A 72,089-nucleotide genomic window follows, 5' to 3' on the forward strand; every position below is an offset into this window, starting at 1 on the left:
CCACGATTTAACTAAAACAAGGGAACAGGGGAACAAATTCTTAATTCATGGCCATGATATATCTGGGACTTCGCAGATAAGTATGGAAACCCATTTCCACCACTGAGTAAAAAAATTAAAAAGGTAATTGTGACTTTTTATCTAACAATTCTGACTTTTTTCTCAGGGTTGCATAATATAAACGGTCAGTCAGAATTGTGAAATATAAACTCCCAATTGTGTTATAAAGTCAGGATTGTGAGATATAAACTCACAACTGTAAGAAAATAGTTTCCCCCTCAGAATTGGACTTTATAAATCAGGTGTTTATATCTCACAATTAGGAGTAAAACAAGTCAGAATTTTAAGATTAAAAGTTGCAATTACCTTGTTGTACTTTTTATTCAGTGGTGGAAACAGGCTTTTACTCAAAAATATTAACAAAATCTTACCGACCCCAAACTTTTGAAAGGTAGTGTATAAACTATAAAGAGTACGCAATCAATTATAACATAATTATCAGTGCATGAATCACAACATACAATGTCTATCCATGCTTTTCCAGTGATATCTCTGAAGAAATGTTTTCATGTTCCCCATACTATATAACAAAATATTTCTCGAAGAAACAACTGGCACAACATAGACATTATTAAACATATACTAAAAAGGTGAGTGAAATGGTGACCATTTATTTTTAGCATCATGGGTTCATCAGGTTTCTCTGGTCTCTCCCACACACTGAACACAGTGTTTAGGGTGTAGTTGTTCAGAGCAGTGACACTGAAACCCTTCACTAGTCTCCTTCAACCCTCTGTGATTTGCACTTCAAGCTCATCTGCGTTGAAACAGTATTGCATGTTCTCTAGCTACCAATGCTTTCTCAGATTAAAACTTTCAAAACCTCCACAGTAATGTTCAGAGTATTTCCTCCGTGTCTAAACAAGTCCGGATTTTCAAATGTTCTTGCAGAAATAAATTTTAAATGGCATTTTGGGAATTAAGCGACTACGACACATAAACACGCGTAACTAGCTAGCCGCAATATTTCAAATCTGAAGTACGTCATGAAGTTCAGTGCAAGTAGTCCATTGGGTCAGGGGAGGAGTTTTGAGCAGTTGTTTCTCCAGATGTAGATGATGACTCAGTGCAGTAATGCTCTGCGGCCACACACACACCCTGAGATGAGTCGTCCTCTGTTTACACAGCGATGTGCTTTCGGTCTCGTCTGCAATACACACACACACACACACACACACACACGTGCTTCCAAGCACTCAACCAAGCCTCTTTTTCCAGCTCCTCTTGTACTCCGAGCCGGACGTTACATCACCATGTCTCTGATGATGCGATGCCTCAAATGAAAAGTCACCATTGATTTCTACAGCATGACAAGGACAGGACGCAGATGCGTATCCAGGCTACTGTCATTTCCTCCTTTGGGTTTAGGGAATATTTGGCTAAATCCTCACACAATGGGGTCTGAGACCACATTTAAAATCTGGGATTCAAATCTAATTTAAACAGAGTTTTAGGATTTCGAACCATTTAAAAAAAAAAAAAAGAACCATGATGTAAAATAAAAGACATATTGGCAAATAACCAATGCAAGTAAATGAGAGACCTTGATCATGTGATTCTTTGTACAGACGGTCAAATTTTCCTTTTCCATTGAGGTTCAAAAAGCCATCTGGACTATTGTTAAAATATATTTGTGGCATTTTTATAATGCTTTTGCAGCATTTTCAACCACAATGAATAAATGAACCCCATTGTACAGCATAAACAATTACTTCTTTTAAAGTTGGAAATAAAACACCAATTACTGGAATATGTTTTATATGAACGTACTATAACTCTGTGTTATACAGTGTGTTACAATTTCTGAGTTCAAAGATTTCTACACCAAATATGTATATAGTATTGAGCACTGGCTGTTGTCAGACTCCAAGTTCAAACAAAAATCTCACTGGGTTATTACAATTGGTTACACTTTATTTCGATAGTCCACTTTAGACATTCTACTAACTATAAGTAACTTTGTAACTACATGTCAACTAATTCTCATTAATTTGCAACTACATGTCTACTAACTCTCAGCAGGGTAGGTTTAGGGTTAGTAGAATACGTTGACATATACTTGCAAAGTTTCTAATACTCCGTATGTTGTATGTTGTGGACCCATCAAAATAGTGTTAGATGATATTAAGCAGACAGTCTTCTAATACTCTAATGACTGCTAGTTGACATGTAGTTGCAAAGTTACTTACTGTTAGTAGAATGTCTAAAGTGGACTATCGAAATAAAGTGCTACCTTACAATTAATGGCAAAAGGAATGTTTGGAAATGACACACTATATCAAATGATAAAAATCACTGACTTTTTTTGGTTAATACTAAAATAAAAATATTAAAGGCCTAAGACTATTTTATATATATATATATATATATATATATTAGTAGGCAAACAAATATTACGGAAAATCTGGATGTCTCAGAGTCAGAATACATCACTATTGTCACGAATCCGTTTCATGGTCTTCCGTCCACTCACCATCAGAGGTCGCACTTCCTTCATATTGACTCTTACACCACACAGACTGTTACTTGTCACTCCGGACTACAGTTCCCATCATCCATTGCACTGATTGCACATACACAGCTGAATGCACTGATTACACATATACTGCTGAATCCCATCAGACACGCTCACCTACACACACTATGGCTGCATCTGAAAACTTAGGCAGCTGCCTTGCTGCCTTATGAGGCAATGACTTTGCAGACAGCGTTTATGCACGAAGGCACCTCACGAAATTGATTTCGGACAGGCTTCTGAGGCAGCGTAACGGTTTAAAGGGTTAGTTCGCCCATTTAAGACATGAAGTTGTATGCAATCCTTACCAGCACTATAGTGCATACACACAGACCCACCCTTTAGTCACCTCCTGGTCAGAGTTCTGGCGCTGGAAGTTTTCAAGATAGTACTCGGTTAGTTTCCGGGGCCTCAAAACTGTGCGTTTTTACGTGAAAAAATGATTTGCGTTTCAAAGCTTGATTAATTTACATCACAAAAAACACGCCTGACAAAATTCATACCTCAGTTTTAATCGGCACTATTTTCTTTCCATTTCTATCAATCCGCTGCTGTCAACGTCAACAGTGCGCGTTCAGATCAGCTGTTCCATAGTGTTTACACAATCGAATGACAACGACATAAAAAGTAGAAAATGAACAATGGTGCGAACTTGTAAATTCCCAGGCTGTGACCACAAGAATGTGCCGGGATCACCGTTCAGATTCCATCGTTTTCCAGTTTCGGATATAGCTACGAGACAGCTTTGGCTGGTTGCCATCGGCTACTCTGCGGGAGCTAAAATATCGAGAATCAAGGATTTCCGTGTGTGCAGTGCTCACTTCAGCGAAGACGATTACATCCCCAACCAAGGCGGAAAAAGAAAAAAAATGATTTTAAAGAGTTTTGCTGTACCAGTACCACGGGTAAGCTCTATTTACTAACTTTATGATCCAATGTCTAAACTGTACGGTAAACAAGCTGATGTTTAGACTCCAGTGGAAATCACGTGAAAATAAATCTAATATAAAAACAGTATATAGGGATACATGTACAATTTGGTGAGAAAACTATTTGATTGAACACACACACAATTGAGGTTTTGTGTTGCAATCAATAACATCCTGGCTCTTGCTACAGCTGTGGGCCCAGCATCAACTTGGACAACTGCATCTCTGTCCTCTCGCTCTCTCTCTTCCCGTTCTATCTCCATCTGCTGAACTTCGGCATCGGTATACTCCGGTTCATAAAGGTATCCCTTTGGCGTTGTGCTAAAATTACTTTCATCATCATCTGTTCCGTCTGACATTGTGCTAAAATTGGTTTCATCATCAGAAGTTTCGTAGTCAGACATGTTGTCAGCGAGTCGCGCTATCAACAGCTGATCTGCTGATTTTTTGTGATGTAAATTATTCAAGCTTTGAAACGCAAATACTTTTTTCACGTAAAAACGCACAGTTTTGAGGCCCCGGAAACTAACCGGGAGTACTATCTTGAAAAACTTCCAGCGGCCAGGACTCTGACCAGGGAGGTGACTAAAGGGTGGGTCAGTGTGTATGCACTATAGTGCTGGTAAGGATTGCATACAACTTCATGTCTTAAATGGGCGAACTAACCCTTTAACGTTCTACAACAAAATAGAACGAGTTTTGGTGATAACTAAACAAATATTTAATTACTATAATACTCATTTCTCACTAGAAATAACATCAAAAGTGCAAAAAGTTAAACAGAAATATACATTTACAGTCAAACTAACCACCAAACGCAACTTCCAGCAGCGTTTATTTTTTAGGTCAACCGTCTAGGGAACTGAACGCACAGGATTGTGGGATATCAAAGGCAGCGAAGGATACATCTATGCTGCCTTCAAAAATCGATCAGATGAAGGCATCTCAGGAGACAGGAAGTGAAGCTAACTTTGGATTCGGACATGCCTTGATGCCTTGGAATGCTGCCTCCGAAGGCAGCATTTTTCAGTTTTTGGATGCAGCCTATATAACACCTACTCAGATCCTGTTCAGATCGCTGAGTACTGTCTAGCGTTTAACACTCTCCTATTGTTAGTTACTTACCAAGCCTTCCGTGTTTGTTTTGTGTTTAGTCTCCTGTATTGTTCTGCGTGTATCACTCTCCTAGTGATAGCTGCTTTACGGAGCCTTGTTCTAGTTTAGTCTGATCTTTTCGTATTGCCTTGTTTCTTGTTTCCTGATTCCTGCCTGTGTACCTTGGATTAACCCTTGTCTCGTCGCTCGGACTCTGTCTGTACTTCGTCTGGACTATTGCTCGTGTTTGTGGATTACTCTTCTTGTCAAGCCCTCTGGATTTTGTTCACCGATCGATGACTTACGCCAGCCCTAGGAATATTCTTGTGTTTTGCCTGTGCCATACCTGTTTACTAGTGTTTCGACCCTGCCTGTGTTTGTTGACCATGTCTGTCAATAAAAAGCTTGCACATGGATCCGCACAACTCACACTTCTGTCACTCTGTTACAACTATAATATGAAGTCTATAAATATGACTTAAGTTCCTGGGTTATTTGTATGGTTTGGTGCACATAAGCGAGCAAGAAAGGTAGATTACAGAGCATAAATGGAGAAAAGAGAAGGGTGTGTCAGGTTCAGTAAAGTGAGACATGACACAACATACTTTTTGGTAACTCTGTCGTTAGGCTGTTTTCACCTCATGTGCCCTTTGTTTCTTTAAATTAGAGCTCTCATCCATACTTGCCAATTTTCTCTTATGTCTGGTTTTCACCTTCCCAACTGTATGTGTCAGGATGTTGACACATTTTTCTGTCGCACATCATGTTTACACAGTGATTTTCCCCTTACTGAAAACCAGAAATATTCCATAGAATTGTGACACCAAGGAAATTACATAATTTACACACTTAATATACCAAATAATTCAACCCTGTAACTAATGTGTTTTTCAATGGTTATTCTTTAATTATTACATTTGGGATCCCAACCCTGAGTTTATCTTTACTTAGACTTGTCAATAAATATAAAACAAAGTTTGGTTCCTAAATAGTTAGCCCCACTTAATATAAAGTGTAACCAATGTTCGTTGCTTTAAAGCTTGATGGTTTAATGTTTGAAAACGAAGAAATTAAGACATCCATAAATATCAGTATTGTAAGTTTTCAGCTGTAATGTAAAGCACAATAATTATTAATATTTTTCTTAATTTATTTTTTTTTTTTTAACTGACAATAGTAATTGTTAGTATTAACAGTATATTAGGTCTATTAGTTATATACTATATTATATTAGTATTGTTAGTATTATTGTTAGTAGTAATTATTGTTAGTTAAGTATTATTATTATTTTGTATTGATTTTTTTTAAATACATTTACACATTTAGATTATTTTTCTCCAAATCATTCAGCCCTAGTATATACATTTTGGTGTTTTGCAAACTTGGAATAAATAATATAATACTATATTCATATGTAATATAAATAGTATACAGTATAAATAATATAATATTTTATTGGACCTCCTGCATGAGGCTGACCCTTTTGATTTACAAACACCATTTGAAGCAGTTTTGTGGAGAACTCATTTTCTTTTTCTCATAATGCCGACTTTCTGTTTTACATTTTATGCTTATTTTTATTTTTTATTTAACCTTTATTTAACCAAGCAAGTTAATTAAGCACAAGTTCTTATTTTCAATAACAGTAATAAGTATGGGAGTTTTTTTTTTTTTTTGGCTGAAAACTATTGTTAGAAAAGAGGGTTCAATAATAATCTTTCAAACATTATCTCATTATGCTAACACACAGTACATTATATAACGCATTGTACCACTGGACTGAAATGAAAAGTTTTGTGTGTACTTTTCTCAGGGTGATTTATTTTGGTCTTCCACACTCGGGCTTGGAATTAAACAGAAACAATGTGTGCTGTCAGCAGATTTCCAGCAATTCAGAGCTTCTTAAATAAAATATTGAATTTACCTCACCACATAACCCCCCATTCCTCCTGCGGATTCTCAACTGTGTGCAGTCTGTGCAGACTTACTCATCCAAGCACACATATAGACGTGCCCGGACACTTCAGCATTAGAGAAACCCTTCATTCAAGCTTTTCCTTAATTACCAATCAAATATTCTCATGTAAAGTCACTTGGCAAGCACTCTTGTCCACATCTAGTGGCTCTGAAGCAAAGGGAAGCAGGAAAAAAGCTGAGCTGCTGCCTTTTGTTCCACACAAACGTCTCTGACTGGCCATTAACGCATGTTTCCGGAGCCTCCAAATACAGGGGGCCCCTTTCCATGGGAGCCCCTCTTTCTGCAGGACTGCATCCAGCATTTCTGGGTCACTCACGTGCTCCTTTTCTCTGCCCTGCTTCCCCACTGAGAACGTAACAATGGGAAGCAAATCAAAACTCGATTTGATACTAATCCGTCTAATTGAGGAGCCAAATCCCAAGGTAGAAGGTGGCTTTGATCTGGGGAACGGGGCGGGTGGAGGTGGGGGCAGGTTAAAGATTAGCAGAGGCTTAGCTGCTTTAGTGCCATTTTTCCAAATTTCTTCTCTTTCCTGCTGTTCTGTTACTAGTCTTTGTTTCACGTTTTTATGCCATTAAAAATAAATCTGTGAAATTATGGTAAAAACAGCAGAAGTAGTTGCCTGTAAAAATACAGCAGCAATTTAGCATTTTAGGCTTTACGGGACTGAACATATATTAACCTGTATAATATACAGTCATGGCCAAAAATATCGGCACCCTTGGTAAATATTATCAAAGAAGGCTGTGAAAATTAATCTGCATTAATCCTTTTGATCTTTTATTTATTTATTTTTAAAAATCACAAATATCTAACCTTTCATTGGATAATAAGAATTTAAAATGGGGGAAAATATCATTATGAAATAAATGTTTTTCTCAAATACACATTGGACACAATTATTGGCACCCCTAGAAATTCTTATGAGTAAAATATCTCTGAAGTATATTCCCATTCATATTCACAATTTTGAGCACTCCAGGGTGATTATGAACATGAGATTATCCAGCCATGGCTTCCTGTTTCACAGAAATATAAATAGGAGGGAAAACAAAGCTCAAATTCCCTTAATCATCCATGACAATGAGAAAAAACAAAGAATATATTTCTGATGTGCAGCAAAAGATAATTGAGCTTCACAAATTATTGAAGTGGCTTTAAGAAAAGAGCTAGAGCAGTGAAAATTCCCATTTCCACCATCAGGGCAATAATTAAGAATTTCCAATCAACATAAAATGTTAGGAAACTGCCTGGAAGAGGACGTGTGTCTATATCGTCCTAATGCACGGCGAGAAGGAGAGTTTGAGTGGCTAAAGACTATCCAAGGACCACAGCTGGAGAATTGCAGAAAAAAGTTGAGTCTCGGGGTGAGAAAACCTTTTTTTTTTTTTTAAATTGTCAAACGGCACCTACATCACCACATGTTGTTTGGGAGGGTTTCAAGAGAAATTATCCTCGCTCATCCAAAAACAAACTCCAGCATATTCAGTTATCAGACACGACTGGAACTTCAAATGGGACTGGCTTTTATGGTTAGCAGCATTTATGGTTTAGCAGCAAACACTCAAGATGGGTTTGGTGAACACAGAGATAAAAAGTACCCCATGTGTACAATGAAATATAGTACTGTATTTTTGATGTTGTGGGCCTATATTTCTGCTGGAGGTCCTGGACATCTTGTTTAGACGCATGGCATCATGGATTCTATCAAATACCAACAGATAAAAAATCAATAAGTGACTGACTCTGTTAGAAATATTATAATGGGCCATGTTTGGATCTTCCAACCGTACAATAATCCAAACACAAACCTCAAAAACAACACAAAAATGGGTCACTGAGCACAAAACCAAGCTTCTGCTGGCCATTCCAGTCCTCTGACCTGAACCCTGTAGAACATGAGTGAACTGAAGAGAAGCAGCACCAACATGGAGCTGTGAATCTAAAGGGTCTGGAGTGATTCTGGATGAAGGAATGGTCTCTGATCTCTTGTCAGGTGTCTCTAACCTCATCAGGCATTATAGGAGAACATTTAGAGCTGTTAAACTGGCAAATGGAGGTTTCAAAAAGTATTGAATAAAAGGGTGCCGTTAATTGTGGCCAATGTGTATTAGAGAAAAACATTTATTTCATAATGATATTTCCCCCCATTTTAAATTCTTATTATCCAATGAAAGGTTAGATTTTTGTGATTTAAAAAAAAAAATTAAAGATCAAAAGTATTAACAATGCAGATTAATTTTCACAGCCGCCTTTGATCATATTTACCAAGGGTGCCGATATTTTTGGCCATGACTGTATATATATATATATTGATAGCCACCATAATAATACAAGCAGTGAAAAAGGCAGAATCACTGAGAAACAACATTTCCGCATGCTAAGGTATATACCAGGGGCTGGCAACCTATGGAACGCAAAGGGGTAATAACTGGCGCGCAAGCAATAGGTAAAACTACATAGCGACATACATTTTGAGGTAATCATTCCTCATAGTCACACCGCCTGTTAGGAGCTATAAACGCCATTAAAGTGAGATGATTAAGTTGTGCTAGTCTTCAGATGCACATGCGACTGCTGCACATACAAGGCGCTTCAGATTAATGTCTCAGTGGTCTAACTCGGCAAGATCATGTGAGTACTTCCAATCAGCAGTTAATTTGTTATATCATGTCTATTAGCTATCATATATCATGGTATTAGGCAAGCACAGTGTCATGCACAAATACAAAACACCATCATGGTCATACCCAACACTAAAATAATTTTAAAACCTTTATTAAATGATATCAAATTTAGCATAAATCCCAAATGTACATAATTGAAAACAAAACTTACAAGAAACAAGTAACCCATGCTCATTGGAAATATGTGTTTGTGGTGACGTTTCTGTAACACCGTTTTTAGGTACCTTACTGCACGTTTTGCAGCAGTCTTAAAGTGAAAATGCGCATAATTTTTTTAATTATGTTGGTACAGGCACATATTGCTGCATTACTTCAGGTGCGTATTGGGGCAATTCATAATTTAAATGTGGACTGTCGCTAGGTTAATGCTGTATTGTGTTGGAAAATACCTCGTGTTAACGAAACAAAACTAGTGATGCACCGATCATGATTTTTCATAGCCGATTCTGATACCAATTTTTTTACATGCTAACTGGCTGATTCCGATATTTTTTCTTTAAGCAACAAACTAGAAAGAATGAAAGTATACACGAACAACACTGTAAAAAAAAATGCTGTAGTTTCTACAGCAAACTTTTACAGAATTTTACTGTTTAAACATTTTACAAGATGTAGCTGTAATTCACAATGCATTATGGGTCAAATAAGGTTTTGTTTCCATGTCAACTGTAATTAATTTACAAGAAGCAGGTGTTATCACTGTAGCTCCTGCTTTTTACACTACTTTACTGTAGTGTGTCATTATGGGATTGCGCGCGCATCATTCAACGCGCCAAAACGATTGAAGATTAGAGGCATTATTCATAATTCCTGGTAAGTTCACTTAATTTTACTTAAGAAATATATCCTTTTATATTTATTTAAGTTAATGTATAAGTGATATCATGTCACAATAGCCTGCTTTCACACATTTAGACAAGCGGCCTCGGTATGTGCATTAAGATGGAAACTGCTATCATAGCATACTTAGGCTAAATGCTGCATTTTTTCTCATTTTGGCAGTTTAATTTTCTTATTGAAAGCATTTAAAGTAGTGTTTACCTAACTTTTAACGTAATGCCCAGTGTGAACGATTGTCATAGTAACGTTAACTTCTATCTGTCGAAATAACTGACGAACAGCAAAATATGTGAAATTTCATTAGTTTATATGTTTTCAACTGTCCCATACTGACCTGACATCTTGATATAATTAGAAACTACATGTAAACTATACAATAAATTATTTAATTTGATTGGTGGTACAGTTCTACAATGTATTGTTATAATTGAATTTATTAATCAAATGTAAGAGTTTCCTGTAGCTCAAATAGTAGAGCATGGCGCTAGCAGCGCCAAGATCATGGGTTCGATTCCCAGGGAAAGCAAGAGCTGATAAAATGTAAAAACTGTAACTTGAATGCAATGTAAGTCGCTTTGGATAAAAGCATCTGCCAAATGCATAAATGTAAAGAGTTTATTTTAAAATATATGCCTTTTTGGGTGTTCATTTTGGTCTCATTTATGTAAATGCATTAAAAAAAATCACAAGATAATTTTCATTATTTCTTGTAGGTGCAAAGAATAGCAGCTGATGTGGAGAAATGTTTGATGCTTCAAGACTCTCTGAAGCTGATTATATTAGGTAATGTATTAATTCTGTTGTAAATCATTTGATAAACTTGTATTTTAGATTAAACTTTATATTGAAATACTGTATTGTAAGTTACATTATTGCATATATTTATTCATTTCAGGTGCACCCAGTGGCTTTTGACTAGGCCTATTCGAGGGTCACATGGTTGTGAATTCACACCTCAACTTTGTGTCTGGATTTTCAGTCTTATTACAACTTCAGTCTGGCATCCCGGGAGCAGGTGTCTTTTGCACACCTGAATTAATTTCAAAGGTAACATGTTTTACTTGAGTAATTTCATTTGTGAAAAAGCTTACTTATTTAGTTTAAGTACTGGTAAATGGTGATTGTATTGTATAAGTGGCATTTTTACATTTATTTCATTGAGCTAGTTTCATTCAATACTGAACTTTATTCTAAAGCTTCTGCTTGTTTTTATGTGCAGATGTTTTGTTGGAATCACAACACTTACTGGATACAAGACGGATACATGGAGGCAAAACAAGTGGAAAGGTCTCAGAGAAGAGGGACAACCCTCATGTGTGTGCTTATCTCAGAAAGTTGATGGACTTTCAGTATGTATTTATTAAATTGCTTTTTGCAGGAATATTCTAAATTTAATATAACATAAGCTCAAACAACAGAATTTGTAGTATAATGTTGATTCCAGCATTTTATTTTAATCCTTTAACCAAAATTATACAAATTCTGTTGATTGACCTTAATTTTTTTGTTTTACTCAGAATATGGCTTATTTTTTGTGATATAACAGTTATTTGTAGTTATTTTGTGATGCTATGTTATTTTTATGATAAGATTTTAACTGTTGAAAGACTGGCATTTTTATTTTTATCAGTAAAAGCCTTGCAATGTCTTTCTGCCAGTTTTACTAAATATTTATTTGCAACATCTTTGACTTGGTTTTTATTCATTTGTAAATGTATTAAGATAGTTCTCATGATAATTCATTTAAATCAGTATTTTACAGTTTACTGTTAAAATGATTATTTGCAGCATTTTCATTGTTAAATTATTACAACATCATCTTGGATTTAGGGGTATTTACAGGATTTTATTGGCAACTTTTTTTGCCAGGTAAATACTGTACTTTCGTGAGATTACAAAATATTGCTGTAATATAAACTACAAGTTTAATTCAATGTTACTGTAAAAAAATACTACAAATTACTGTATTTCACATACAGCAATTAACTGCAATTTGCTTTGCAGTATTATACTGTAATCCATTTTACAGCAATTAACATCATTTTTACAAGATTTTATTGGCAACTTTTTTGCCAGTAACATCCTGCAAATTCTACGGTACATTTTTTACAGTGAAGATGTTTATTTGGTATTTAACAGGCCAAACTGGCTTTTGGCTATTGAAAACAATAGCTGTACCTAACCATCTGAAATTAACGGCAGTAACTGAGCAGTAAGTACATGCAATAGAAACACAGATGGCACTGACATCAGCATTTAGCTTTTGTTTTTAAATTGAAACTACATAAAACTGGCCTTAAATGAAAACATTAACTGTAACCATGTGAAATTAAAAGCAACAACTGCATAGTTACAATCCAATCAACACAATCAACACTCATTCAACAGTCCAAAAAGATGTTACTTAATCAGCATTCAGCATTTGTTTTCATTTTTCAATTTGGTGTAAAGAAAAAAGGTTTTTACCAGTGAAACTAAATAAAACCAAATAGGCTATATAAATAAAATTTTCCAAAATGTTAAATCAAATAATGTTTAGTGCAACAAGTAAAACAAAGATGCTACAGCAGGTGCTTTTTAAATCAAATTAAGTCGATGTAATTTTAAGGTAAAATAAAAATAATCATCCTGTACAGAACTGACGTTTACTTCTGGCTTTTCAAAAGTGCATGCAAGTTGTTGTTGTTTTTTTTTTTTTTCTTTACAAAAAAACATTTCAGCTTTGTCACAAGTTAGTCTGTTTCGTTTCTCATCCAACACGTGAGAAGCTGCGCTGAACAACCGTTCACTGTCTACTCTTGTGCAGGGCGCGGACAGATATGCTCGCGCAACTTCAGCGAGCGCAGGAAAGCGGCTCTTATTTGTGCGCCAGTAACGTACACCAACGGCTGTTCGCTTCTTGGTATCTGTTTTTCTGTGTTTGTTGTGCTTGTGCCGAATGTCTTCCACACAAATGACATGTTCGCGAATGATTACAATGTAATGTGCACGCGGGCGCACTTTCGGAAAAATCGGCCGAAAAAAGGACCAAACACCGATCGCGTATTATAAGCAAAATTATAGCCGGTCATCCGGTGTATCCCTAATAAAAACGCATTCGCTGATGCAGGCGTGCTATTTTAACTTCCTTTATATGCTGGTTTGAGCTGTTTTGTCAGACCATAAATTCACGGGATTTGTACCAGAGGCTTCACCTCACATGAGCGATCGAGCAAACCTAATGCATTAGAAAACCCCTACATATGAAGCTGGATATGTGACGTTACATTCAAAACTATTAAATATACACACACACACACACACACACACACACACACACACACACACACACACACATTAAAACCCACCAAGCCGCCAAATGTGGATGTATTTCAGTAGTGGCCTAGCGCAGTCACTCCAGCTAGCCACTTTGGTAGGTTGAGAGTTTCGAGTATCCACAGGTCCTTAAAAAGTATTACATTTAGTTGCATCAAATTTAAGGTAGGGATCTGTGAAAACTGTTATTTTTTCCCAAATTATGTTTTAGTTTTTTTTGTATTTTTTCAGATTTCATTTCCGTTTTAAATTGCCCCTATTATGGGTAATGAAAGGTTCATATTTTGGTTTTGGGTTTCCCCAACATCAGGACTTTGCAGGATGTTTTCATTCACTTAGAGCTGTGTTACACGCATGAAAGGTAATTTTCAAAAATCCATAATAGGGGCACTTTAATTTTTTTGGATGCCATTTTTTTCCATTTTAATTTTTCAGGACTACTTTTTAAATGGTTAAAGCTGCAGTCTGTAAGTTTTGCCTCTTTGTCGCCATCTCTGTTTGAAAACCTGGAATTACAGCTCTGTGCTGAATTATCTTCCTAGCGTGGGGGCTCCAGCACGGATGAATCTAATGTTTTAGAGGATAAAAGATGTCTGTGTGTCAGTCTGTCAGTCACCGCACCAGTGTGGATACTGTACTCAGGAATCACAGATTCTAGCCTACGCCTACGAGTATAGTGTGTATTAGCATGTAGATTTCAATTTCTGTACAGTCTAATATTTAATTGTCATACCATTCAAATTTCATATTAAGAAATTCTATTAGCCCAAAAAGCAAACTATGCTCCCTTCGAACTGGTTCTCTTTAAAATACAAATCATGTGTAATCCCAGGCTATCTGTAATCAGAAGCACATTTAAAACTGGAATATAATTTAATTTCATTCACATGTTTCATAAACACATAATCCTTTCTGGATCACAATCCGCCATCAAAATAATACATTTAATTATTCTAGCTGCTGTGAGAAAAGGCTATAAACGATCCTCCACCTGAAGGATCCTCGCATGAGAGAGCCTAGTAGCTGAGACAACGTCTTTATGTTTACAGACGTGACGTAATGACGCAGTAGCATGCTCGAATTTCCCGCGAAAACCTACCCGTACCACTCAAATTAGAAAACATTATTATAAGCTTACCGTTGAGAATCGGGCTAAAGTAAGGCAATAGTTTTGAATACTGGCTGGTTATGTACTTGCTCAAATATTGATTTCGGATCATTTTTAACCCAAAACAGTTACGGACTGCAGCTTTAATTTAAATTGTATTAATCAAAAAGCATGTCTAATTGATTAAAATCATGAAACTTATACAGTTTCACATCAATTTATAAAAAGTTTAACAAAAAAATTGTTTTTTATCACTATATGTTTTATTGTTACCAAATTCTGTGTTTTAACACGTCTAATTATTTGAATGCAAAAACAACTGGACTTATTCAAATTGATTCTTATAATAGCCTTATGTTTTTGTTGTTGTTGTTGTTGTTTTCTCCCTCAGAATGCCTTAAATGGTTCAAGAAAAGTCTTTATTATAGTTTTGAGAGGTCTTAAATTTGGGGACTGAAAGACAAGAAACGCGATATGGCTTAATGTGAGGATTAAACTTCAAAAGGCAATGATTTCATTGAATATAATATATATGAGTGATGGACGATTCAAAGTCAAATCGTGGCGCAGGTGATTTTATATGAATGTATCTCTAAAGGGAACTGACTGTCTAGTTTCAATGGCATTTTCATTTCATCCTGCCTACATATAAAGCCAGATAAAGTAGAATTTGTGAGCGCAGTGCTGCATTGTTTACTGTGGTTACCAGGGAAACCGCTCTGTTTACCTGCCTTTTCGGGTTCTGAAAATACAAAGTTTTTAAATCTGGTTTGAAAGTGCAAGTTCTTGAAAACGATACCATTATTGCATTCTTGTAAACTACAAAAACACAAATTTGTGAAAACGTGACATCATGTGCATGCATGCTTTCACCATCTTGATTGTTTGTATTCATCACTCAGTTGTAGAATGCATATGTGCAGAGATGCGTATTGTTTCTTTACAAAGTAACATCACAGACTACTGGCCAGACATGCATTATACAGTTTTTTTCGCTGATCTGTGTGAACAGGGATCATTTTGACAACATTGTGGTATATACAAGAAACTTTTCAAAAATGCTAAGGAAAAACATTTTCACTTTTAGTACATCGTGAAAACGGACCCTGAGATTCTGTGACTCATGGACACTCACTCTAATACACGTTGCTGTTGGCCTGCACTTTCATTAATACAAATCAAACTGCCTGCCAATCAGCTGTATTATTCCTTGACTAACAAATGCAAACAAATTGTTAGAAAAATGTATGTAATGCCTGTAATGGAGAAAAGTACCATGACCCAGCCACCTTTTTCAGCACCAACGGCAGCTCTTGAGGAGAGCAGTGGTGCCCTCTGTCTGCCAAAGGCATGCCATTCAATTATCATAAGCTTCACAGGGCAAGATAGTCACCTTTATTTCTATAGCGCTTTATACAATACAGATTGAAAGCAGCTTCACAGAGATAAATAGGACAATAATACAATAAATTATGGAAGCTTATTTATGGAGACGATTCAGACAAGTCAGTTCAGTGTTGGTTCAGTTCTGATCAATAACTGTGAGAGGTTCATCAATCGATTTCAACTCAGCTTTTTAAAACTTTTAATCAATTGAACCAGCTGCATCACAAAATGATTCACTGATTCGAAACGCCACATGCTGGTGACGTCTGCAGACGTGTAAATGGTCAGAATGGTGTAAATGCAATAAAAACAATAAAAATATGCATAAACAACTTTTACAAACTAGTCGCAAAGTGTAATCTATTAAATGTAATTAACAAATCAACAAATACCATTAAATATAAGTGTCTGTATAATAAGTGTTATTTTATTCATTTGCACCTTGGTTAAATGAGCACTGTAAAAAAAATTCAAGCGTTTGCAACTAATTATTATTTAGTAACTAGTTCCACAAAAATTTCACGTTCAGTCAGTTTCTGACTGTAAAGTGTTATCTGAATTGTTATTTAGTAGTTGGCTCAACCTTTACTGAACTAGTTTTATAGTCCATTCAACTGAAAAACAAAAAACAAATCCCGCACACTATTTATGCAAAAAATATCTATATCAAAATGTTTATTAACGACGTTTCGGTTAATAAACATTTTGATATAGATATTTTTTGCATAAATAGTGTGCGGGATTTGTTTTTTGTTTTTCAGTTTTTAACCTGGCTGGTCTTTGTTTCCTACGCACCTATTTATTGCCGTCAGGTGTGCGGAGGTTTTGTTAATTGAATAGTCCATTCAACTAAAATGTTTTAATTGGTCAAACATTTAGAAAACTACAGCAAGTTATGTCAATTAAAACTGTATCATTTACGCCATGTGTTTTATATGTTACCTGAACTAAGATTTATTATTTGGTAAATTGTCATAAGAAATTGCTGGGGAACTACATAAACATATATTTTTATAGTTTAACAAAATTATTAAAAATGATTTACTGGTGTTTATCAATCACTAAAAACACACTTTACAACACATAATAGCCTTTATTTAATAACACTCTCCATTTATAACATTTTTCATACAGACTAAACATACAGGCTTGAAGAAAAAAGTCACCTACATCTTGGATGGCCTGACGGTCAGTAAATTAACAGCACATTTTCATTTTTGGGTGCACTATCCCTTTAAAGCTCCTGTTGACAAACATTACTTCTGTAATACAACTGCAAACTTCAGTTTAAACTTTAATGAACTAAGAAAAAACTAAACAAGCTAAGCAAAATGTTAACAAACAAACATTTACAAATATTACTACGGTTCACAATTACATATTTAAAATGAGGCAGAAGTAAAAAAAAATAAAATGAATGAACCAGGTGTTACAGTATATAACATCAAGTCAAATCACCTTTATTTATATAGTGCTTTATACAATACTGATTGAGTCAAAGCAGCTTTACAGAGTCAAACAGGAAAATAGTTTGTCAATGCAAGAGAACAATAACAAGTCATTTTTCCAGTTAAAGTCAGTTCATTGATGATTCAGTGAAGTCATCATCCAGTTCAGCTATTTTCCAATAGTGTCTGTGCAATCAGCCAAGCGTCCCCAAATAAGCAAGCCAAAGGTGACAGCGGCAAGGACCCAAAACTCCATCTGTGACAGAAATTGAGTAGAAAACCTTGGGAGACACCAGGCTCAGTCGGGGGGCAGTTCTCCTCTGGCCAGACGAAACCAGCATGGCGTGGTTTAATTCTAGGCTGCAACACAGGTCAGATTGAGCAGAGGACTTGTCTGGTTCTCGTGGTCAATGAGATCTTCGGGGGGGATCTGTCTCTGGAGCTCATCTAGCTGACAAGGTCTCCGCTGACATTCAGGGCTGTAGAGGTTGTCTCTAGGTGCTGATCCACCATCTGGGCTGGATACAGACTGGATCTGGGTGGCTATGGTGACCTCGGATTAAGAAAGAAACAGACTAATATTAGCGTAGATGCCATTGAGAACAATAAAACACGTTATAATTGTAGTAAAAACTCTAAACATTTACACATATTACCTGGAATGAAAACGTACTCGGTTACTGTCGTAACCTCGGTTCCCTGAGATACGGAACGAGTACTGCGTCTTGATAAAGACGCATATGGGAAAAGCCTTTTTTCTCCTGAACTGAAGCCTTATTCAATCACGCAGTGAAACTGCACGACTATTGGTTTGTGCAGTGTATAAAAGACAAACCAATGGGTCGGCAGCGGAGCTGCACGAGCCTATGGCGACGAAGCCCACCAGAATGGGCAGAGCCATCTGGCCATATAAGCGGCCGTTTCGCCATAGGATCCTCAGGTTACTTCGACTGAAGCGATGACTGAGTCGTGCAGCTACCTAGCACGGCAAAGTACGCAGTACTCGTTCCGTATCTCAGGGAACCGAGGTTACGACAGTAACCGAGTACGTTCCCTTTCAATACTCCACTCGTACTGCGTCTTGATAAAGACGCATATGGGAACTCAATTCAATCACGCCGTGCTATGGTAGAGGAACGACTACATAATATACCTCCTTAAGCACTCAATGCCCATAGCCAAGCATAATAGTAAACTCCAAGGCTAAAATGGGCTAAACTCATAGAGGTTATGCCCGGCCTGGGTGATCGTTCCAGATGACTCTTACATATTCGGTACTCCCAGGACCGAAGCATGCAAGCAACCAACCAGAGAGCTTGAGCATGATCTGTTAGTATTGTTCCCATACGCAAGTATGCCCATTTAAGCAGAGAGGACTCCGGCCTGTAAGGCCGGTGCGTCCAGGTTATGAAACCTAACAATGTGGACGGCGAAGCTCAGCAGGCCGTCGCACAAATCTCTGTAATAGACACACCGCTAGACCACGTAGGGGGCTCGTACTTCGATGGGGCATTGTAGGCCCAAGGAAGAGTACGCTAGCGTAACGGCATCTAATATCCATCTGGAGAGCCTTTGCTTTGTAACCGGAAGCCCTCTGGCGCAGTTACCGAAGCTAACAAAGAGTTGTTCCGACCTCCTAAAAGGGCGGATTGCTCAAAGTAGATTCTCAAGGCTCTGACTGGGCAGAGCAAGGATAACTCCCGGTTCTCATCAGAGGGAGGAAGCGCGGAGAGCGCGGAGAGCGTGATGACCTGAGCTCTGAATGGAGTGGAAAGCACTTGGGCACATAACCCTGCCTTGGTTTCAGTGTCGTTAGGCCCGAATTCCAGGCAGGCAGGGCTAGTGGAGAGCACCTGCAGATCTCCTACTCACTTGACCGACGCTAGTGCTAAGAGCAGAGCAGTCTTTAGCGACAGTGACCGAAGGGTAGTGGACTGTAGCGGCTCAAAGGGAGGGCCCTTCAGGGTTCTCAAAACCATGGGCAAGTCCCATGTAGGGACTGTGAGGACAGTTGGTCCAAAATGCAGCAGCTAGAGTCCTTACTAGAACCAGGAAATATGACCATATTAGCCCGGTTCTGTCAACACTGCACTGGCTCCCTATCAAGCATCGGATAGATTTTAAAATCTTGTTAATTACTTATAAAGCCCTGAATGGTTTAGCTCCTCAGTACTTGAGCGAGCTCTTATCGCATTATAGTCCTCCACGTCCGCTGCGTTCTCAAAACTCTGGCCGTTTGATAATACCTAGAATATCAAAATCGACTGCGGGCGGCAGATCCTTTTCCTATTTAGCACCCAAACTCTGGAACAGTCTACCTAACACTGTTCGGGAGGCAGACACACTCTGTCAGTTTAAATCTAGATTAAAGACCCATCTCTTTAGCCTGGCTTACACATAACACATTAAAACGCTTCTATTATTCAAATCTGTTAAAGTTGTTAGGCTGCATTAATTAGATGAACTGGAACCGGGAACACTCCCCATAACACACGATGTACTCGTTACATCGTAAGTTGAATAACATCTGCGCTAATGTTTGTCTGTTTCTTTCCTAGTCTGTTTCTCGGTCCGTGTCCGATCAGATGGTGGGTCGGCGCCGGAGGTGACGTCTGCGGCCCTGATCGTCGGCGGAGACCAGGCGCCCGGATGACCCCAGAGATATATCCCCAGATATATCAACCAAAAATAACAAAATAACTAAAATATAATAAAATACCTAACTACATAATACTACTATTGTTAGAAATTGCAACAAAATTAAAATAGAAATAGAAACTTTTGAACTGCGGGTTTCGTCTGGTCAGAGGAGAACTGGCCCCCGACTGAGCCTGGTTTCTCCCAAGGTTTTTCTCCATTCTGTCACAGAGGAGTTTTGGTTCCTTGCCGCTGTCGCCTCTGGCTTGCTCAGTTGGGGACACTTAATTTCTAGCGATTATCGCCGATTTGATTGCACAGATACTATTTAAACTAAACTGAGCTAGACAATGACATCTCTGAATTCAATAATGAAATGCCTTTAACTGAAAATTGAGTGTTTAATCTTATCATTATACATTACTGACACTCTATCCTCCAATTTGATACTGTTAAGTGCTTTGACACAATCTGTATTGTAAAAGCGCTATATAAATAAAGGTGACTTGACTTGACTTGACTGTGAGGGGCCGAGGCGGATTCAGCCTCTTGGCACCCCTCAAGAAGTGGACAACAGAAGTGTTCCTGCCCAACGATTGACCTGCTATAGGGGCGTGTGAGGCCGCTATAGCTGCTACGTAAACCTTGAGTGTGGACGGGAGCGTCCCTTATCCAGCAATTCTTGAAGGAAGGACAGAACCACCGATAAGTCAGAGGTAGACGGGTTTTCACCACAGTCTAGGCACCACGTGGAGGACACGGACCATTTAAGGGCATAGAGGAGTCTCGTAGACTGTGCTCTAGCCTCAGAAATAGTATTCAGCACGCTCTCTGAGAAGCTCGCAGGCTCCCGTCGAGCAGCCAAAATGTGCAGGGCCCAGAGATCGGCCGAGCGTGCCAAATTGTCCCGTTCGCTTGAGACAGGAGGTCCCGTCTCAGAGGAATGGGCCACGGGGCTGCTATGAGCAGCTGAGTCTCTGACAACCAAGGTTGATTTTTCCACAGGGGGGCCACCAAGAGGACCACCAAGAGGACCCTGTGTCCCCAATCCTTGATTCGCCTGATAACCTGCAGAATCAGGGCGATCAGGGGGAACGCATAAAGGAGGAGGTTGGGCCGTTCGAGGGCCAACGCATCCTCGACCTTCGAATAAAAAGTCAGGCAGTGAGAGTTGTCTCCCGAGGCAAAGAGGTCTACCTCGGCCTCGCCAAAAGATCTCCCAATTTCTCTAAACCATCTGCGGATGGAGCGTCCACTCCTCTGAGGGGACATTGCTCCGAGATAACCTGTCCGCTCCCTGGTTCCATTTGCCCGGTATGTGCACTGCTCTCAGCGAGCGTAGATGGGGTTGAGATCATTCCAGAAGGCGTTCTACCAATAGGCAAAGGCCCTTCGAGGAAAAGCCTCCCTGGTGATTTATGTAGGACACCACAGACATGCTGTCCGAGCAGATTAGCACGTGGTGTCCCTTCAGGTCTGGCAGGAAGAACTGGCAGGCTTGACATAGTGCTGGCATTTCCAAGCAGTTGATGTAAAGCCTTTTCTCTGCTTTCGACCAATGGCCGAAAGTCAGTATGCCCTCGCACAGCGCCCCCCAACCTGTGTTGGAGGCATCTGTCGTGACAACCTTTCTTCTGCAAACCATTCCCATGGCCATGTCCCTTCCCTTCCAGTGAGGGTCTTCCTAGGGGGCTAGGGCTGTTATACAGGCCTGGCTCACCCTGATACGCAGACGTCCGTGACACCACGCGTGTGATGGAACTTGTGGTTTCAGCCAGCGCTGGAGAGATCGCATACGAAGCAGACCAAACTGTAGCGCTGACGATGCTGCGGCCATGAGGCCTAGCATCTTTTGAAACGCCTTGAGAGGGCGGGTGGCACCGGTCTCGAAGGAGGTCGCGAGTTCTCACATGGCCAGAGCATGATCTGGTGCGACTACGGCTCCCATTTGAGTCGAGTCGAGAACTGTACCCAGGAACGATATTCGTTGGGTGGAAAACAGTGTGCTCTTGGCGAATTTGACCCTGAGTCCCAGGCTCTCTAGGTGGCTGAGGACGAGGGCTCTGTGCAATAATAGCTCCACCTCTGACTGGGCCAGAACGAGCCAGTCGTTGAGGTAGCTGAGAATGCGGATTCCCGTCTATCTTAGAGGGGAAGAGCCGCATCCATGCACTTCGTAAAAGTGTGGGGGGCCAGAAACAGTCCAAGGGAAGGACCGTGTACTGATAAGCCACTCTCTCAAAGGCGAATCTCAATAATCGCCTGTGATGGGGGGCTATCTGGATGTGAAAGTATGTGTCTTTCAGGTCCAGAGAAAAGAAACAGTTCCCTTGGCAATTTGCAAGAGGATCTGCTTCAGCATGATCATCCTGAACGACCTCTTCATGAGGGCACGATTCAGGTGTCTGAGATTGAGGATGGCCGGAGGCCGCCATCCTTTTGGGGACGAGGAAGTAACGGCTGTAGAAGCCTGACTCGCTCTGGGCTGGAGGGACCATTCTACGGCACCCCTTGCCAGCAAAGTCATCACCTCGGAGCGCAGGACATGTGCCTTTTCGCTCTGAACAGAGATGGGGAAACACGCCACTGAAGTGCGGGGGTCTTTGCGCGAATTGCAGTGAGCAATCTCATTTTATTATCCCCATAACCCAGTCTGACACTCCAGGGATAGCCTGGCAGGCCTCGGCCCGTGTGGCTAGAGTTAATCGTTTCGAGCGGCAGGCCACCTGGCCGGGACCTGAAGCTCGCGATAAGAGGGAGAGGAATGCGCTCTCTCTTGAAAATGTGTGTGTTTTATTTTCCTCCTCATAACAGCGATCAGTTGTGTGGGCGCTATTTGAACGGGCCCAGTGTACACAACAGTATTTACCACAAACACATTGCAGTCGGCACCCGGAGCTGAACGGGGGGTGCTTGGAGGCATGACAGAGGCCGTTTGGGGGCGCTAGACTCGATGCTTTGTAACGAGAGCATTCAGCCCCTGTGGCACGGCCCAGAAGAGTCAGGAGTCTGAAGCTGTCAGTTATAATCATAGTGACAGCCCTTTCTTTTGATCTGCCTAAAAAGATCAAACCGCTCATTAGAAGAGGGGTATTGATTATCATTGTGTGTGAACACACCGACAGATCCAAAGTACTGCGCGCATCCTCTCAGATCCGCTCGTAGCGGCCGAGGGGAGGGGCCACCTTCATTGAAGGCGGCGAGCCGTGAGCAAATCAGAGCGAGGCACAAACTCTCGCTCTGACAGATCAAAGAGCTGAAAGGAGAGTGAAACGCAGGGCTGCGCTGGCATAAATTCACTCAAGCTTGATCGCTCAAACCCTCAAGCTTGGGGTTTCTTCTCCGAGATAACTGGGAGGGGAGAAACACTAGAGCAGGGGAGGCGGGGCTACCCTCATTGAAGTGGGACCGCGAGCGCAGCAGTGACAGACTGACGCTTCCATAATGAAAGTAGCGCTGGCAGATCAAAGAGCTGCAAGAGGCGCTAATCCTTAATGTAAACACACTGGCAGATCAAAGCGCTGTGTGCAGAGTGAAACACGCGCGGGCTATGCCCGAGCGAAAAATCACTCAAGCCTGAATGCCCAGCCCCGCAATTTTACCGTCTCTTTCTCCGAGGTGACTGGGAGAAGAGAAACGTGAGAGGCGGGGCCGCCCGGCGCAGCATTCTATGATCCGCGCGGAAGGATTGGGCCACTCCATGTAATGAGAACACACGCTCTGGCAGATCAAAGTGAGCACGCGGGAAATGGTGGCGTGTAGATCACTCAAGCCTGATGGCTCAGCCTCGCGAGCTCGCCGTTCCTGTCTCCGAGATGACTGGGAGAAGAGAAACATGAGAGCGGGGGAGGCGGGGCCTGCTACATAAAGGACCACTAGCAAATCAGGACAGAGTCCACTAAAAGCAGGCTGCCTGTGTGAGTGCAGCTTCAGCGACACACACAGAGCTTTCCACTCCGATCCGCCAAAGAGGATAGAGCCGCTCAAAGAATGAGGAGCTCTGATTCTCACGTGTGAACACCGGCGGATCAGAGGGCTGCGGGAGCTCCATGGCTCTGATGTTTCACTCTCCGAGCTTTGCTGAGAGAGGAGAAACGGGAGAGCGGAGCTGCCTTCATAGAAGGCGGTCAGCGAGCAGGGAAGAGCGATACTCATACTCTGACGAGCATTCTATCTCGGTTTCCCTGCACGAGCCACACTCGCAGTGGCGGCATTTGCAACAACGCCGACAAATTTGCTCTTTTTAGAGCACTCACCGGATAGCGGCAGCGAACAGGACCGGAACTGCTGCGATGCTGGAGCGCGAGGAAGGCGGCGGCTCAGCCGAGCAGATTTGAGGTCGCTGGGTCCAGCTACGAGGCGTGTCAACGGCGAGTAGGCTTCTGGTATCAGTGGAGACGAAGTCGTCGTCGCTGAAGCAGAAGAAATCTGAGGATCCTATGGCGAAACGGCCGCTTATATGGCCAGATGGCTCCGCCCATTCTGGCGGGCTTTGTCGCCATAGGCTCGTGCAGCTCCGCTGCCGACCCATTGGTTGTCTTTTATACACTGCACAAACCAATAGTCGTGCAGTTTCACTGCGTGATTGAATAAGGCTTCAGTTCAGGAGAAAAAAGGCTTTTCCCAGACACAGTACGAGTGGAGTATCGACAGGGAACAATAAACTCCTAGTCTTGAAAGTACACACAGTATGTAGTTGCAGTGGAGCGGTCTGGTGTTTGGTGTCTTGGAAGAACTGACTGGGTTGCATATGAAATCTTGGCCTTGTGAAACGATTTAGTTGTTCCGGAACGACGAACTTCTCTTCCGAAGCGCCATTCACGAGACCAGAAATGCCATGTAACATTAATCGGCCCCATTTCACCACGGCTTGTTGTTAGTTACGTTTAATGTCCTCTTTTTACTTCACGGGACAATTGCAAAAGTTTACACATGCAAAAACCCATTCATCACACCCATGTTAACTTAAAATGAGCGCATTACTGTGGTTTACATTAAGTTACACGTTTCTAAATCTACAGATTTCAGTTAACGGCTTATAAAAGAGAGAAAGACAGCGCAATCTCTTCATATCTTTTCACGGCACGGAAACACAAAAATATCATACAACACAAAATTAGCTAAAATTCATTGTAGTAACACAGTCGGTCACAATAGTGACCGTAAAAAATGTTTTAATTTATAAAGCTCTAAAAACCTTACTGACTGATGTTTTAGTGCACTTCCTGCAAATATGGAAAAAATAAAGGATCTCAATTAAATATGTGCAGTTTCACATGATTATTACAAATTGTCACATGACCAGAGCAGTTTATTTCCTGTTTGCACCTTGAGCAGATGATGGATGCATCAAAGCTCCAAAACGAAAGGCTAGTAAAGTATATTAACATAAAGATATGACAAAGATTTTTGGTACACATTATCTTTAGGGTGTCTAGTATTAATATATGCATTCGCATATATTTTGTGTTGAGTGTTTGTTAAAAATTCTAATGTTACAAAAAATTTACAATAATGATGTCGTAATACTCATAGCATTGATATGAAAATGTTATGTTATATTTTACAAAAAAGTAACAATTTTGAAATGCGGTGATGGTTGAATTTTTTTTTTTTTAATTTCAGTGTTCCTATCAATGTTGCATAAGGTTTTTTTATGCATAATAGTAACCCTAGAAACAGTTTAAAATAGCTGAGCTGAGATATATAACAATTTTTATGACTGCAGAAATATGTGATTTCAGTACTCACCATATCCCACCAATTGTGACTGAGCGTAAAACACAATTTTTCACACACTTTTCCAAAAATTTAAAAATAATTATTGATTATTTCAAAGGGTTACTAATGACACATCATTTGGATATTTTCATGTCTGGGAAAAATTTGGGATTAAATGGGTAAGTATTTTTGCCCTTCCAACATTTTGTTAATTGGATTTTTACAGTGAGCCAATAAGAGACTTTTTATCTACTGTACAACTCTTATTACACACATATGTGTCAATAAAAAATGACATTTATAAAACTGATCCGAAATCAAGTAAAAATCATATATCGTTTACTGAAATCATGTGACTTGAACAGTTTGATATGGGTTCTGAACCACTGATTTCGAGAGAGAGAAAAAAAAAAAGATTTGCAAAAGGAATTTGCACTTGATTGTGCAAGACTTCTGATGTTGGGACTTTATTTTTTTTTTAGCTGCTTTATATCCCAAAATGGTATTTCATGTCATAGTTTGTTGTACTTTGTTATTCTTCAAGTTATTTGCCTACTGCAGCTAATGAATTAACAACTTTTGAACTTCATACTGACACCTATTGGCATGGATGAAGCATCAAAAGTTTTTCAATGTAATTTTTTATTTATTTTTTTTAAGTAAAATCGTGTCATTTTTAACATATTAAATATGTAAGGAATAATTGACGATGGGCCGTTGCATTCTTAGAAAATAATATAAAGTGTTCGCTCGGTTTTTGTACTTGAAACACTATTGTGAGTAGGATTAATTTCTTATGCATCTCATCCAACGCCTCCGTTGCTAATTCCAAAACATCATTTTAATCCTAGTAACGGAGGTTTGAGCTGTTGATAGCAGACTAATGCAGCTAATACCTCAGTTATTAGAGAGAGAGCGAGAGAGAGACATTAAAGCCCCATTCAGACTACACGATTTTAGCACGATTTTGGCATGATTTGTTTCACGTAGGGTGTCGTGGGGATTCGTAAACGACAATGGGTGTAGGGACACACGATTCAATCGTTTCATCTTGTGTAGTGTGTCATAGTGCACAACAATCGATGCCATGTATGCAACGTTTCACGATGTCAACACAGAAAGTGTTTTCATCGTCCACAACGAGTTCCGTCACAGCTATGACACAGGCCAATAGGAGCACAGAAGTGCCTTAGTACATGCTTTCAAACATGCCGAAATTAAAGAGAGACAACGGTATCAATCCTGTTAGGTGTTATTTTACAATGGAGGAAATGTTCATGGAGCTATGGCAATAATAGTCCTACATTTATGTTTTCTTGAGGGATTACCGCCACAGAGTGAAAAAGGTCAGTTAAAAACTATTTTACCTCAGTTCTCTTTGACAGTCCTCTTCATACAATCCAGATTCGTGTCCACTGTCAGGTTTTCTTTCTTTTTGGGCTTTTCTGGCAACAAGACTACAAGAATACGCAAAATACGCTGTTTGCTAACCATTGTTTGTTTACGCTCATGTCACCACCTGTCTAGTCACGTGCTATCGATGACAGCACGCATGTCATTAAAGACGACAAGCGAAGAATTTTCGGATAGAAACGTGTAGTCTGAAATGTTTCTTGCTCATGACATGACAAGATTTTAGGAGTCAAAATAGTGTAATCTGGCACTGTGACTGTCGTAACCGACAAAAAATTGTGTTGTCTGAACCGGGCTTAAGCTTGTGAGTTACCTCTGTGGGTCTGTGTGTCTCTCAACAGTGTTCAGCAGCAGCGTCTCTACATTAAGTGAAACTTTAAGTTCATTCTCTTCATGAACAGCACTGTTGCTTGTGAGAAGTCATGTAGTTTTTAAGTTGTTAAACTATGTTACTGATAATCGTCAGAGTAGCGCTAACAACATTAGTACGTACATTAATGATTGTAAACTGTATGTGCGTCTGTGAGGGAGAGAGAGCGGGGGAGATAGAGTATGTGCTTTCCGTACATAATACAATGTAATTTGTTGGCAAAAACATGGAAATGATCTTACTATATTCACTTGTTTGGCCAGTGTCATTGTGGGTTTTGGTTCTTTTGCTGTTTTAGGCTGTAAGGACCTATGAAATAACTGAAATAATTTGGCGAAGTGATACGGACATGAAATGTGGTCAAGAGCTGCCTGGAACTACGTTCGCCGTGTGTTTCCCTGAAAATAACTGCACACCTTAGAATGCTCGTCAGCCAATCAGATTCAAGCATTCAACGGCCCCGCAGACAGAAGAGGACAGGATGAGATTTAGCTTCTTAAAAATGACCTTAAAACCCAAAAATGCTGGCCACTACAACATCTCAGCTTGGTATGTCCATAAAAGCTGACCACTTTTCCCATGCTCTCTATTTATCTTGGGCTCTAAGTGTTTAGTTAAGCACAGAGGGCATGTGTGGTAACTGGTACGGACTGCCTGTGTGTGGGTGAGAGCTAATCTACCGCTTATCTTATGTTGTCTTTTGAGCTCAGTGGAGGCTAATGTTATGGCACCAGCTGCCCCACCATTAACTTCTTTATGCGGGACAGCTTAATACCTCCTAAGTGAGAGTTCCTGTCTTTGTAAATCCCCCTTGTGTGTGCTTTCTGGAGCTGTTCTGAGGCCAGTGCTAGCACTGACACAGGCATCTCTGACTGTCCAAAGAAGAGCTAAAGGGATAGGGAAGTGACGCGAGAAAAAGAAAGAGACCGAGACAATGGTCCTGTCTTTTTTGTGTTTTAATAGGCTTTTGAATGTCCCATAGGAATGAACAGGGAAATTTATGTGAACAGCATGACTGATGGTAAAACATGTTCATAAAATGGTAAAAAATTGATTGACATTGTTCCTATAAGGGCTAGACAGAATTATGAAATTGCAAAGCTTTCTTCACTTGGTGTTTTGGTAAATCTTTAAAATATAAAGCTTGTGACATTAGTGTATTTTTCAACCTAGGCCCATTGGAAAAAAGTGCCTGTGGCAACATTTCTTCAAAATTCTATTACATTGTTTTCTGTACATTTCGCAACAGTTTAATGTGAAATGTCCAGTGAGTGGCACTAAAAGCAAGTTCAGTTTCAATATCTTGTGCTAAAAGGTTAGTGCTTCAATACATTTGAAAATAATATAATTGATAGAAATAAACTAACCAATAGTGTTAACAAAATTAAACTTGAGATAAAAATGCAACCAAGCTGTTTTAGCTTGTTTCTACATGTCTTTGAGGTCTTTGATCAAATTTTGTGAATCATGTATTACAAGACTCTTACCAGAGTTCTTCACATTGCAATGCGGTGTGCTACCGAGCAAGTTTACTACATTAGAAAAATCATGCATATGTCACTGGTTAAGTGATGCAAACATCAAAATGTATTAGTTTATAAATCCAGCACTATGGTAAAAGTGTTTTGAGGTCATAACATAGTACTGTGCAAGGAACCAGATGGAAATAAGTCATAATTGATCAAATGCATCATAATCATGATTTCTGTGAAAAATAATAAAAGTAGTTGGTGTTTTACTGCCTTTAGTGTTCATTTCCTCAGTGAATTGTATGTATAGATACGTTTTCAGAGGTTTGTAAAAATGTAGTTTTTTCAATGAGCCTATATTGGTATTCCTAGATCATTTCATTCAGAAAAATTAAGCAAGAGCAAATGCTTGTCTTACAAAATGGCAGATGTCCAGTTGCTAAGAAAGAGTCAATTTACTGTTTTGGGACCACGCTCATAGCACAGACAGTAGAGGAGCGTGTAGTGAAAGTGAAATGAGCAGGTGGGTTGTTGCGACAAGTACTGTTGCAATGTTGTAATTTTTCTGTCTCTATTGCTGTGGTTTCTGCCAAGCATGGCCCACTTCCCTGAATGGGGTAGATGAGCTGAATGCATAGAGACAACACTGCCTTTGTGTTTGTTTGTTGTCCGTACATCAGGGTACAAGATGCACTAATCAGTTTTGCATACTTAAAAACATACAAGGCAGACTGAAACATCAGATTGTGAAATGGAAGAAAAATAGCTAATCTGTGATCCATGACCAACACATCTGAAATGTGTTTGGGTTGGTAATTATCTTTACAGACTACACATTTTCCCTTTTAACTTCACTTTTTCTCAATTACACACATACTCTCACAAAATAGAGACCTTAAGTGCAGAAGGAAGCCATAGAATTCGATAAGCTGAAAGCTCAGCGGACCTTGTCACACCTAAACTCTGCCAGATGTGGGTCTGAAGAGATGTGGGAAGAAATTGAGCAAACGCACCAGCCAGGCCTGGGTTCAGGGGCTAAACGAGTAGAGCTGACTTCAAGGTTGGTGGGCTTTCCTCTCTGTGCGGTTCACAGGGGGACAAGAACCAGGTGTGTAAGTATGTGAGTGGTTCCCTTAGTATGACACAGTGGATTGTCCAAACTAGAGAACCCAATGAAAAAAAAAAAACCTTTCTCCAAAAAAAACAAAAAAACAAACGGAAGTTTGGAGACAGAAGAAGGAAAATAATCGGATGTCTTCTGATATCAGATGGATCCACGGCAGCTGCTTACATTGCTCTATGTCCTGAAGCAAGAAAGGAGTGTACTGTGGGAACAAGACCTTAGAGCAGATAGAGATGGAGGGAGAGGCAGATCAGCACCAGGCCGGCACAGGAAGAATCACATGACCTGAAGGTCTCCAGAGATCTCTCCCAGATTCACACACATCGCATTTGACGCACAACAGCAAAGCTCGTGCTGACATACACACAGCTGCAGGGAACCTTCAAGCTCCAGAGACGATCAAGTCAACTAAACCCTTACGTCCAAACAGCTATAGAAATCATGCAGTTTCGCATGATCTGCATCAGAGTTTTTGACGACTTTTGAGACGAAAGATTTTGACGTAAACATTGACGTAAATACATGGAAACGGTACAATCACTTATTAGGCAATTTACTGCATTACAAAGCATGTTTGGTTACCACAAATCATGCAAAGTAAAACAAAACTTTTAACTCTTTCTCCGCCATTGACAGAATTTTCCATCTTTCATTGTTTTCACTGTGAGGAAGCAGAAGAAACAAGCGATTGCAAATGTAAGCAGATGAATATGTAAAACAATGCAATCATCAAACATTAAACAGCATATGAATTAAAACTGCCTAACGTTACTGAATGAGATGTCGAACCAGGAAGTGGTTTAGGACGGTGAAGCTTTGGACGTGTAGAAGGAAGCCATCTACTCCATCTGTGTTTTGCTCATCATTCTGAATCAAATCCGGACGTAGTCAAAACTTCAAGAATCTGAGACTATTTGAGGCAACTGAAGAGTGAAGTTTAGTGTCATTTAAAAAAAAAAGTTAATATAATAATTATGATTTTTTTTTTCTCAAATTCCATTTCTTTTTGAAAACTGCCAAGAAAATAAAGGTGGATGTAAAATGTAGGGGTTTTAAAGAGAACATGGACTAAGTAACTTACTAACTAACTATAATCTATCTATCTATTGATTGATTGATTGAGGTAACAGGCAAACTATATAATAATTCTGTGTGTACTTGAGTGGTCGATGATAAGGAGAGGGCTGTATAAATATTTCAATAAGCCAATTATGTGGAAGCCATACAATGCATGAAAGCCTGCAGACATAGTTGATGTTCAAACCGAACATGAGAATGAAACGAAATTGCTGATCTCCTGGGATTTTCACTTTCAACGGTCTATACACTTTACAGAAAATGGTGTGAAAGTCAACAAACATTCTGGAAGAGGCGGTTCTGTGAGTGAAAACACCTTGTTAGTAAGAAACACCAGAGGAGGATGGCCAGACTGGTTCAAGCTGGCAGGGAGAGAGAGAGAGAGTAACTGAAATAACTACGCGTTACAACAGTTGATGAGCTGCAGCAGCAGAAGAACACATCGGTTTCCACTCAACTCAGCAGAGGAAACTAAACTGAGCACAAGCTAACTAAAATCAATGTAGAAAACTGTAAATACATCAAGCAGATAATATGAGCACAATTGGGTGTAAACGGTTGTGTCAACCGTTCAGGCTGGTATTTAGAATATTTCCTTGACATGCATTATTTCACTGATAGCAAATGAGCATCATTAAATGACCATGTGCATCCCTTTATGGTCACATAAGGCATCTTGTAACGGCTACTTCCAGCAGGATAACATGCCATGCCACACCACACATCATCTCAGGCTGGTTTCATGAATATGACTACTAGTCCATTGTACTCCAGTGGCCTCCACAGTCAGTCCCTCTAAATCCAACATGGAATGGAAGAGTTGCAGCATGAATGCACAGCAAACAAATCTGCGGACACGGCGTGGTTCTTGTTTCACCAAAGACCAGAATCTCTTGACATCTGCCCCAATTGACATACTTATGCACCATTATACACCATTTTGTAGTATAAATAATGGGTCCGAGGGGAATAAAAGATGTCTGATATATCATGATTCTCTCTTCATTGATTCTGTAAACTTGCCATTCATGTATGCTAGAGACAGCCTTATACTGCTTGCTGTCAGTTATACATAAACACACACACAAAATCATGAAATAAAGTATATAAACAAAAAGTTTCATGGTTGAAGCAAAATACTAGGGCTTTTGCGGGCTTCGTTGCATAGGATATGCACTGTGAGAAAAGTGTACTTTGCTTGACTAAGTGTGGTTTCATCCGCCAGTATTTCAGTGTTGTTTCCTTCCAAATGCTATATGAAGAGAATTTATGTCATTTGAAAGGCAGTATAAATGTAATGCACAAAACATACTTACTCTCAAAATGATTATATGATATGAAATTAATATAAAAAGTCAGTTATGCCTTTATATTTGCTTGCATGTTTTGAAGCTATATTTAGTTAATACTTCTTAACATAAATTATTTAGATTTATTCTTATTTTTAATATTGTAAAAACTAACAAAAAAAAAAGTAGATCAAAAAGTACATCGTTATAGCACTGAATCAAATATTTTAAAAATTAACAAAAAAAGTAGATCAAGAATCATTATAGCACTGAATCATAATTCGTAGAATCTGAATCAGATTGAATTGCAAGGTGCCCAAAGGATCTCACCCCTAATAAAAATTACGAGTAATGTGGTCACAATTCAATTCAATTCAATTCAATTCAAGTTTATTTGTATAGCGCTTTTTACGATACAATCGTTGCAAAGCAGCTTTACAGGAAATTAAGTTTCTACTATATATATGCATACACATACGCACACATGCACATATATATACATACATATACACATACACACAGAAGAAACCCAATATATTTAAGTTATGACAGACTTAACTTGGTAATTATGTGTTGTCTGAGGGATGGCATCCTCCGTGGTCCTCTGAGGTGTTGCCATCATCTCTTCTCAGGTGTTTGGTCATCTCGGATCTTTTTAAGGGTTGGATCCAGACTGACGCTTCAGTAATTCCTTGTTAGGGTTAATCCCGTGGCAGAATCAGAGAAACAGATAGAGACATAATTAGCGTAGCTGCTGTTCTATTCAAGCAAAACTGATTTGTTCAACCCAATCTAAAGAATTATAATGTACATTTGATCAGATATAAATGCAGTACAAGATTATAAGATGCATTATGTGAATGCTTGGCTAAAGAGATGTGTCTTTAATCTAGATTTAAACAGAGAGTGTGTCTGAACCCTGAACATTATCAGGAAGGCTATTCCAGAGTTTGGGTGCCAAATGTGAAAAAGCTCTACCTCCTTTAGTGGACTTTGCTATCCTAGGTACTACCAAAAGTCCAGAATTTTGCGACCTTAGGGAGCGGGTTGGATTGTAGCGTGGTAGACGACTAGTTAGGTACACAGGAGATAAACCATTTAGTGCCTTATAGGCAAGTAATAATATTTTGTAATTGATCCGGAACTTAATAGGTAGCCAGTGCAGAGACTGTAAAATCGGGGTAATATGATCATATTTTCTTGACCTGGTAAGGACTCTAGCCGCTGCATTTTGGACTATCTGTAGCTTGTTTATTGAAGATGCAGGACAACCACCTAACAGTGCATTACAATAGTCCAGTCTAGAGGTCATGAATGCATGAACTAGCTTTTCTGCATATGAAACAGGTAGCATGTTTCAAAGCTTGGCAATGTTTCTAAGATGGAAGAATGCTGTTTTTGTAACATGGGAAATATGATTTTCAAAGGACAAGTTGCTGTCTAATATAACACCCAGATTTTTGACTTTAGAGGACGTAACAGTGCATCCGTCTAGTTGCAAATTGTAATCCAAGAGATTCTGAGTACTGTTTTTTGGACCAATAAGTAATATCTCGGTCTTATCCGAATTTAATAGGAGGAAATTATTGGTCATCCAATCTTTTACATTTTTAACACAATCTATTAGCTTAGATAGTTCAGAAGTTTCATCTGGTCTTGTTGAGATATATAGTTGAGTATCATCAGCATAACAATGATAACTAATCCCGTATTTTCTAATAATATCACCAAGGGGCAACATGTATATTGAAAATAGCAGAGGACCTAGGACAGATCCTTGTGGTACTCCATACTTTACTGGTGATAGTCGAGATGACACCCCGTTTAAAAAAACAAGTGGTAGCGATCGGATAGGTAGGATCTAAACCATCTTAAAGCCTGCCCTTGAATAGCCGTATAGTTTTGCAATCGATCTATGAGTATGTCATGATCTATAGTGTCGAACGCAGCACTAAGATCAAGTAAAACTAGCAATGAGGTGCAGCCTTGGTCTGACGCAAGAAGCAAGTCATTTGTAATTTTAACAAGTGCAGTTTCTGTGCTATGGTGAGGCCTGAAACCTGACTGAAATTCTTCATAGAGATAATTTTTTTGCAAGAAGCAGCACAATTGAGCAGACACAACTTTTTCTAAAATTTTAGACATAAACGGCAGATTTGAAATGGGTCTGTAATTTGCCAGTTCACTAGAATCTAGTTGTGGTTTCTTAATAAGAGGCTTAATAACCACCAGCTTGAATGGTTTTGGGACATGACCTAAAGATAACGATGAGTTAATAATATTGAGAAGCGGTTCTTCTGCTACAGGTAACAACTCTTTCAGTAGTTTAGTGGGTACAGGATCTAATAAACATGTTGTTGGTTTAGATGCAGTGATAAGTTTATTTAGTTCTTCCTGTCCTATAGTTGTAAAGCACTGCAGTTTTTCTTTGGGAGCAGTGAATGAAACGGAAGTACTAGACGGTGTAGAACCTACATTTGTTATTGTATTTCTAATGTTATCTTTTTTATCAGTGAAGAAATTCATAAAGTCATTACTATTAAACTGTGAGGGAATATTTAAATTGGGTGGCGTCTGTTTATTTGTTAGTCTAGCCACTGTGCTAAATAAAAACCTTGGATTGTTTTGGTTATTATCTATGAGTTTGTGGATATGCTCTGCCCTGGCAGCTTTTAAAGCCTGTCTATAGCTGGACATACTGTTTTTCCACGCAATTCTAAAAACTTCCAAGTTAGTTTTTCTCCATTTGCGCTCAAGATTACGAGTTTCTTTCTTGAGAGAATGGGTATAACTGTTGTACCATGGCGCAGTACGTTTTTCTCTAACCTTTTTCATATTGAGGGGGGCAACAGCTTCTAATGTATTAGAGAAGATAGTGCCCATGTTGCTAGTCATTTCATCTAGTTCATGTGTATTTATGGGTACACAGAGCAGTTGAGATAAATCAGGCAGGTTATTTGTGAATCTGTCTTTGGTGGCTGGAACAATAGTTCTGCCCAGATGATAATGCGGAGCCATATAGTTAATATCGGTAATATGCAGCATGCACGATACAAGGAAATGATCAGTAACATCATCACTTTGAGGTACGATATCTATATCAGTAAGATCAATTCCATGTGATATAATTAAATCTAGCGTATGATTGAAACGATGAGTTGGCCCGGTGATGTTTTGCTTGACTCCAAAAGAGTTTATTAGGTCAGTAAACGCAAGTCCTAACGCATCATTTGTATTATCAACGTGAATGTTAAAATCTCCGACAATTAGCGCTTTATCAACATTAACCAATAGATCTGAGAGGAAATCTGCTAATTCTTTTAGGAATTTTGTATATGGCCCTGGCGGTCTATACACAGTAGCCAGAGCAAGAGATAGGAGAGATTTCTTTTGCATATCTGACAGTGTAACATTAAGTAGAAGTATTTCGAATGAGTTAAACCTGTATCCTGTTTTCTGAGTAACATTGAGAATATCACTACATATTGTAGCGACACCACCTCCACGACCAGTCTGACGGGGTTCATGTTTATAACAGTAGCTTGGTGGAGTAGACACATTTAGACCAATATAATCATTTGGTTTAAGCCAGGTTTCAGTCAAACAAAGTACATCAAAACTATTATCTGTGATCATTTCATTTACAATAACTGCTTTGGGTGCGAGTGATCTAATGTTTAGGAGCCCAAGCTTTAGAAATTGTTTTTGTTCATTTATTTTGCATTTTTCAGGTTTAATCACGATCAGATTTTTTCTAGATCCTACATTAAATTTATATGTTGACCTCACTATTCGGGGAACAGATACAGTCTGTATAGACTGGACAACGCAAGTACTTCTGTCATTTAGGAGGGTAGAGCAAAAGCCATCATAGCAGTTATTTGAGAATTGGCTTACTAGTCATATGGAGCGTAGCGTCCTGGAGATGTTGTCCGACAGGAGTTCCTCTCCGACTCTGCTGGGGTGCAGGCCATCAGCACGGAAAAGCCTAGAACGCTCCCAGAAAAGATTCCAATTATTAACAAAGAGCAGTTTCTGTTCTTTACACCATGACAACAACCATTTGTTTAAAGCAAAAAGTCTACTGAACCTTTCGTGTCCTCGTCGATACGTGGGAAGCGGTCCTGACACGATGATTGTCGTCGCAGGCGATGTACTGCGTACCGTCTCGATCAGGCTCCTGAAGTCCCTCTTCAGTGTCTCTGTCTGCCGCAGCTTGGTGTCGTTAACCCCCGCGTGCAGCACGACAGCGCCGATGCTCTCGTCGCCCTTCAGGATCACGGGTATCTGCGCAGAAACATCGAGAACACGAGCACCGGGGAAACAGTGAGTGTGCACTTTACCTTCAGCTAATGTAGCACGGACGTGCCGGACGATGGAGTCTCCGACGATCACAGCGTCGCGTTCCGTCTTGCGGAGGGGAGCGAAGCGGTTCCGGGTGGAGATCTCGAAAACCAGAGGTGGCGGAGGGGGAGAGGTCATCACCCGGGGCCTGGCTCGCGTCTTCCGCTGCTGGTGCACCCAGGGTCCGTGGTGTCCCGGCGCCGGAGTGAAGGACACCTGGGAAGATCGCGTCCTGGGTGCACAGGGCCTGTGCAGAGAAACACATGGAGTAGAGGTGGTCGGAGTGTTAGCAGCGCGCTGTATACTTACCCCAGACTTGTGAGCGTCAGCCCGGGATGTTTCCAGCGCGGCTCTCCGCTCTCTCAGCCGGGCCTGCTTCTCCACCAGGTCGCAGATCTGCTTCTCCACGGCCTCCAGCTCCAGCTGCACCGAATGTAGCTCGAACGTGTCCTCACCTGCACTCAGAGGTAGACACAAATCCACCATTTAAGCAAGTAACAGTGAAACAATGGTAATGTGTGTAACAGAGTATTAGCAATGTAAGCGAGATTAGCAGCAACCACACTGGCGATGCTAACTGGCTATTAGCTAATAGCAGACTCGGGAAATCAAAATAAAACTAGCGATAACAAGGCGCTCTGATTGCTTTTGTTGTAGAATGCTATAGGGGATATAATCACACGTTATAGAAACGAAAATGATAGTGTATAAAACTGATCTTAAGATAGAAAATAGACGATAAGGAATTAACTTGACGGAGCTCAAGCTCAAAACACGCAGTAGCAACAGTCTCCAAAAGTCAAACTGATTGATGATGAAAATTCCAACAACTTTCAACATTTGGTTTACCAGTTAGACCAGCATCACACCATCATAAACCAGCATGGGGATTAATGCTGATCTAAGCAGGCCTTTTAATCAAAGTTGTTAGCAAAAACAAAACTTTTTCCACATGTAACAAACTTATTATCCAAGACAGTGTAATTAAATTTCCAACAGATGTCCCGCACTGTTAATGTTGTTGGCATTGCTCCACTGTGAAGATTTGCCAGAAAGAGATATTACAGATAGAACATGTGCGAGAGGAGAGGCTGGAAGAAGGAGTGACGATAGTAAAGCATGTGTGTGAGAAAGAGAGCGATAGTCACACTCCAACACAACTTGCTGCCATCATTCTGCAAACAACACTAAATCGACCATAGTGAGAAAACACATTCAACATAAGACATCACAGATTTGCCATGACATGCCATTATTTCCTAATAGTAGACAAAAATATAGGTTCTCTATATTCCCTGGATGAGCAGAAAACACAATCACACTGTCCAGACTGTCACGTAATCTCATTTACACTGTGATAGTGCCAGAGTGTCTTATTCTTATCATGCTGAGAGATTAGCTGTGAGAGCAAGATCTTTATCTTTGCATTGGCTATTGACATCTTTCTTTTCTTCCATTTACAAATTAGCAAAATATATTTTGAATTAGAACCTTGTCTGTCCAATGTGTGAATGACTGATTCAGACTGGTTTTGTGAATAACAATTTTGGTCTGTTCCCCAAACAAAGCTATTATACTGTATGACTTCAGAAGACTGTATAACACACAAGTCTTAGGAATGATTTCGAAAGATACTTTTGCTTGTTTTTTGAAGCTTGCAAGGCTTAGTTCCCAGCACAGACGGACCAGATCAGTCTTCCAAATGTTTTCTTATGTGTTCCATGGAAGAATTTAAGGAATGAATTTATCATTTCATCATATTTGAAACTTACCTCTGTTAAATATTTTCAGCTTGAGACTGGATTTTATTTTTAAATGCCTCTAACTGATCTGAGCCTTGTAAATTCTGCAAAGTCACTGTCTTCGAGTGTCCCATTTGTCTCATGGCCTGCAGTACAGATGTTTTTATTTATTTATTTATTTATTTTAAAAAAGCAAAATAATAATACTAATAAAACTGCTTTGCTGCTCATTAAAGTTGCTAAGATACAGAAGTAGTGACTGTTTTGTTTTTCCTATTAACATATTGAATAAGCAAAAAAAAAAATTGGTTCTATCCATCAGATATGTGCTCACTGGCTGAGTGAAAACTCCTGTTAGAATAAAAAAAAACTGTCTACTCTAGCGTATTGAGCAGATTCTGACTTAAAAGCCTCTGACTGGCCATGGCGTTAACATGCTCAACAAAATTGTCTGTGATTGGCTACAATGCTCAATGCAGCAAAAACACTTTGTAAATAGAAATGTTTGATGCCCTATCAGTTGGTATGAACATGGTACTCGGTACTACCAGTACTCAGGAATGGGACTGAGGACATTGGTGACCCTGGACCACAAAACCAGTCATAAGTAGCACGGTTATATTTGTAGCAATAGCCAACAATACATTGTATGGGTCAAAATTTTTCTTTTATGCCAAAAATCATTTCAAGATCATTGTTCCATGAATAATATTTTGTAAATGTCCTTACATAAATATATCGAAACTTAATTTTTGATTAGTAACATGCATTGCTAAGAACTTCATTTGGATAACTTTAAAGGAGATTTGATTTTTTTGCACCCTCAGATTCCAGATTTTCAAATACTTGTATCTCCGCCAAGTATTGTCCTACACTAACAAACATACATCAATGGAAAGCTTATTTATTCAGCTTTCAGATGACATACAAATCTCAATTTCAAAAAAGTGTCCCTTATGACTGGTTTTGTGGTGCAGGGTCACATTTATGCTGCTGGTTTTATGGTTTTATATTTATATTTATGCGGCAGTCATCCACGAGGGGTTGGTGGTTACTTTCTTTTTGTTGTTTATTTTATTATCAAACTTGTTTAAACGTTTGCCTATTCCTGCCTCCATCTTCCCTGAACTTGAACTTTGTTACAGCTGTATCGTTAAGTTTTTAAAATTTAAGTATCACCTTGGCACCAGTACTTTTGACAACGCTTGTTTGCAATAAGATCTACTACAATCAAATTTCTTTTTTTTCTTCCAAAAGGAATTTTTCTTCCTTTTGTATTGCAAAATGTGATTTTTGATTTGTTTGACACTTCTCTCATGAAATTTGGCACAAAGTGATGAGCCATGATCAAATACTGAGATGCTCCTTTTATACCCAAACATGATACAGTGTTTCCCATACATTGATTTATTTGTGGCGGCCCGCCACAATATCAAAACTGACTGCCACAAATAGATTTTTTTTAAATGCTTTGACTTCGTTGAATAAACATGAGCACTGCATGTTTCAAAATCGAAACCCGGTGCGGGTGTTTTTATTTGACTGTATTTCTGAAGGAAACCGACTATCTTCAGAAAATTTTGGTTGACATTTTAATTTCATCTTGCATGTAATGTCTGATAAAGCAGCGTCTGTGAGCGGAGCTCTGCTTTGTGTACAGCGTTACCGGGGAAACCGTGCTCTAAAAGCGCCTCCTGCTGGCAGAGAATGAATTTGCATATGTGCTGCCACAAATAGAGTCCAAACCTGTGGGAAACAATGTGATACCTTGACCTATTACCAATTCACCTGCTAACTGTGAACTGTTTCAAAACAGTTTGACATGGATATTCTATAACCTTTTCACTTTTATTTTGTCTCTGTTCCAACTTTTTTGGAGTGTGTTGCAGCCGTCAAAAACAAAATTTTTTCATATTTACAAAACACATTTACGTTGGTCAGTGAAAACTTTGGAAATATTTTCTTTGTACTTTTGTCAATTAAATAAAAGTTAAAGAGAATGAACAAGTCACGGATTCTTGATTTTATTGAATTTTACAAAATGTCCCAAGTTCTCTGGAATTGGGGTTTAAGTTCCTGAGCACTGAATTTGATATTTACTCATTTTATGTTGAGTCATCAGCTGACTGGGGGTAACGTGCACATGTGGGAGAGCCTGCGGGATGAGCAGGATCTCCACAAAACTTGTCCTGCCACCACATCTACTACAGCTGTGAAGCTGCAAACATTAAAGAAAAGTGCTTGTATGATCTCATATAAAAGTGGAGCAAGCCGAGGTCTTTGATGTTCTTCTTGTTATGTCGCATGGGGCGCACATGGCCAGCTCATGAGCATGACTATTAAAGTTCTGTGAGAGCTGAGAGGCCCTGCCGGCTCGGGCTTCTTTGCTGTTATGTCTATCACTCAAGCACTTTCATGCGGGCTTCACCATCCCGTCAGCCTACGTCTGGGGTCACTGCACTTTCCACAATGCCTCCTTCCACATCAAACCCCAGCCAGCAGGATATATCCTCTCTCTCTCTCCTGCTTTCACACAGTCTCTTCTCTCTCCTGTGGCAAAGGGAAGAAGGTGGGGGATACCTTGCTTCTGGGTGAGGATGATGAGGGGCTCCAGGCCTTTGAAGTGCGATCTGAGCCCCTGCAGACATGCCACTGTGATTTACAGTGGATGAAGATCCTCTTTGGGTGGTGTGGACTTTTGAATTTAGCACTTCCAAACAGCCAAACCTGGTTTTAACCAACAGAGCCAGCTTTACATGTTGTTAAAAGCCAAATTACTTGTAGCCATGTTTTAGGAGGAATGCCAATTTTCGTGAGCCACAGGGAGTGTTTCGGATTTGATTTTACAGGGATCATATCATGTATCACATTACACCAGACAACAGCTGTGCATCTGATGCTTGTAGAGCATCAAATGTTAAAGCAAGTGATATCTGAATAACTAAGGGCAAGGTATGTAGGGCATTCACTAACTACCATATAAAGTCACAGGATGTCACACTAATAACACATGCAGGAAGCAGAAAAAGAGAGTAGGGGAGAGTTAGAGCTTCCAGGCAAAATCTGGAGCATATAACACCAGTGCTTTTAGTGTGTAAGTTTGCATCTGCAAGAAAAGCATGATTGCAAGAGAGCTACAAGAACACAGCAATGAATGCATTAGCATTAGAAGTTCATGTTCAACATTAGATACATTTATTACAATTATCTAGGCCCCTATGATTTCCGTGATGTAAAATGTGAACAGGATATCAGCGTCTGCCATCTTAGTATATGAAGACATGAACACATGAACTTCATCTCCAGATCTGCTCTGAGAGTCACTTCACCAGCATTTCACCATTTAATTTGAGAAAAACTACCATCAGAGACAAAAAAACCTCAAAAGTATTCTCTACAACCCACCAAAATAAAAGATCAGTTTAATGTAACTTTAAAAAATGTGACCACAGTGTGAATGTTATTATTGTACAGTAGAAACTAAATATTAATAATTACACAATTTCTCACAAAATTTATTTTTCTTCAATGTTTTAGTTTCGGTGTTTTATGTCTTTATTAAAGTTGTATTTTTTAAAAGTTCCGATTAACATATTTAAACTTTTTTATTATTATTTAATTGTTAAAAGAAACATATTATGAATTTAATTGATTAGACATGCTTTTTGATTAATTTACTAAAATTTCACCATTACAATGGAATCCAGAAAAAAAAAAAAAATGGAATTCAGAAAATAAAAATAAATACAAGGGATTTCATAGTGCCCTAATTATGGTTCCTCAGTTTGAGGGTAGGGGTAGAAATGCCAACAAAAAAAAAAAGAAAGGAAAAAAGATCTTCTCATATTTGGATTCTAATATCAGGAGAGGTTAACCCAGAGGAGTGAGCAACCACCTTCTAGCTCTCCTCAAGCCTCCCCAGGGTTCTCCAGAAGAGCAGCTGCTTCCTATCTGAGAGAAAGGCATCCAGCCACGCTGAGCAAGCCATCTCACCGACAGTAAATCACAATCCTGCAAAGCTTCTCCCATAGACTCATACCCCTCTGACAACTCGTAAAATCACTGCTCTACAAAACTGGTGTCATGTGTCCAATATGTTTTCTATTATGATACACATAACTGTGTCAACCACTGTAAACATTACATCAAGTTTGGGAGGCACCAACGGGCACAACCCTCTGAATATACTGGCAGGGTCAAGGCGTGTTCCCCAGACGTAGAAATTGTAAGTTCCTTGACTGGGGGCTTGCACTCTTCAATGAAAAAGATCTGAAAAAGGTTCTGCAGAGTCACTGTGTCTGAGATCAGACTGCCCCCTGCTGCTTCACTGCTCAAATGCACCAAAGGGTCTCATGAATATATCCATTGCTCAACCTCTGAAGCATCTCTCAACCACCCGCTAACTCATAGACATGGCTTGCTTTCCACTGGTCTCTTTATGCAATCATAATTTTTCTATGGGTCTATGGGGCTCTTGAGGCTACGAGTAGTTTGTTCTTTCCAGTCTGCAAAAATCCACTATCCTGTTTCCAGCATCCAAGTTAGAGGGAGGGGAAAATGTTCATATATATTCACAATTCTGCCAATCAAAACATTATCCTTATCACAGTACTTGGACCAGAATTGACAACATGTGGTTTTATAGGATCAGTTTTGGATTAGGATTTAGGGATACAAAGAAGTAGGGGTTAAGATTTAGGTTTGGATATGAGGGTTTGAAATTAGCTGTAGAGATAAGAATTAGTATTTGAAGCTGCAGAAGTACATAGCAACAGATTAGGGATGCATGATATTATCGGCACGTAATCAGAATCAGCCGATATGAGCATACAAATGAATAAAATTACATTGATATGCTTTGCCGAAGAGTGTTGATTATGCACAGGTGTCAACTTGCATGTTTTTGTAAGGAGTGCTGATGCCATCATGTCAGCCATGTGGACATACTTCACAGTAAGTCAGACTGACTGCAAAGTTGCCATTTGCAAAAATTGCAAGGCATCAGTCAGGAGACAAGCCACGTTCTTTCAACACAACAAATCTAATAGCTCATCTTAAAAATCTCAATGAAGCAAAAAGAGAAAACCGTGCCAACGAAAACTCGTCAGGAGCATATCATTCAATCATTTGAAAAGGCAAAAACATTCAGCAATGACCACCAAAATGTAAAAACTTTGAACAGAAAAATAATCGAAATGATAGCTCTTGATAATCAGCCTTTTAGTGTTGTGGAGGACGAAGGATTTCACTGACTGATTAATTATTAGAGCCATGGTATGCTATGCCTAGGCGTCGCTACTTCTCAGAATGTGGCCTTACCTGGACTGTATAGTGTCGTCTATGTCCACATAGAAAAGCTCCTCGCTGATGCCACTTCTGTGAGTTTTACGACTGATATCTGAACATCGAGAGTAAGTAAAATTGTATTTATATAGCACTTTTAAAGCTACAATGCACAAAGTGCTTTACACAATATAAAAACACATTCATAAAAGATACATTTATGAAGCGCTATACACAATATATGATGAAGCAAAAAAGATCAAACCTCAAAAATACACAAAAAAACATCACAAAATATTAAAAGCACATCTATACAAGTATGTTTTCAATCTACATTTAAAAACAGACACACATTCAGATGATCTAATATCCACTGGCAAACTATTCCATAGTTTTGGAGCCCTCACTGCAAATGCCCTATATGCCCTAGTATACAGAAGGTGTTTGGGATCATTGTCATGCTGAAAGACCCAGCCACGTTTCATCTTCAATGCCCTTGCTGATGGAAGGAGGTTTTCACTCAAAATCTCACGATACATGGCCCCATTCATTCTTTCGTTTACACGGATCAGTCGTCCTGGTCCCTTTGTAGAAAAACAGCCCCAAAGCATGATGTTTCCACCCCCATGCTTCACAGTAGGTATGGTGCTCTTTGGATGCAACTCAGCATTCTTTCTCCTCCAAACACGACAAGTTGAGTTTTTACCAAAAAGTTCTATTTTGGTTTCATCTGATTCTCCCAATCCTCTTCTGGATCATCCAAATGCTCTCTAGCAAACTTCAGACGGGCCGGACATGTACTGGCTTAAGCAGGGGGACACGTCTGGCACTGCAGGATTTGAGTCCCTGGCGGGGCAGTGCATTACTGATGGTAGCTTTTGTTACTTTGGTCCCAGCTCTCTGCAGGTCATTCACTAGGTCCCCCCGTGTGGTTCTGGGATTTTTGCTCACAGTTCTTGTGATCATTTTGACCCCACAAAAGATCTTGCGTGGAGCCCCAGATCGAGGGAGATTATCAGTGGTCTTGTATGTCTTCCATTTTCTAATAATTGCTCCCACAATTGATTTCTTCACACCAAGCTGCTTACCTATTGCAGATTCAGTCTTCCCAGCTTATGCAGGTCTACAATTTTATTTCTGGTGTCCTTTGACAGCTCTTTGGTCTTGGCCATGGTGGAGTTTGGAGTTGGACTGTTTGAGGTTGTGGACAGGTGTCTTTTATACTGATAACGAGTTCAAACAGATGCCATTAATGCAGGTAACGAGTGGAGGACAGAGGAGCCTCTTAAAGAAGAAGTTACAGGTCTGTGAGAGCCAGAAATCTTGCTTGTTTGTAAGTGACCAAATACTTATTTTACAGAGGAACTTACCAATTAATTCTTTAAAAATCCTACAATGTGATTTTCTGGATTTGTTTTTCTCATTTTGTCTGAGGTATACCTATGATGAAAATTACAGGCCTCTCTCATCTTTTTAAGTGGGAGAACTTGCACAATTGGTGGCTGACTAAATACTTTTTTGCCCCACTGTATGCTCCTATATTTTTATATTGATTTAATGTTCTTAGAGTCATTTTTTACAGTGTAAATTTAAAATACACCTTAAATTGCTGTTGTTGATCTAATTTAAGTCATGCTTATTGGCTAAGAGAGCCAACTGGCTCACTAGCAGTTATTAGGAAAGGCGATTTGCAAAGATTCATAAAAAACCCTTATACTCACTTCTTCTATAGATGAAGCTGGATCACGAATGATTCGCGTGAACATAGATGCATTTAGGCAAATCGGGGATCGGCGCATTCCCTTCAAAAACAAAAGTAACATTAATCCTCTGCGTTTTCAGCGGCTCAGATGTTGGGAGTAAATGATGACTGCTATATTACATCCAACAACAGAACACCTCAATCAATTAATTGGAGACCCCGGCTTCCCCTGCACCGGCGGACAGCTCTTAGCTCACTCAGGGCGGGTCTAAGGTAAGACAGCCTTGTCAATCAGCTATCATGGGAGGGGCCTGTGCAGAACTACGTCACTCTGACAGGAATCTCAGAACAGCCTGATTTGAGAAAGGGAATTTTAAAATAGAGATTTAAAAAAAAAACACTGGGTGGATTTTTATCATTATAGGATGGATATGTACACGCACTTCCAACACACATTTATGTTCAAACACCTTGTAAAGTGAATTTAGCATCTGATGACCCCTTTAAAGGCACATGTACTGAAACGCCTTGCTGTGAACAGAGCTGTTTTTAACAAGGTAAAAAGGGTGTTGTTTTACACTACCATTGAGAAATTTTAACCAAAGTATGTTAGAGACTTTTCATTAAGACACTAAATAATCCCACTAACTTGAGGAAATTGGGCATCTGGTGTCCCCTTTAATGCAAGCTTGCAGTCGATTGTGTGATAGAAATTTAGCATGGAGGGCAATTAAGACTTTGTTTTCATGACATTATTTCTTTTTCTGCCCTAAACCTTTTAGGTGTCAAGCTGCTATATATTTGCTGCTTATTAGTACTTATAAAGCACATATTAATATTTATTCTGCATGACCATATTTTAGATCTCTTAATCCTTAAACCCCAGCAACTACCTTACTAACTATTAATAAGCAGCAAATTAGGAGTTTATTGAGGCGAAAGTTGTAGTTAATAGTTAATAGTAAGAATTGATCCTCAAACAAATGTGACCCAGGAATTGTATTGGCAAGAAATTGGCTGAATTGTGACTGAATCTATCACCAAGAAAGTCTTTTGAATGTTGTAGAAATCAGGCCTTTTAAACATTTTCAGTTGACCCACTTTGCATAAAATTTGGTGTGTATCATCAAGAGATAAATCTTACCAAGAGTTATGAAAAGAATTAGGATTTTGCTCAGTTCACTTTCGGTAATTTGGCAGATATGAGTCACGAATGTGGCCTGTCATCCCTAATGACCTGCATATTGTTAGCATAATGTCCTGTCTTCGCAATTTCATACTCATGGACACAAGGACAATCCGAGGACACAGGATCTATTCTTTCTTTCTGTTGTGGTCATTTTGTCAACTCTTCCATCTGCTTAGACTCTTACGATTGTTGCTCATGGCTATATTTACATTTTTGTTGGGGTTAGTTGGGGTGAGTGTCAGAGTTTAGTCGGTCAGTGATGACTACTTCTCAACTGAATCAGTTGAAGTGGACAGCCTGCCGCTCTGGGATGCACTGAAGATGATGAGAGTCAACTGAAACACAATAGACATGAAGCAGCTGTTTGCATTCATGTTCATTTCCTCATAGGAGGAACGCAGCAGCCATAAAAGCACTGAAGAATGTCCATCAGCTCCACCCTGCCTATTCCTGCACACTCACTCCCTCAGCACCAGCATGCAAGGAGACTTAACTTTGCAATGTGCACACGTGCAAGTCACACATCTGGTGTCCATTCAAGGCCTCATTGGTGTAGAAAAAAGATATGGTTTATCACTAAGATGGATGCAAAAGTCAACAGTCTACTTTAACTGGCAACCATCATAGTTCCACTTAGCACTTGGTCTTTAATAAATCCACATAGTGTGAAGGGATTAGTGAGATGATGTCTTTTCGGTGATGAAAGCTGCTACAATTTTTTCAGTTATTCCATCCATCATGTAATACTTAAATTACATAATATATCTCCTCCTTCCTCTAGAGTCAAGAAAAGGAAGCCTGAGGACCAAAACTAACATTTTACACTGACAGAACACAGAGTATTTATTAGCAGAGCATATAACAACAGATACAGTTTCAAAGGCTTCTGCACGCCTCATTTAAGGCCTGTAGCCTGTGTGTAATATTAGACTAATAGCCTTGTAACTGTGTTATATGTGTTCTGCTGGGTGAATGCAGCACTGCAAGGTCAAAACACATACAATTTGTCTTGTGCTTTTTGTCAAAAATATTAAATTATTCTTTGATCCACCATATTGCAGATGGTGAACATGAACCTGTAACTAAGGCCGCATTTACACTGCCCAATTCCAATTTGTTGACTATACCCTTTTTTTAAGTAACGCAATTAGTTGCCTTTTATGGAGTAACACAATATTGTAATGCATTACTTTTAAAGGTAACTTTCCCCAACACTGCACAACTGACCCAAGAATAGTCTCTCTCCAAACACAAGCAAAGCTAACTAGAGAAATGAAATCACTGGTGAGTGAAAATGAATCTTATAGAAAGTATACATGATAAAAGTGCATGAAAATTGATGTAAAGTAAAAAAGGTGGATGATGCAATCTCTCTTTTAAATGCAGAGTAAACAGAAGTCTCCAACTTCTTGCATTTTTCTCCTACAGTTTTAGAAAGTCAAAATATGAACAGCATTTATCATAACATTTTCCAAGACCACGTAATCTGAGTAATGTAATTAATGTTCATTTGACAGTGTTCTATATCAGCTATTGTCTGATTTGAGATCTTGTGAGCTATGGAAGAGCAATAAAACTATGACTAGCCTCATAAACTATTTGTTATGCTTTTTTAAGGATGTGTAAGAGCCCATGCATCGACTGAGTTGTGGCGCACAGCTACCACACAAATGCCTGAGAGCATTGATGGCTAGATTGCGTGAGAGTGTTCCTCTACTGTAGCAGAAAGTATTGGCCATGCAGAAGAGAGTCAGCTTAACCTCCAAAGCCACTCAGCATGATAATTCTGACGTGGTTTCCAGAACGTTCCTATTTCATTCATTCTGCTCGTAATTATTCATTTGAGCAGAGCTGCTGGCCTGAAAAGAGGAACACAAGCTGCTGCCAGAGTCAGGGATGGCAAACGCCTAACTTGTGTGCTAATTTGTCCTTTAAAACAGCGGTTGGGGGAATATAACTGGCTGTAAATTTGCAAAGTTTCATGGAACTCAGGTATGCCATAACATCATGTGACCAATAACGCGGGAATGTTGTCAAACACTGCTGAATGGGTGGCCGCGGCTTCATTATGCGACTAGTGATGCGCCATGCATGCAATTAACACAAACCTCTCTCTCCCCCTCCCTGGTTTTTCGTCCCCTTCTTGGGCAAGGATAAAGAGAGCTATGTGTGCATCTGCGTGGTTGTACATTTGTATTTGTGAACAAGAGGCAGCAAACAAAGGCATCAGGCAGTTACTATGGGGTGATGCTGGCACACAAGGCGACAGAGAGAGGCATAGTGTGGGATACAAACACTTGTTCAGAAAGGATCGAGAGAGAGAGTTGGAGAGGGAAGAATGAGAGATGGAGGAAAGAGGAGGGGGCTCTGGAGGGGATGCTGCCAGTCGGCACGTACGCCCCAGTCTCAGGGAGCGGTCCTGGCAAAGTCTCATGGCACTCGCGTACCCCGCACCGTGTCATAGAAGGGCAAGAATGTTCATTGTGCCCAATATGAATGTAATCATTCAGTCTTACCCCGGTTGGGAACTTCAAGTCGATTAAGAAAGTTCATTTCAATGGGCTTTTCTGGAATTCTTGCACTTGGCTTTAATGTATTCCCTAGTTCATTCCACATGAGTAGAGTGTCCTTCAGCGCAGCTATTTTGTCTCCTCGATAGTGACAGCCCCTTTTAATACCATCTCTAGTTGAGATTGAGAATGGAACCACTGTCTCATTAAAGGGAATAACTTACAAAAGGACATTGCCAGCATGATACCTTTACCTTGACAAAGTCAGCACCAGAAGGACACTAAACCATCCTGGCTAGACTATCACAAGTGATGTCACTGTCTGGTACCAACAACAGAAACTCTCCCCTTGAAATCAGATTACAAGAGGTCACAGGAGACACATTTGAGACACGAAAGAAATGTCCAGTGAGAGGCACTTAAAAAAATACTCTTATCACCAACACTAAAAACAAAGGAAATGGTGTTTGATTTCAGACGGAGGACAAATGCTGTTTTGCCATTGATTATTAGTGGTCAGGACATTGAAAATGTTCAATGTTTTAAGTTTCTCGGGACTACCATCTCTGTAACGTTAAAGTGGGATGACAACCTAAGAGGCATTATCAAAAAATCTCATCAAAGGCTTTTTTTTTTAAGACAGCTTAAAAAGTTTGGCATATCTAAAGTTGGTATGTTCAATTTTTATAGAGCTGTCATTGAAAGCGTGCTGACTTTTTCACTTATAGTGTGGTTTGGTAGCTCCACAGTTCAGCAGAGAAGTCAGATTAATTATATAACTCGGGTTGCTTCGAAAATGATTGGTTATGATCTTCCCACCATTGATGAGATTTATGTCTCATGTTTGCAGGAAAAAGGCTTAAAAACCATGAAAGATCCTTTACATCCAGCTAGACACCTCTTTACGCCTCTTCCTTCAGGCAGACGCCTTAGAGCAATTAAAACTAAGTCTACACGTTTTTTGAACAGCACTTATTGTAGAATTGTTCACGCTCTTAACTCCTCTGGTGTCTATGCATCTGTATTTCATTCCTTATAATTGATGGGATATATATAGCCGTGTATGTATGTATGTTTTAATGTTTGTTATTATTGTTGATGAGCTCACCAAAGCAAATTCCAAACAACTAAGGTGTTTGGCAATAAATAAATAAATAAATAAACATAACTGATAGTGTTAACAAAAGCAAACATGAGATTACAAAATGAAAATACCTTTGCTGAAGCAACCATGTTGTTTTAGTTTCCTTCCACAAGGCTTTGGGCTCTTTTGTGGAGCGCCATAACTCTTGCATTATTGGACTCGTATCCAAGCGCCTCTGCATTGCAAGTGCAATGCTATACCAGGTGAGCTACCGAGCAAGTTTATTACGTCGAACATATAGGGAATTTTACGTGATGCAAACAGTAAAATTTATTTGTTTGCAAATAACGCACTATAGTAAATATGTTTATATGTCATGGCATAATATTGTTAAAGAACTGTGAAAATTTCTTTATTATTTGATAATCTTACCCTGGAAATCATAAATTGTGTAAAAACAGAACAAAAGCTTTTGGTGTTTTACTGCCTCCAGGGATCATTTTACCCGGAACCTGGAGTGAAATGTATGTACAGGTACATTTTTTGCACTTTCCAGTGAGCCTGGGTTGCTTTGTCTTTTCTCTGACTAAGCTAAGGGTAAGATTCTACTGGCCAGACAAGCCTTGACATCCTTTTTAGGATCATGTAACAGGCCTCAGAGGACTCTTTTTAGGTCTCTTGACTGCTGGCCCTCTTGTTGTGTAAACCTCTTACTGGAGTTTTTTGGAAAGGGTTTCCAAAAGTGTATTTCCTATATTTAAGCACTCACATCTACAAGCAATCTAACTCACTTTTTATTTTTTTATCATAATGGCGTGATACTATCAGGTCATGTGGGTTGAAGGTTTCACCCCCATTTCTTTCTCACCCTGACATTAAAACTAACATTGTCCCATTGTTCTACATGGCTTGCTGTGAAATGCCAAGGAATCTCTTTTCAGTCAACCCAAATTCCGTCTAATTCTGCTAATGCCCATAGCATTGGACTTTTGGTAGTGTAGTACCATTTGAATATCAAAGCCCATGAAAAGACGAACAGACACTATAGCTCTGTTCCAAAACTTAGTGAGCTCCCTCACTGTCTACTGGCAACATAGGCAAGCTGCCTTCTCTGGCAGCATCTTAATAGAAAAAGGAAGCTCATAAGTGATTGATCTGAAACGCTCTGCATAAGCAGGAACTCCAGTGCTCCTCATGTGAAACAAGTAGACTTACTCAAGGTGACGTTCTTTTTATCTTCTTCGCTTACGGGTAAAAATAAGTATGTACCGTGTGCATTCCTCTTAATAACAAAATAAACACACAATAAAAGTGGTCAAGGAAACAGCAGTTAAGAAAGCATCTGATCATACAGTAGCAATGTGGATATGTTTGCACCAGCTCTGCAATTCGGCACTACAGTAGAGTCACGTCATTTTGTATATATAGCACTTCACATAAGAGATTACTTTAAAGCAAGCAGTATTAAACATTAAAAAACAAGTGTCAGTGTTGCTTTCTATTAGAATTACAACTTTAATTTCTACTATAAAACAGTTCTCCACTGTGCTCATGTTTTTACTCTAAGATGACCTCAATGGACTGAACAGAAAAATTTAACTAGAGAAGAAATGACATAAAGCTATTACATAATCACTATGAATCAATGGTCATTCAAAGGTGTTCACCAGCTGGAGCAAACCTTTCCAGAAAGTTCACTTTGGCAACTCCAAAAAAACAAAAAACAAACACCAAACAAACTATGTTTTGCCCTGATTCTGTTCAAAATGATGGTACACTAGTTCATTCTTTGATTTCGCTTGAAGTATATTGGAGACTTCACAATTAATTTCAGTGCAAGAGGAACATCATGATACATGATTAAATTATATACAGTGTATATACACAGACACACGGTGTAGAAAAAATAGTATACAATTAATTTTTATAAATATTTTTTCAGTATTAAATGAATTATAGCTGGGCACTTGAAAACACTAAGCAAGACTTTTGTGCTCTTTGGAAAAATTGTGTATTGTATTATATTATTATAATTAAGTAAATTATATATTTATACCCCCAGGACTATGTATGTTATATTGGAAGCATTATTAAGTTGCCTCTCTTTTAAAACAACCTTCATGTCAGGAATGTACCTGATGGTTTAAAGTGATGCTACAGGCGGTGAATCACTAGGTTTTGGAAGTCCTGTTTTTTTGGGTTTCTGTCAAGCATAGTGACTGCTAATGGAACATAAGAACAATGTGTGCCTTGTTTTTGGGGCAGCGCTATTATTTGCATTTCATTGTTTACTTTACTCTCAAAACTTGGAGTGTATTAATTAAAAAAGGCTTTGCCACCCCCTATTATGGTTGAACAGCATGGCCTACTTGGCTCAGCTTTCACTACCCACTCAAGGTTGATACTTTTTATCTTCTTAACACAGAAACCTCATTATTTTTACTGTGGCATATGAAAAGAGGCACTATCTGCTTGTTGATCAATGGATCAGACACAGTTTCTCCAAAGAGGACAATTTTTATCAAGTGCCCAGTTCTGTATTAACATATACGATGGCAAAATAAACTAAAAGCTATTTGCATTTTAGATAAAACTTACAATCACAGGAAATATATGCTTTAGTATTTGATGCACATAAATGATCTTGTTGGCTATGTGCTGTCAAAGGTGTGTTGAGAGATGAATCCCAAAGATTCATTATTATAAACCGAACACTTGTTTTCAGGGGTGTCAATGGACATCTAGTAGCAGTTTTCAAAAACATACTGTGCTGAATTATAGCCCATCCTGACAGGCCCAAAAGAAACAGGTCAATCAGAACATGCAAGTACTGTAACATGACAGACTCATCAGAGAGATAAAAGAACAGTGGCTGGATCTTAAGAAAGAAGTTAAGAAATTTCTTAAGATGAATTCTAAGACATTCGTAAGAATGTGCATATCTTAAAAAGTTTTCAAATATTTTCTTAAGAACATATATTATTTCCTAAGAAGAAAATGGCAGACTTTGGCTATCAAATTGAATGGCAGCTCTTGCTGAAGACTTACAGTGCCCTCAGGGTTCAGGTCAGAGGACAGGGACAGCCATGGTAAAATATTCATTTTGTGCTCAGTGACCCATTTTTGTGTTTATTTTGATGTTTGTTTTGGATTGTTGTCCTGGTGGAAGATCCAACCACAGCCCATTATACGATTTCTAACAGAGGCAGTCAGGTTTTGATTTTTTTATCTGTTGGTATTTGATAGAATCCATGATGCCATGCATCTGAACAAGATGTTCAGGACCTCTGGCAGAAAAACAGGCCCACAACATTAAAGATCCAGCAGTATATTTAACCGTGGACATGGGGTACTTTTTTATCCCTGTTTGTACTAAACACATCTGGTGGGTTTGCTGCCAAAAACCTCTATTTACAGTTTCATCTGACCATAGAAGCCAGTGCCATTTGAAGTTCCAGTCGTGTCTGACAACTGAATTTGCTGGAGTTTGTTTTTGGATGAGCGAGGAGAATTTTCCTTGAAACCCTCCCGAACAACATGTGGTGATGTAGGGGATGTTTGACATATACATACATATATATATATATATTCTTTTTTTTTTTTAGGTTTTTTACCCCAAGACTCAACTAATCTCTACAATTCTGTGATCCTTGGAGAGTTTTTGGCCACTCAAACTCTCCTTCTCACCGTGCATTAGGACGATATAGTCCTCTTCCAGATTTTTAACATCTTTAGTTGCTTGGAACCTCTTAATTATTACCCTGATGGTGGAAATGTGGATTTTCAATGCTTTAACTCTTTTCTTACAGCCACTTTCTATTTTGTGATGCTCAACCATCTTGTTCTGCACATCAGAACTATATTCTTAGGTTTTACTCTTTGTGATGGATGATTAAGGGAATTAGGCCTTTGTGTTCCTCATATTTATAATCATATGGAACAGGAAGTCATGGCTGGACAATTCTATGCTACTAGTCACCCTGGTGTGCTAAAAAATGCAAATATGAATGGGAATATACTTCAGAGATGTTTTACTCATAAGAATTTCTAGGGGTGCCAATAATTGTGGCCAACATTCATTGGTGAAAAACATTTATTTCATCATGAGATTTTGTCCCCACTTTCAACTGTTTTACTTCAATGATAGGTTAGAATTTTGTGAATTTTTTGAGTGAAAGATCAAAAGGATAAACAATGCAGATTTATTTTCACAGCCGCCTTTGTTCATATTTATCAAGGGTGCCAATATTAGTGGAGGGCACTGTAAATGTCGATTTTTTTGCATTGCAGGCATAACCCATTTAATCCCACCGGTCACAATAGTGACCATAAAAAAGGTTTTCATTTATAAAGCTCTAAAATCCTTACTGACAGATGTTTAAGTGCACTTCCTGCAAATATGGAAAAAATAAAGGGTCTCAATTAAATATGTGCAGTTTCACATGATTAGTGCAATTTGTCACATGACTAGAGCAGTTTATTTCCTGTTTGCACCTTGAGAAGATGATGGCTGCATCGAAGCTCCAAAATGAAAGGCTAGTAAAGTATGTTAACAAAGATATGACAAATATTTTTTGTACACATTATCTTTAAGGTGTCTAGTATGAATTCACATATATTCAGTTTTGTTGAGTGTGGTCATAAAATGAGTAAACATCTTGATGGTCACAATTTAGGTATGCAATATACAGTAAATCCAATTGCAGTTGTTAGTGAAAATTACACTAAAATGTTGCAATGACAAAATATTGCACTAAATGAAAAGTTCAAATGTTACAAAAGATTTATAATATTGATGTTGTAATACTGGTAGGTGTCATGCCCATGCTGTGTGTGTTGTCCTCCCCATGTGCTCCCCGTGACCTAGTTTCCCTCATGTTGATTGTGTTCATTGTATTCAGGTGTGTCTCATCAATTTTCCTCGTTTCTCTGTGTATATAAAGTGTTGTCTGCCCCATGTTTCCTGGTGGAGTCTCTAACGTCATTTTGTGTCTCCTGCGTTCTCTATGTTCCCCGCTTTTGATTTATTAAAGTTTGTTCGATTGAAGCATCTACGTCTCCTCGCTCTACACTAATGATGGCGAAGTGAAGCGTTCTGAACCAGTGAAGCTTTCAACTCAATTGTATCGGAAAAAGGTTCATTACTCAAAGCTTTTTAAAATGGTTCATGCTGTGGCCATCTTGTGGTCATAAAAATGAATAACACCTTCCAAAGTGTTGTGATTCATTACAGCTGCTGGTTTCACATCTGGTTCTACTACTGATTCCTTGTTTTAATTTATTATATAAAAATAATGGTCATTGTCAAAGTCATTCATTTGTGTCGGTGTACTGCCACTAAAATAATTCAAATAAATCAAACAAACTCATGAATTAAATCTGTGATCTGTCAATGTTAACTCCTGATGCATTATAATGTATTATAATGTAAAGGAAACGGCGCTAAGGTTCGTTTGAACCAGATACTGAAGCAGACGTGGTTTTCAGGCGAATTAAGCTTCGGTCATCATAGATCACCTGCTTTTGGCAAAATGAACCAAGCTCCGATACAGCGCTTCAACGTGAAATGTGTTGGTTTTTTGATACAAGCTTCGAAGCCTCGGTGTCGAAAGTCACATCACTACTCTATGCTCCCTTTGAAGTGTGACAGAACACCAGACCAAAGGACAGTAAGCGACGCTCCTTCCTGTTTTTGTTTCTGTTTTTTGAAAGTTTTTGTTTCCATCTCCTATTGCGATGGAGATCGCCGTGAGATTTGCCGCCTTAGCCCGCAAGGATCTGCCGTTTGTGGAGATTGCCTGGGAATTCTGTGGGCTCGCCGTCTTGACTGCGTTAGATGGCGCCACCCTGAATTCTTTGTTTTGGATCGGGGGCCAATTACCATTGCCCCTTCGACCTCCCAGACACCACTGGACTGTGCTGGAGGGAGGGCATCCTCCGGTGTCTGGAGAATGTCCAGCCCTGATCCCGAACCGTTCCACAGTCAAGCCCGCCGGCCGCTCCAAAATCAAGCCCACCAGCTGCTGCACTCACAAACTAGAGCCTTGCATTTCAGCCGAATTTTTTACGGCCCTAGGGCCGGGCTTCGGGCAAATTTTCACATCATAGTTCAGACGCGGGCCGGGCCTCGGGCCTGTTGTAGGCTTCTCCTTATTTTTATATTTTGGAGTGGACATCCATCAATTAGTGATGAAAATAGCCGCACTAGTGGAAACAACACGAGACTGTGCTGCCGCGACAGAGTGGCTCGACGGTGTTTAGTGTCCAGCAGCAGCGAGTGCTGTCAGCGCAGCTGAAGAGTTCTGCGTTCAAATACACGCAATAAAGCTTGCCGTAAAGCCCCAGCAAAAGTAATTACCATGAATGTGTCTGGGGGAAATAGTAAGGAGATATTTGAATTATTTACTAATAAACTAGTGTTTTCTGTGTCAGTGTCACAAAGATGAAGATGATGATCCTGATTCGCCATCTCCTCATTAGACGCACCTTTAGAGAGAAGTGCATCTTCACGGATTTTCAACTCAATTGTATCGGAAAAAGGTTCATTACTCAAAGCTTTTTAAAATGGTTCATGCTGTGAGCTGCCGGACCCGCGGTCCAGACGAAAGCCGCACCCGTGTTACGGCCGTCGGGCCAGGATGCCAGGACGCCAGGACGAACAAGTCCCGCCGAATACCGTGGACCAAGAGGAAGAGTCGCTTCTATGATGAAGCCGCCACCCCTCACGCCCCGGACCTGAGTGGGAGCGCGTGCGGCCACCGGACTCTGCCCCTTACCTGGACCCTTCCTTCCAGAACACTGCCCCTCCTTCAGAAACCCCGCAGCACGACGAGGACACCACATCCCCTGTTTATTTTGGACACTTTATCCCCTTTGGACACTTTATTTTATTATTTCTGTTTAATAAAAGCCTCTCCGAGGCCTGACGCCACACCCACTGTGTCTGTCATTTGCTCCTCCCGTCACACTGGTGGAGAATGCGGGCAAGGCGGAGCTTAGACAGCGCAGTTGGGCAACATCTGATGACGTCCATCCCCTCTCGCTCGCAAAAGGTCATGGAAATCCACACTGGGACGAAGGAACGATGGAGACGGCCTCCTAGCCACCAAAGGGGTAAGTGACGTTTCTTCTATTGTCATTTACTTTGTGGTTGGTTGAGGCTGTCGACAAAACCCGGTTTCTCTGTCCCGGTTCCAGTGCGGTGTGAGAGGGAGAGTTGCCCGGAGAGGAATCCCTGCCCGCCCACTCCGACAGCTGGAGCCTGGTTGAGGAAGGTAGCACTCCTGTGTGGGGGCGGCGGCCTGATGACAGGGATGTCGCTTGGGGGGGGGGGATGTGATGAGTCGGTTGCCTCCCCCCTTATTATCATCACCACCCTGTCCCTTATTCACCGCCCTTCACCAGGCTCCCGACGGGACTGGCCGTGCGAGAGAGGAGGGGCGTGGAAACAGTGAGGGCTGGCGGCGTGTGATGACCCCCTGTTTGTTTTGGACACTTTATTCCCTTTGGACATTACATATATGTATAGGTTTTGTAGCCATAAACTCACACATGCTTTGTACCTGTCACGAATCCAGTCTGCACTTCCATTCACCCTCCACCAGAGGTCACTCGCTCACCACATGGACTTCACACCATACATAACACTGGACTTCATTTCCCATCATCCAACACTGATCACAGCTGTCACCAATCACTCATTGCACTAATCACACGCACACCTGATCCCACGCAAACAATGATCACACACCTTATATAAACCCTGGACTTTGTTTCCCTCTTTGCCGAGTATTGTATGCGTTTACCGCTCCCCTAGCCGTAGCTACTCTACAGAGCCCTTGTCTGTACCCTAGTCTTGCTTTACCTGTTCACCTGTGTTTATTTCTACCCGTGTTATACCCATAAAATACAATTTTCCACACACTTTTCCAAAAAAAAATTTCAAAAAATAATTATTGATTGTTTCAAAGGGTTACTAATGACACATCATTTTAATATTTTTATGTCTGGGAAAAATTTGGGATTAAACGGGATAATCATAATGAGCAAGCACGCACAATTTTCTTTGCATCTAGCTTGACCGGAGTTCAGCACTTAGTCTCACATTTTCTAATGCCTGTGTGTTAAATAGTTCAAGATTGATGCTTGATGAAAAAGATGCATTCCATCTTTTTCACATTCTCAACCTTTTTGATTCAAATTAATTTAAATTGGCTAAGAAATTTCTTCTTAATTATGGATATGTTTATTAGCAGAAACTGTGAGCAATGATATATTAATTATTTCCTATAACAATAAATTTATGAACTTTACAAACATTTTTGAAAACATTTCAGGAGCTAATTTCAGGAATTTACAACTTAAGTTTTGTAGAACATTCCTAAGAAATATTGTTATACTTTACTTAAAACATTTATATATAATCTATTAGTAAAGCAGTTTTAACGCATTAATTATGCCTTGTAATGCTACTTATAATGCATTGACTGATCAAATTAATAATTTGACAAGAGTTCTGGCATGAAACTCTAGATGGCACAGTCTGACAGGTCTAACTCAATCTGACCTAATGACATCATTATCACATGGCACAGCTGATTGGTTCTCTCCTTAATCGGTAGCCAATGAGCTCTTTGCTCAACATTCAAATATATGACTAGTGCTTGTTGTAGCAGTTCGCAGCGTTTTTCAGAAACCCTCCACCTTCCCCAGCTCCACCTGTATAGATCTGTGTGGTAGGGGGGGCGTGGTTAGCGGAGTCTGCAGCGGGAGAGAGAGGCTGGAGACGAGCGGTGAGTAAGTGGGTCAAGTACAAGATGACATTCACCTGCTTCTCGTTTCAGTGATTGGCGTGGAGAGATCATAAGCCACGGAGGGACAGACAGTGGCTGAGAGAGAGATGGACTGAGGACTCGGGAAACACACGATCGCTGTGGTGGAGAGACTTACCAAAGTGCGGTGAACTTATGGTTATTTGAAAGTGCCAGAGTGCACGAGTTTTGTTTTGTGAAACACTGAATAAATTACCCGAGCCTCAGTCATGCTAACTCCGACTTCTTCCTTCCTTGCCTCGAACTTTGTTACAATCTGCTATGAGGTGATTCATGTATGCCATAGGGGATTATTTCATGTATGTTATATTTGCAGCAATAGTATTTCTTACATGCTCACAGCAGCATTGTGGATATATTGGCAGTAGCAAGTATCTGTAGCAGATCTATTCCACCAAGACCAAATACATTAACATTGTCATGTACATTACCATACCAATCCCTCCAAGAGTTGTCATGACAGAACCATAGTTATGATACATATCTATTAATTATTGCACCTTTAGAACAAATAATGCATCAAAACACATAACAAACAAACCTATAAATGTTAAAATGCATTTTAACTTTGGTTAGAATTATTCATGAGATTGCATTATATTATAGATACCTTTATAATGCATTATACATACATTAAGGCTTTAAGTAAAGTGTTACTGAAATATTCTTAGCGTTGTTATTAAGTTTTTCTGAATATACTTAAGGTAGTCAAGAGCAAGGAAATGATCAGCTCCCATGTAACTGGCAATGTTTCCAATACATGTCCATCACAAATCCAAATCTGATTTCAAGCAGCTTCAAGATTCCAAGGTTGATCAATGAATGATTATCATGACTATTAGTGTCATCAGAACCAAACTTAGCTAAACATATTACACAAATCTGTAGCATTCTAGGATACCTTTCATACTGCAACATCTGGGTCTGCGCATTTCAAAGCAACCTTACTTGTTTACATGATCTCCAGAAACGTTTTGTCACCATGGGCACTTCATCTCAATATCAGCCAAACTCTTGGCCATTGCTTCAAAAACAAATTCTCTTTCAAATGTGGTCATTTATTTTTTTTATTTAAACGTCTTTTTACTGATTTGACAGTCTGATTTGTTATGCTATTTGATAAGTACTTTATACAAGCCCCTGTGTTTTATTTACTTTCCCACATTTAGGGCCAGTCCGTGGGTTTGCTGGGCCGTGGGGCAAATTCATGAAAATGGCTCCCTACCGGTGTCATAATATAAAACATCTATAGAACTATTGCAAACATCACAAGCTGTTTCTTTAGCAAAAGCACACTGTAACCAAGTAGTTTATAAATGTACATGAACTTTTCTTTTTTACAAAATCAACATTTTGGGTTGCCATTTATAAAAATGTATGTTGTAAAGTGTGCGGGTAAAGTCACTGATCATCCATTTCGTAGATATTTTTCAAATTTTTAGTTTTTGGCAACTCACATAAATAGTGCTTCTGTGTGGTAAATTATTATAACTACAAACAAACATGTAGTAACTCAATTAAGGTCAACAGTACGAACTAGACATGCTGAAACTGCTTTTTAAAATAGTTTTAGTTATAGCCACATGGGTCTAAATGTTTGTTTTGTGCAACAAATTCAACATAACTAAATTTTCTTTGTGCACAAGCTAATATATTATTAAATTAAATTAAATGTTTAAAAAAAGAAAAATGTATACATAAACTAAAATTACAGACTATATGTAGAAACACAGCACATCAAAAATGTGTAATTAAAAAATAAATATGAATGTTGATTGATCTTCCTGACCATTTCTGGTTTTTGTGTCTCACAATTCTTAAAATGTTTCATTGTGTCAATCTTAATACACTTCAGGTCATAATACAATGGTATTCCTTATCCAGTATTCAGCCAAGCATTAATTGTGTTATGAGGACTAGTCATCAAGCCTTTGAAAATTTTGTAAACCTTAAGTTAAAGTTAAACAGATTTGGAACAACAATAAACACACAACACTAAACCCTGTATTCAGTGTCTGTTTCTCAAAATCTTGCTATTTAATGTCTGCATAACATAATTACTGAAAAAGACTCATACCGGTGTTAAGATGCTCTTCATTGGCAGTAACTTAATTATAACAGCCACTTATTTAGGGATAGTTCACTCTAAAATTAAATTTCTGTCATCATTTACTCACCTTCATGTCTGTCACGTCTAGACTCTCCCTCTCAAGATCCACCTTGCTCAACTCACCACCTTATTAATCAGGTGCACCTGTTTGTTGTTATGGACTCATCATGGACTGTGTAAATACTCATTGTTTTCCTCAGTTGTTGTCTGGTCTCGTCTTTGGACTACAGACTCTATCATGCTACTTACAAAGCACTACTTACCTCCTGTTACCTACCTCAACCTCCTTTATGTCCTCCCACGCCTCCTTGTTGTGGATTCTCCTCATGTTCTCTTCATCCAGGGTGATGGTCATCAAGCACTCTCCAGTCATCTCATGGTATTCAAGAGAAATCTTCCAGTGAGGCCCAGGATGTTTTCACAAATGTTTACCTCAGCACCCACAACCAAAGACGGTCCATATGCCATGGCTGTCCCCCCCAAGAACAACATCACCATCAAACGCCATAACCACTGAGTCCCACCACTGAGTCTTCTTCGAATGTCGCCGCTAAGCACAGCTCCTACACTGATGACATCTACCCCCAGTGTGCTTTCCAGTTGCTGCCTCATAGACCAAGGGACCATGCCATAGAGCTCCTACCCAGTGCACCTTTGCCCAGAGAATGGATCTACCTGTTATCTAGAACCAAACAGAAAGCCATGGAGGAGTATGTGGTGGAGGCCCTTCAGCAAGGTAATATCTTCCCTTACACTTTCCCTGCCACTATGAGATTTTTCTGATTTGACAAGGAGAGAGGCTTGAGCCCATGTATTGATTACCGGGCACTGGACAAGGCTACGGTCAAATTCCACTATCCTTCTGCCCGCTTCCACCATCAGCTGGTGTCTCAGTTGCAGGGTGACAATACACCCTCTTCTCCCATAAACTATGTTCAGTAGAGCAGAACTATGATTTGGGCAACTAGGAGTTTCTCAGGTAACACTTTATTTTGATAGTCCACTTTAGACATTCTACAAACGGTAAGTAACTTTGCATCTTTGCATCATGTCAACAAGCAGTTATTAGAGTATTAGTAGACTGTCTGCCTAATATCTTTTAACACTTTATTTTGATGGGTCCACAACATACAACATACTGACTATGTCAACTTATTCTACAAACCCTAAACCTAACGTAACAGTCTATTCAGAGAGTTAGTAGACATGTAGTTGCAAATTAATGAGAATTAGTTGACATGTAGTTGCAAGGTTACTTATAGTTAGTATTATGTCTAAAGTGGACTATCAAAATAAAGTGTAACTGTTTCTCACCATCAACTTGGCATTGGCAACACTGACTCAAGGGTTTCCGCCATACTTCCCAAGTTCTCACAACCACCACAAACTTGAATACCTGCAAGATGCCAAGTGGTTCAACTCTCAATAGGTTTGGTTGGCCCTATTCTTTACACACTTTGAGTTCAACATCTCCTATCATCCATGGCCCAAGAATGTGAAAGTGGACACTATATCTCTGCAAAATACTCACAATGACGTCAACGACTCTCGCAAACCAATCCGTCCTCTGTTGTGTGTTGATAGCCCAATTCAATGAACCCCGGATGAGCAGCTCACTGAAGAATCCAACACCGAACCAGCCGAGGTGCACCAGGAACCACACCTACATTGCTACCAATCTTTGTAAGGAGATCACTGAATCCATCCACTCCTCCTGGCACTGGCCACCCTGGTTTTCATCAAACCCTCTTGTTCTTACAAGGACACCTATTGGTGGCCTCACATGTCCCAGGAAGTCTGTTGATTAGTCCAAGGTTGTTCCATCTCAAAACCACCAGACCTCCCGCTCTTTGTTCCACATCTCCCATGGTCACACCTATAAGTGGACTTCATTACCTGCATCTCATGGCTTCACATGCATCCTAGTTGGAGTAGATCGATTCTCCAAGGTATTTTAAATAACTCCTTTGAAGGGACTTACCTTGGCCATGGAAATTGCATAAGCAATACTTATGTGCCTATGTGCCCTCTAGAAGCTTGCATTCTGCAAGTGAACGATGCATTATTGTACCATCCCAAAGGCACAAAATCACTTTCACAGACTTTATCATTAACTGTTCCCTCTAGGTGGAATGACCTGCCCAACTCAATCCGAGCAGCTGAGTCCTTAGCCATCTTCAAGAAACGGCTAAAAACACATCTCTTTGATCTTTATTTGACCCTCTAACTCTAGCACTCTCTATTCAAATTCTATTTAATCTATCTGTCTTCTTTTTATCTATTAGTCTTCTTTGCATCTAACTGACCCTCTAACACTAGCTTTCTTTCTTTTTTTAATTCTATCTACTTGTTTTCTTAAAAAAAACAACAACCTTGCTACGTGTACTGCGTTAGGCTAACCGAAACTTGTCATAGCGCTTGGATATTGTTGCTTTTTTGTTGGTTTTGATTGCGTCTATTGTCCTCATTTGTAAGTTGCTTTGGATAAAAGCATCTGCTAAATGACTAAATGTAAATGTAATGTAAATGTAATTATATTAGAATGTTTTCCATAACTTTGGGCTGCCGAAGACATTGTATCAAACAGATGTCCCCAGTTCATCTCATCTGGCATGCCACCTTCGTTCTCCAGGATTTGACTGTAAGCCTCTTGTCTGGTTAACATCCACAGACTAACAGGCAGATGGGGAGGAAGATCCAGGAAATTGGATACTTTTTGAGAACACATTGCCACGGACTCAAGACAGCTGGAACACAGTTTCTCCCATGGTCTGAGTATGCAAGGAACTCACTATGCCAACCTACCGCCTGCCTAACTCCTTTCCAATGCATATTAAACTTCCAACCACCTGGTCGGGGGAGTCCGTTCCTGTCTCTAACAATGTTGTTCCAAAGCCATAAGTATTTGATTCAATTAAATTTATTCTCATGTCACACAAGCACATTTAAAAAAAAAATACAATCAAATTTCAACTTTTCTGCTACAATTTCAGCATACAGTTTCTCACCAAATATGACCCTATAGCCACAGTCAAACATATTTATCTCTGTCTAGCACATGTCAGTATAGCTGCTGCTTGTGTACTGCTCACAAGGCTATCAAGTTTCAATCATGAGAAAACATGCCACTGTGCTGCAGCCTCATGTCATGTGGACAAAATACCCGGCCCTGCATTTTACAATATTGTGATGGCTGTCTACAGAATGGAGATAAATGTGCCTGTTTGAGTCCGGTTTTAAAGTGCTTTACCATCCACAGATGCAACATGCCAGCTTAAGATTCCAATCTCCATCTGATGTATGCACCGATACAGCTATTATTGTCATACTCCTATGGAGCAAGGGCCAGAAGGCTTTTGAAAAGGCAACTTAACAAAAACCAGCACTTCCCCAGATTGTGCAACCATCACCCACTTAAGCGTCACTTGGGCCTGGGGCAGGATTTCATCTCCCTGTGCGTCACGCACAGCAACTATGGCCAGGATCAGACAGACTGCAATACATTGGGAAAGAGCTCTACCATACAAATGAATTATGTACTACTTTTTATTACGCTCTTTTGCACAAGAGATGCTACATGCAGACAAACTGCCTGCAGATTTAAAGCAAATTGTTTTTGAACCTCTGTAAATAGTATAAAGAAATTATACAGAATGGATTTCTTAATAATCAATTGACTTCAATCAAAACATGAAGTGTACAAAACTAGGTGACATTATTCTCCTTCACCCTCAACCATCAATAGACAAGAGGACCAATTATAACGGCATCTATTACTTCTATTTACCCGTTTTCATATTCCTATTTTACTTTTTAGATTGGCATGGCCAATTAATCAAACCGGTTAATTTCCTCTAGAAACCACATATTGTTTTCTCCATAATTAAGCTTTAGTGTGACTTACAAATAGGAGTGGATGATATAACCAAATTGTTATTTCACAAGATGAGTCAAGATAATGATTTCTTTGTTATAAAAAAAATAAGATCAAAGAAGCAAATAACAAACAATAGGGCAAATGTAATAAGAAATAAACAGTGCTTTAAATTTTCCAGGTACAGTATGTCAATTTAACAGTAGGGTTAGGGTTAGGCAAGTTAGAAATTAAAATATAAATAATTTAAAAACTGCATAGTCTTCACTGTATAAATTAAATATATATTTATACTTGTTAAAGCTAATAAGGTTTGTAAATCTTTTAAAGCTTATTCAGTCCATAGCTGTTGAGTTCCTTTTCCCAGCTTATTACACTTAATACCGCTTTTTAACATCAAGAACATATTTTCTGCACTGCATTTTCTCATTCTTCCCTTACGAAAAAGAAGTTTATTCAAGTGTGCTATTAGTGTACTTCTTTTAAACTAAAATAGGAAAGTATACTTTTAGTCGACTTTTTATGTACTTCTCAGAAATGGGCTTTATGTACTTCTCAGAAATATACTTAAAATGACATTTAAGTATACCTGACTTAAACTTAGAAAAATTCAAAATATATTTGAGCTATACTTGTGCTCCTAGAATCCGTGTTTTCATTGTTATATGGTAGGGGCGCTAGTACACATCTACTGTACATAATTTCCAAAACAAACACAAGTGAAGAAGAAAAAGAAACAATAGATACTTCCACGTGTAATCTAACATGATCATCAGACATAAAACAGCATCAAAATTGTGTAACATTATGGAATAAAATGTCGACCAATGAAGAGGTATTAATGACTGTCAAGGGTGTTGATCGACTCCATCTATATTTTGATTATCATTCTAAATCCAATTCATAGTCTTTTTTCAGCTTTTTATTCAAAATGTTATTTCTTAATTTTTTATTTATGAAACTTACCCACATTCAAGTGTTTAAAAAAAGAATGCATGAAGCTAGAATAAAATGTTTTTGATTACAAGCAGATACCCTGTTTTTTCTTTTGATGTTTTGTATGTTCAGATATTCATATAACAAAGCATATACAAATTAATACCTAAATAGGGACATAGCAATATACTTAAAGTATGATGTAAAGTTCACTTAAAGAAAACTCGCAAGTATACTTGCAGTATAAATCTACTAAACTAGTAGAGTTTACTGAGACTATACTTCAAAGTATACTAAAAATGCTACTACAAGTATTTAATTAGTAAACTATCAGTACCTATAAGTTCACTTTTAGTATAGTTGCAGTCCAAGCTAAAAACATTGATGTAAACTAGTTGTGTACTCAAAGTTTACTACTGTTATACTTACTTAAAAGTATACTTTTATATACTAGAAAGTGGGCCAATTTAGTCCCAAGGAGTATTGAAATAGTACACTTACGAGTATACTACTAGTACACTGATATTTGTATACTTACTACGTAAAGTATACTTAAAAATATACTTGAACTTAACTAAAGTATACTTAATAAAATAAACTTGAAGTATACTACTTTTTTGGCAAGGGTTTCTAATAAACCTTGCATTGTATATTATGAATCTTGTTGGCTCTGTGATGAACTACTTTTGTTCCTCTGTTATAAGTCGCTCTGGATAAAAGTGTGCTAAACATAAATGTAAAGGTCAATAACAGTTCTGCACTGCACATAGGGTTAGAAAAAAAACATTCAAACACAAGATAAATCACATGAAAGAAACAAGTTTCCTGCAACTGTAAAGCACAAAAGTGTCTTCAATAAATTGTCTACAGCACAAGAATGTCTTTGAATTGTCTTAATTTGGGGATTTTTTCCCCTATTACTGATATTTGTTGTTGATGATGATATCAGCATATCATCTATACAATTCAATTACAACAGCACTAATAAAAACACTACAAGACAAACAACAAAAGCAACATTCTTCATCTGTGATCCAGTCACATAATACATTTAACGGTTAGTGTTTAAAAGTTATATAATTACAAGATTTAGAATATGCGAACATAAGCATCAAGTTTTGATATATGTACTTATGCTTCAAAAAAATATCATAAGTTATCTCATATAGCTAAAGACGTGCACATGTGTGTGCCTTTTTTGTATTGGCTCCTTTAAATATATTTTAAATGTACATTTGTAAAGTGACCTTGAGCTGTGGAAAGGTGCTATATAAACAATTTCTCTAATTTATACACCATTTGGAATATTGTGGTTATTGATGAAAAAGCTGATATTCGTTTGTTCCTAAAAACATCTGAAAAACAGACTGTGACAAAAGAGAGTGAGCTCACATTAAAAACAGACATTGGTTTGCAACTCCCGATTCTCTATACTCTGAATTTGATATACATGCAGTAAAATTGCAGTCAGCCTATGAAGCAATCAAACATTTGGTTAAATTTATCCCGCAATCAAGATTTGTCATTAATATTCTCCCATTCCTGATGAAAGAGCAACGAGATCCAATTACACAAAGCTTTGTTGTCTCTACTAGACTACATGTTGGAGATAGGCAAGCTATGATTACTGTCAGCAGATGTCTGGAGAAAGCGGTGTGGGGGGATGGAACGAGATGATAATGTGGCGTGAAGCAGACCTCCATCATCACACATTGAGAAGCGCTGTGCAGAAAGCAGGAGCATGTTTGAGGTGATTGGTATGTGCATTTTTCCCTTCTGACTGTCAGTCTTGTTGGGCCCTGTCTTACCCTCATATCTCCATCACCTCCCTCAATGCGGCTGACAGACATCTTCCTCAGTTGTCACAACATGTGTATGTGTGTGTTTTAGTGTAAGATTTCACAAACGAACCCTTCACCTGCGCATTACACAGGAGCACAAGCAAAGGCCAAGCTCAAGCATTTCATTCACTTGTGGATCATTTTACAGATATGTCAAAGTCAGAATCCACTAGAGGTCTCATTAGTTTGCAATTTCATTCCTTGTTTTCTACTGAAAATTACATACATATCAGTATTTCTGTCAATATTACTTGACAAGATTTTAAAGGGGTGGTTTACTGCGATTTCACTTTTTTCATTTTAAATAGTGTGTAATGTTGCTGTTGGTGCATGAACAGTATCTGCAAAGTTGCTGCGCTGAAAGTTCAACGTAAGCGGAGATATCGCCTTTTTAAAATCAGGAAGTTTAATGTCTATAAAAACGACTCATATGGGACTACAACGAGATACTTCCCGGGTTGCATACGTAACAAACCCATAAATTTGCATCAACCTTTCCTCCGGAACATGCAAAAAAGGGGGCAAGGCCATTCTGCGGCTTTGTCGAAGAGGAAGAGTTATAGTGGAGAGTTGTAGCCATGCCGTCGAAACGGTGTTATTTTCACCCAGCTGTCAGGTCTTCTGTGTTCGGGCTTCCTACGGATGCTGTAGTTCGTCAACAATGATTAAAATTTATGTTTGATTATGTTCCTGACAATTACAATCCTAATTTAGCTCTCTGTGCTGCGCATTTTACGGAAGACAGCTTCCAGAATCTACACGAGTTCAATGCCGGATTCACACAGAAACTATTACTAAAACATGGAGCAGTTCCAACTTTAAAACCAGAGGCAGCAGTTGTTGGGCCACAACCTGTAAGCAAGATTTCATAATTTTAAATGTATTTGCATGTATAATTTCAGACGTAATGTTTTAGTTTTATCAAGGACATAAACAAATGCCAACGCTGGCTTTAGTAGCCAGTTAGTTAAATGCTATTTCGTGTGTCTATGACAAACGTGTACAAACATTTTGGACCCGAATTTGTAATTATGTAACGTTACTAATTTTGTAAATGTATTTTCCATGTATACTTTATGACGTAATTTTTCGATTTGATCAAGAACGTAAACACAAGCCAACGCTGTTTGGTTATAGTAGCCAGTTAGTTTGATGCTATTTTGTGTGTATAAGACAAACGTGTACAAACTTCAAAAAATTATATGTAATCGCAACAGCAAACTTCCATTCAGAAACATTTGTAAGAGCTGTGCTTGCGGAAGTTCTGCTTGACTCTCTTCATTACTGCTTTCTGGGTCGACTGATTCTGGCTCAAACTGATATGGCAATATTGACACCATTATTTACATTTGACCGGAGCACATGCAGCTGTCGCCCGTAAAGGTAATGGGCATGAACATTTCCGGACAATGTGCAGTACGCAGTTTAGCCAATCACAACACACCGGCCCAACTAACCAATCTGAGCCCATTGCCTGTTTCTGAGGGAGTGGTTTCAGAGAATCAGGAAGTCAACCGGTCGTTCAAATAACAGAGGAGAAAGCGGCTTACAATAAAGGTGAAATATATGAAAAATAAGGCGTTTTTTAACAAACAAAACACAAAGACATGTTATATTGCACCCCATAAACACAATCAAGCAAAGAAAAAAAGCAGTAAACCACCCCTTTAAGATAATAAAGAGACACTCAAGATATTAAGACTTTTTTTAGATAATTAACTGAATTACATTTAAAATTCATTTGTTTTCTTACGCTTTTGGCACTTTTTCTTGTTTTCTTGCATAAACCTCCCCAAATTCTGCTGCATTTATGGTTAAAAAAAAACAAACAAAAAAAAAAAACGATCTGATTCAGTCTGATACCACAGACTGGTTCATTTAACTGTGGAAGTGGTTTGCCAAACTCGAGTCTGCATGAAAAGGTGGTCTGAGATTCAGTTCATATGAACTCTTTGCAATTGATATAAAAGCAATCCGGCCTAATTTACAGAAATAAACTGCTATTGATGACATAATTTGAATTATTGCATGATTTCAACGCACTATAGTATAATGCATTTCTCATAGCTGCTCATATCTGAATATACTGCCTTCAGAAAGCAACTTACATTGTTTGCATCTCCATCAATACATCAGATAAACACAAGTGCTAATCTGTGAGTGTAAAGTTTTGAGACATCCAAAGTTGATTGCTGAAATATTACAAAATATACAGGTGCATCTCAATACATTAAAATGTCATGGAAAAGTTCATTTATTTCAGTAATCAACTCAAATTGTGAAACTCGTGTATTAAATAAATTCAATGCACACAGACTGAAGTAGTTTAAGTCTTTTGTTCTTTTAATTGTGATGATTTAAGCTCACATTTAACAAAAACCCACCAATTCACCATCTCAACAAATTAGAATACTTCATAAGACCAGTAAAAAAAAAACATTTTTAGTGAATTGTTGGCCTTCTGGAAAGTATGTTCATTTACTGTATATGTACTCAATACTTGGTAGGGGCTCCTTTTGCTTTAATTACTGCCTCAATTCGGCGTGGCATGGAGGTGATCAGTTTGTGGCACTGCTGAGGTGGTATGGAAGCCCTGGTTGCTTTGATAGCGGCCTTCAGGTCATCTGCATTGTTGGGTCTGGTGTCTCTCATCTTCCTCTTGACAATACCCCATAGATTCTCTATAGATTCATTCATTCATTCATAGATTCTCTATGGGGTTCAGGTCAGGCGAGTTTGCTGACCAAACAAGCACAGTAGCACCATGGTCATTTAACCAGCTTTTGGTACCTTTGGCAGAGTGGGCAGGTGCCAAGTCCTGCTGGAAAATGAAAGCAGCATCTCCATAAAGCCTGTCAGCAGAAGGGAGCATGAAGTGCTCTAAAATTTCCTGGTAGATGGCTGCGTTGACTGTGGACTTCAGAAAACACAGTGGACCAACACCAGCAGATGACATGGCAGCCCAAATCATCGCTGACTGTGGAAACTTCACACTGGACTTCAAGCAACATGGATTCTGTGCCTCTCCACTCTTCCTTCAGACTCTGGGACCTTGATTTCCAAATGAAATGCTAAATTTACTTTCATCTGAAAAGAGGACTTTGGACAACAGTGAACAACAGTCCAGTTCTTTTTCTCCACAGCCCAGGTAAGACGCTTCTGACGTTGTCTCTGGTTCAGAAGTGGCTTGGTAGCCCTTTTCCTGAAGACATCTGAGCGTGGTGACTCTTGATGCACTGACTCCAGCTTCAGTCCACTCCTTGTGAAGCTCTCACAAGTGTTTGAATCAGCTTTACTTAATAGTATTCTCAAGCTTGCAGTCATCCCTGTTGCTTGTGCGCCTTTTCCTACCCAAATTCTGCCTTCCAGTCAACTTTGCATTTAATATGCTTTGATACAGCACTCTGTAAACAGCCACACATTTTTCAGTAATGACCCTCTGTGACTTACCCTCTTTGTGGAGGGTGTCAATGTTCGTCTTCTGGATCATTGCCAAGTCAGCAGTCTTCTCCATTAATGTGGTTTCAAAGAACAAGAGATACCCAGAATTTATACTGTAGGGATGGTCATTAATTGAAACTCAAATGTAAATATTCTAATATTTTGAGATACTGATTTTTGACTTTCGTGAGCTGTAAGCTCTAATCATCCAAATTAAAACAAAAAAAACTTTTGAAATGTTTTACTTTACATGCAATAAATCTAAAATATATGAAAGTTTCACTTTTTGAAATAACTTACAAGAAAAAATTAACTTTTTCACGACATTCTAATTTATTGAGATGTACCTGTATATATATATATATATATATATATATATTCTTAGGTCGTTGTACAGTAGGGCAAGGCAATATAGCCAAAATATTATCACAATATTCATTTACCATTAAAGGGGAAGGAAATGCTTTCCACATGTTTGTTAGATTGTAAGAATTAATGTTAACATAACTTGTTTGTTCACAATTTGGCATGATTTCCATGGTTTAAAACGTGTTTGCTATCAATTTAACGCCACAGAGAGGCTACCTTTTAAGTTAGGGCCCCATTTTGTTTTTGTGTTTAATTATATCACATTTTCTAGCCTTGACTTCATCCATCCTAAACGATTTAACTTACACCATGGAATTGCGTTTCCTCGGGCCGCAACCTTGCCAGTTTAAACTCTGAAATCCTCTTGCATATC

At 39.1% G+C, this 72,089-nt stretch overlaps 1 protein-coding gene and 1 long non-coding RNA gene across 2 annotated transcripts; one reads left to right on the top strand and one right to left on the bottom strand.

The window, feature by feature from the left end:
- Positions 1 to 9,326: 9,326 nt before the first annotated feature.
- Positions 9,327 to 12,072, top strand: LOC131522382 (uncharacterized). The gene is made up of 3 exons (XR_009266521.1): positions 9,327 to 10,077; positions 10,818 to 10,887; positions 11,000 to 12,072. It is a non-coding gene; the product is annotated as an uncharacterized LOC131522382 (long non-coding RNA).
- A 4,938-nt stretch (positions 12,073 to 17,010) lies between these two features.
- On the bottom strand, positions 17,011 to 50,463 carry LOC131522479 (uncharacterized). The gene is made up of 4 exons (XM_058747983.1): positions 50,446 to 50,463; positions 43,866 to 43,884; positions 36,358 to 37,259; positions 17,011 to 17,914 (listed from the first exon to the last, which is right to left on the bottom strand). Exons 1-3 carry the CDS (start codon positions 50,461 to 50,463, stop codon positions 36,361 to 36,363), a joined length of 936 nt encoding a protein of 311 aa, XP_058603966.1. The 3' UTR covers positions 17,011 to 17,914; positions 36,358 to 36,360.
- Between the last annotated feature and the right edge of the window lie 21,626 nt (positions 50,464 to 72,089).

This window comes from Onychostoma macrolepis, chromosome 16, assembly GCF_012432095.1.
Source record: "Onychostoma macrolepis isolate SWU-2019 chromosome 16, ASM1243209v1, whole genome shotgun sequence".
Classification (NCBI taxonomy): Eukaryota; Metazoa; Chordata; class Actinopteri; order Cypriniformes; family Cyprinidae; genus Onychostoma; species Onychostoma macrolepis.